This window comes from Pseudophryne corroboree, chromosome 4 (assembly GCF_028390025.1).
Source record: "Pseudophryne corroboree isolate aPseCor3 chromosome 4, aPseCor3.hap2, whole genome shotgun sequence".
Taxonomy (NCBI): Eukaryota; Metazoa; Chordata; class Amphibia; order Anura; family Myobatrachidae; genus Pseudophryne; species Pseudophryne corroboree.
Genome location: NC_086447.1, coordinates 374,236,102 through 374,308,190, shown reverse-complemented (window position 1 = coordinate 374,308,190; position 72,089 = coordinate 374,236,102). Strand labels below are relative to the sequence as shown.

At 47.9% G+C, this 72,089-nt stretch overlaps 1 protein-coding gene across 1 annotated transcript; it reads right to left on the bottom strand.

Annotated features, from left to right (window-relative positions):
- Positions 1-32,472: 32,472 nt before the first annotated feature.
- Positions 32,473-51,408, bottom strand: LOC134909593 (mitochondrial ubiquitin ligase activator of nfkb 1-A-like). The gene is given in 5 exon segments (XM_063916626.1): positions 32,473-32,625; positions 32,628-32,920; positions 46,875-46,995; positions 50,541-50,622; positions 50,727-51,408. Coding segments are annotated over 5 exon segments (660 nt in total). The 5' UTR covers positions 50,835-51,408; the 3' UTR covers positions 32,473-32,569.
- Positions 51,409-72,089: the final 20,681 nt, after the last annotated feature.

Sequence of the window (72,089 nt, the reverse complement as noted above, 5' to 3'; positions counted from 1 at the left end):
ATTGTGTTTTCTTTACAGAATTCTTTCTAATCTTTTCTTTACTCACATATTTCCTTTATTTCAGTATTTAGAGATTCTGTACCATTGTACCTTAATAATTTTTCCCCCCCCTTTTCTTCTCTTTTGGTAATATAGGTACATTATTTATAGATATAGTTTATTATAACATACATTTATATATTGACAGATATAGGTTTATTAAACCATACATTGCGAATTGATACACCTTCAGGCGCATTTGCAAAACCCATTTTTCTTCTGTTGATTACCACTTGTGAGGTTGTGGGTTTAACCTCATTTGCAAATTTGCTGCCAATATCTATACCCATAACAGTAGAGTGCAGGGTACAAAACAAAATTGTTGACTCTGAGTTCTTTAACAACTTGATATTATATACTCTTATTTGTCTCTGCTGATCCCTACAGAGTAGATTTTAGGGACACCTCAAACAATCTAGGTTCTTCCTAAGCATGAATCATCCTAATCTCCGCTAACTCAATGACACTTGAAAGACCAGGCTGTGTATCATCTATAACCAAACATAGATTTGGTTCTTTCCTGTCCCTGCATATTAAAGCCAAGTATACACTGGCAGATATTTTGGTTGGGTTGACAATTGGTCCGATTATTCGCCTAGATGGGGGAGGGGGGGGTCCTGATATCCGTGCTACACACTTTAGTTTATGCCCTGAGAAATCACCCCTTTTCTCTTGAAATCTCAAGAAATTGGTTGATGGAAAGCCGTTTAGGCTGTTAAGTGTTTAGCGTAAAGTGTTATGAGATATTAATATGAAAAACAGAGTTACACCGAATTAAAAACGGAAGGACAACGATCTATCTGCCGTATCTACTCCAAAAGGAATACGTTCATCAGACTACTGTGAGTTAACTAATTCACCACCTCCAACACCTGTTGAATGCTCAACCTGGACAATGCCAGTGGTGCACGTGGGGGGGTTGGGGGGTTTCTGGGTATCCAGAAACTGCCCTGATTGAACAAGCTTTTGTTTTTATGGGGATGGACGGACACTGGACAGAGGCAGCTCTTTACACTGTCACAGTGACTGCCGCAGCCAGCGTAGCCACTTGTGGCTACTACAGCTGATGGCCGCGGGGAGCTGCAGGCGCTCTGCAGGAGCTGTGAACACCCTGCATCTGCAGCAGTGTCGGGCACCCTGCAGCGCTGGCAGAATAACTAAAGCGGTGGCAGCAGCGGCGGGATATGCAGGCACTCACTCTGCATAGAGCTCTGGAGTGGCAGGCAGTTGGCTGCACTGTTATGCTGCAGAAGTTAGGACTGTATGTGTACGTATATTTATTTATGTATTTATATTATGTTGTGGTTAATTTAATCTATTTTTAATCTGCTGAGCGCTGCCTCCAGTTCGTTGTATATTTGTATTCCATTCAGAAGACACCGGGGTAGTGGGGAGACACCAGTCTTACCCTAGGGAACTGTTGTGCGTGCGTGTGTATGTGTGTGTATATATAAATATATATATATATATATATATATATACATATACACACACACACACACACACCATATATGTATCTGGAAACCCCACCTTAGAAATCCTGCAGTTGCCACTGAACGCGTACTGAACTCCCTGCCTGGATATTTTAAAGATGGGAAGTAGTTGATAGATAGACAGTTACAAGGTCGACAATCAATAGTTCAACACTACAGGGTTGACAGTCAAAAGGTCGACACGAAAAAAGGTTGACACACTTTTTTTAAATAGATTTTTAATTTTTTTACCACTTTTGCTGCATTTACTATCCATGTCACAAACTATTACCTATAGTAACCTTGTGGGGAGCGAGTGAGCCCGCATTTCATACATTTTTGTGAAATATGTTTAAGAACACAAACTAGCATAAAAAAAATGTACTTTGTATGTGTCGACCTTTTTCATGTCAACCTTTTGACCCTGTCAACCTTTATGCTGTCTATCTTCTGTATCACACCCTTAAATACTTGCTGCTCAAAAAAACTGTTGCTTTTTGATTACCAAAAAATTATTGACTACATCTACTCTACCAATTTCAGTTTGCCTCTATTCCCTTAAATGTCCTGTCTGCATTGCCAGTGCTGTTTAGCACACCTACTTTTAACATTGTTTATTTTAGTATTTTCTTTCTCACCATTTTTAGATTATTCCTCTGAACAGCACTGCAGTTATACTTGTAAGCTTACCTGCACTGCTTTTTAAGCTACAATTCTGCCAATTTAACTGCAATCCGTATCTACTGTACATACCAAAACTCAACAGCTCAGCCTTATTATTATTATCATCAGTTATTTATATAGCGCACACATATTCCGCAGCGCTGTACAGAGAATATTTGCCCATTCACATCAGTCCCTGCCCCAGTGGAGCTTACAATCTATATTCCCTATCATATGCACGCACAGACACATTCACGCTGGGGTTAATTTTGTTGGGAGTCAACTAACCTACTGGTATATTTTTGAATTGTGAGAGGAAACCAGAGTACCCGGAGGAAACCCACGTATATATGGGGAGAATATACAAACTCCACACAGTTAGGGGCATGGTGGGAACCGAACCCATGACCTCAGTGCTGTGAGGCAGTAATGCTAACCATTACACCAATCCGTACTGCCTAGAGTACCTATGCTAGGATTTGCCTTCTACACCTGTATTCACTGTCAGGCTTTTCTACCTGTCACCTATCTTTACCCCTGCCAAACCCCCCAAACCAGCATACTATCCATGTTAGCCTCTTTCTCTACTCCCAGAGCCAACCACTACACCACCTCGGCTCTGTCCCAAACCAATCATCTCTGCCTGCTCTCAACTCCCCCCAAGATCCATCCCACCCCCTCAAACCCAGCCAATCTTATCCACATTTCCCATACCCCCTCCCTAAAATTCTCCTGTGCCCTCTGGAATGCCAGATCCATTTGCAACAAACTGCCCACTATCCATGACCTCTTAATTTCCCATACTCTCAACCTTCTTGTCATCACTGGTCCAACCTCATCCTGAGCTGGTGAACAATATGCATTACTTTGCTGTTCATCGTTTCTTTACCTTGTACGTCCGTCCCCACTGGTTTACTTTTGTCCTCACCATTTGTTATGCCTGGGCACTGTGACGCCGCTGGCTGCACACTCTGCCAGCAGAAACCTATGCAGTGCACCCCAGATAGTTGCCTCGGATGGTTCCTCCGTGGGCAGGATGTCCCTCACGTGTATCTACTCATACAGGGTGTACCATACTAACACATGTGCCAGTTTCTCCCTATATGCCTCAGGTCCTTGTATGGATTATCTCCCACAGCATAAACTTTTTAGTGCGCTCAACATGACTACTTCACCTGATATGCCTGTGGATGGGTTGAAAAATACATGGGCTTGACTGTTGTGCTGGGACCCTACTCCTAGCATTAGGCTGCTGTAATATTTCACTTTGTGTCATTTCTTCTGGGAGTGGTAAACCTACGTAGCACAACCAATGAGTCTGCCTCCCCTGGTACTTTTTATGGGTGTGATATATAACACTTAGACGTTATTACCCAAATGTCTGCACCTACCCTACTCTATGCCTATTGTCAACGCTTAAAGTGGTCATAGAGAGGTGGTGGAACTCACCTCCTCCCCCCCCCCCCATGCAATAAAGGTATTGCAAAAAGTTGACCGAAAGTAACCTCACCGTTGACCACAAAGTTCCCACCATTGGTTACAATGGAGCGCATAGGCGCTACATTGTAACACTGCCGTGTGCTGCCTGACATACACTACAGGAGCACACAGCCAATCAGGAGGGTGCCACAACGTGGCGCTCCCTGATTGGCTGAAGGAACCCTCTTAGACAGAAGTCAGGGGGGGTTCCTGGCAGTCGGGGAAAGGGGTCCCATGTGAAAACATGGGGCCCCTTTCAGTGCGTGGTCGTGTATCCGTTTTTTTTTATTTTGCAAAGTACGTGGATTACAAATAGAAAAGAAGAGGACCGAACTACACTGGATTATGTGAGTATAATTTTTCCAACAGGTACCCCATGGATTCTACATGGAGAAGAGGACCGACCCTCGTGTGAACATAGGTAAGTATGTGTGTATGGAGGTGTGGATGTATGTATTAAACTTTTACTTTCAAGGTGTGTGTCTTCTGTTTTTATTGGGGTATTTTTTTAGTAGTAGTACTACTACTACAGGTACCAGCGGGCCCGGTTTTCCACCGCATGCTGGTACTTGTGGTTCTCCAATTACCAGCTTGCGGGGGAGGCTTGCTGGGACTTGTAGTACTGCTACTAAAAACAATATTCAATTTTTGACAAAAAGGCTATCAGCCCCCCATCCGCAGCCCTTGGATGGGGGGAACAGCCTCGGGCTTCACCCCTGGCCCTTGGGTGGCTGGAGGGGGGACCCCTTGATTGAAGGGGTCCCCACTCCTCCAGGGTACCCCGGCCAGGGGTGACTAGTTGGGTATGTAATGCCAGGGCCGCAGGGACCAATATAAAAGTGTCCCCCGGCTGTGGCATTATGTATCTGGTTAGTGGAGCCCGGTGCTGGTTTCAGAAATACGGGGGACCCCTACGCTTTTTGTCCCCCTTATTTTTGGAACCAGGACCAGGCGCAGAGCCCGGTGCTGGTTGTTTAAATATGGGGGAACCCCTGTCACTTTTTTCCCCATATTTTTACAACTAGGACCGGCTCAAAGAGCCCGAGGCTGGTTTTGCTTAGGAGGGGGGACCCCACGCATTTTTTTTTCAAGATTTTAACAATGATTTATTTTTTAATAAAGGTGCACAATGAAGCCCAGCACGGATCTCACAGATCCGGCCGAGTTTCATTGTGTTAAAGTCGGCAGTGTTTTACAATTCACTCACGTAAAACACTGCAAAAAAAAAACGAATGACATCGACATCGGTAAATACGAAAATGTAGAATACGACAGCTTAGTAGATTAGTCGTAATAAATTCAAAAAGTTGCAACTTTACACTTTCGATGTCATTCGTGATTGAACTTTAACCTCAATCGGGAAAATACGATTTTTAGTAAATATACCCCCTAGAGTCCATTTTCTGTTCACTGCACCAATGAATATAGGCTTGCCATATTCGTGATAAATTCGAGCTGAGGAAGGTTTCGTTGCTCTGAGCTGAGGAAGGTTTCGTTGCTCTGAGCATTGTTTGAATTACTTGTTGTGTGAATCCCCTTGACTTCAGGATAGAGGTTTCGAGAGCCACGCCATGAAAGACAGTCGATCCAGATGTCTGTGACAGCAAGGACCCTGCGTCAGTAGATCTGGACGTTGAGGGAGCAGGAATAGAGCATCCATCGACATTCTCTGCAGATCTGTGTACCAATGTCTTGTGGCCCAAGGCCGAGCTATTAGGATCACGGCACCCTTTCATTGCTTTATCTTTCTCACCACCCTGGGTAATAAGATGATTGGAGTAAAAACATAGGTCAGATGAAAGTCCCATCCCACCGATAGGGCATCCACAAAGATCGCTCTGGGATCCTTTGTTCTTGACCCGTATGCGAGAACTTTGTTGTTCTGACGGGACGCCATGAGATCTATCTCTGGTAACCCCCACTTGTCTACTAGAGTCTGGAAGACCTCCGGGTGTAGAGCCCATTCACTTGCCTGAATGGCGTGTCGACTGAGAAAATCCACTCGCCAGTTTAGGACTCCCGGAACGAACACTGCGGACAAGGCTGGATAATGAAGTTCTGCCCACTTTAGTGTATGACTTACCTCCTTCATAGCTTTTTGGCTGCGAGTTCCTCCCTGGTGGTTGAGGTACGCTACCTCCTGAATCCTTGACTGAACTTTGGATATCTTGTTCAGAGGTAAAAATACTCTTTGAAGGCTTGAATCCAGTACAGCCCCAAAGTGAGTCATCCGCTGTGACGGAACCAGAGATGATTTTGCCCAATTTATGAGACACCTAGGCTTCTGCAGACACGTTGTCTGTTGCAGATGACACAGGAGCAATTCCTGAGACTGTGCCAGGATTAAGAGATGGTCGAGGTATGGAAAAATTCTTATTCCCTGCTGGCAGAGATAAGCTGCCATTACCACTATAATTTTGGTAAATACTCTGGGGGCTGTGGCTAACCCAAAAGGTAGGGCCTGGAACTGAAAATGCTGTTGGATGATAGTGAACCTGAGATAGCACTGATGGGACAGTACTATAGGAACATGTAGGTAAGCATCCTGGATATCCAGGGATACCATATAATCCCCTGGCTCCATGCCCAAAATGATGTAACGTAAAATCTCCATATGAAACAGAGTTACCCAAATGTACTTGTTCAACACTTTGAGATTGAGTATTGGCCAGAATGACTCATTTGGCTTCTGAATTAGAAACAGGTTGGAGTAAAAACCCTGTCCTCATTGTGCAGGAGGAACTGGAATGATTACCCCTGACTGAATCAATTTCTGAACTGCTCTTGCAAAGCCCTGGCCTTTGTCTCTACCCGAGACGGGCTGGTACAAAAAACCTTTGAGGACGGTGTTTCTTGAAGGCAAATGCATGACCGAGAGATACCGCTTCCTGCACCCAGGCATCTGTTGTAGACTGCTGCCAGATCTGACCAAACTGAAGTAGTCGGCCCACCACACTGGAATCCTCCAGGTGGAGGCCCACACCATCAGGCTGATGGCTTATTTTCTGTTTTACCAACCGGTCCTCTGGCAGCCCAATGCTTTTTAATCTTACCAGACTTGTTGTACTGGGGCTGTTTTCCATCACTTTTCCCTTTAGCTTTTCCTTGAGACTGAACTTTAAGTTTGAATTTGTATGTGGAAGGAAACTTTACTTTCTTGGAGTCTGCTTCTGACTCCAAAATATCTGTCAATTCTTTACCAAAAAGAATATCTCCAGAGAAAAGTAAAAATAGGACTTTAATACCTACCGATAACTCCTTTTCTCCTAGTCCGTAGAGGATGCTGGGGACTCCAAAAGGACCATGGGGTATAGACTGGATCCGCAGGAGACATGGGCACACTAAAAAGACTTTGACTGGGTGTGAATTGGCTCCTCCCTCTATGCCCCTCCTCCAGACCTCAGTTATAGGAACTGTGCCCAGGAGAGATGGACATTTCGAGGAAAAGGATTTTTGTTAAACTAAGGGTGAGAAACATACCAGCTCACACCACAAACACACCGTATAACTGGAATAGCAGGAATACCAGATAACAGTATGAACGAAAAAACAGCAACAGCTGAACATAATCGATACACAACCATCGTGTAACCGAAAACAACAACCAACAATACAACTGCAAGTAACAGTACGCACTGGGATGGGCGCCCAGCATCCTCTACGGACTAGGAGAAAAGGATTTACCGGTAGGTATTAAAATCCTATTTTCTCTTACGTCCTAGAGGATGCTGGGGACTCCAAAAGGACCATGGGGTCTATACCAAAGCTCCAGGCCGGGCGGGAGAGTGCGGACGACTCTGCAGCACCGATTGAGCAAACATGAGGTCCTCCTCAGCCAGGGTATCAAACTTATAGAACTTAGCAAAAGTGTTTGAACCCAACAACGTAGCTGCTCAGCAAAGTTGAAGTGCCGAGACCCCTCGGGTAGCCGTCCAAGATGAACCCACCTTCCTGGTAGAATGGGCCTTTACTGACTTCGGCAATGGCAACCCAGCCGAAGAGTGAGCATGCTGAATCATATTACAAATCCAGCGTGCAATAGTCTGCTTGGAAGCAGGATTTCCAATCTTGTTGGAAGCATACAGGACAAACAGTGTTTCCGTTTTCCTAACAAGAGCCGTTCTGGCGACATAAATCTTTAAAGCTCTTACAACATCAAGAGACTTTGGGACTGCGACAGCCTCCGTAGCCACAGGTACCACAATAGGCTGATTTATGTGAAACGACGAAACCACCTTCGTCAGAAATTGTTGGCGAGCCCTCAATTCCGCTCTATCCACATGAAAAATCAAATATGGGCTCTTGTGAGACAAGGCCGCCAATTCTGACACTCGTCTGGCAGACGCCAAGGCCAAAAGCATGACCACTTTCCAAGTGAGAAACTTTAACTCAACCTTTCGCAAAGGTTCAAACCAGGGAGACATAAGAAACTGTAGCACTACTTCAAGATCCCACGGGGCCACGGGTGGCACAAACGGAGGATGGATATGCAGCACTCCCTTCACGAACATCTGAACCTCAGGAAGGGCGGCCAATTCTCTTTGAAAGAAAATAGATAAAGCCGAAATCTGCACTTTGATGGAACTCAATTTCAGGCCTGCATCCACGCCTGCCTGCAAAAAATGGAGGAAACGACCCAAGTGAAACTCCTCCGCAGGAGCTGCTTTGGTTTCACACCACGACACATATTTTCTCCAAATACGGTGATAATGTTTTGCCGTGACATCCTTTCTAGCCTTAAGGAGAGTGGGGATGACCTGCCCGGGAATACCTTTCCGGGCTAGGATTTGGCGTTCAACCTCCACGCCGTCAAACGCAGCCGCGGTAAATCCAAAAATACGCATGGCCCCTGCAGTAACAGGTCCTCTCTTAGAGGAAGCCGCCAAGGATCTTCTACGAGTAACTCCTGAAGATCCGGATACCAGGCCCTCCGTGGCCAATCTGGAACGACGAGTATTGCCTGAACCCTTGCTCGTCTTATAATCCAATCAATAAGGATGCTAGGCAACGAGACGCCAGTAATCCAAATCAGCAGGATGGTAGACCACGTGATGCCACCTTCTGTAGTAGACGCTATGGTATGACGCATGAATGTTCTGCCATAGCAACAGACCCGCCCGCTCATGGCCGCGATAAGAATATCAGCACCCGGGACGGTGTCTAATTAGCAAGGTTCGTACGGAGCATTTGACTCTCCACAATACGGGCCTTTTTTCCCATCCTTTTCTTCTCCTCTCTCTTCCTTTTCTTTTCTCTTCTTCTATTTTCTTTCCTGATCTCTGTGCCCTGACAACTAGGACCTCCCTGTAATTACTCACGAGCCTATGGTATCGCAAGCAGGTTGCTACGCAACCACACCAACACAACGGCTTCCGCTGACGCCAGCGGGGGCTGAATAACTAATTAGATAAGATAAAGCAGCTATTGGCTGACTAGCAATGATCAGGGCTTTTAAACCCGGCACAGTAATAGATTAGCTGCAATGGAAGTGAACAAGCCCGCTTGACGGGTGAAACGCGTTTTCCGACCAAGTATGCAGTAGGACCTTGAACCTCTGAGATAGCCATGGAATAGGACCTAATCTCGGGAGAATATCAATAATACAAATCATCTCTTTAACTGACCCAGGGACCTGGGCGGTATCCGGTATTGAGTCTGATATTTTTCTTAATATATTTTTTCTTATCAGAACATCTGAACTCCAAGTAACAACTAGGGAAGTTTGCACAGCATCTGGTGAAGATGGTAACACAGTGTATAGCATAACACACCATCCAAAATTGAAAAATGAGTGTTTACCGGATGGTGCCTAAATTACCTGTCTGAGATATACTGTGTAACGATCTCCCACACTGGTATATGGGAGGGATCATAGATGTGGAAGGTGTTTCCTCAGATCAGGGTGATAATTTTGCGTGTGTAAACTAGATCCTTTTCAGAATTGTATATTTGCCGTATATCACTAACCTGTGTGATGTTAAACACTGGAGATGATAGCAATTATCTTTACACATGGGAAGGAGTTCACACTTGCCCAGGGTTGATACAATTTAGCAAAAATTGATTGATATGTTATTGTACTTCTCCCATATTCCCGCATATAATTTGAACCGTGGATGGTGACTCTCTGTTTGACATAGCTCTATATGCTGCAGATCATATGTGGACAAAAACAAGGGTATATTCACATTGAATCTATTTAGCAATTGCTGAAAACCTATATTGAATACCACTCAGATGTGAATTTGAATATATGTATCGCATCTTCTTCTTCTTCTCCAATTCGTCTTTTCATTTCTTACCTTATTTCGTGGACTCTCATCTACGATTCCTAGGAGTAATCCTGGGTCTAACATAGACAGCAGATCCACACTTTTTCTCAAATCTATTTAATAGGTGCACCCTCATTGGTGAGTAGGACACCTCGGCTACGTGTTACTATCATACCTCACCGCTAGAGGCCAATCTCGTCAGATCTTGGAAGCAAAACGGTGATGGGCTGGGTCAGTATCTGTGGGGTGACCCTCAGAGAATACCCAGTGTAGTAATTTGAGGTTGTTCTTTTCAAACTCAATACCAACAGCAGGATCACCACTGCTTCTTCTTTCTAATCTTTGACCCACCCTGATGCAATTCAGGCAGGAATCTGATCAAATGATAAATTGTTAACTTTAGTGATACATAGACGCATACCCCCACAAAGTCATGTACTGATTAAATATTCCAGTTATTGAGACAAGCATATGTGTCGACAGAGCACTCTAAATAATAGATGATGAGATGTGACAGCGGATATATGGGACATGTATTTCCCGTTGTATTAGATACCTATTCGTGCAAGACCTACTCAGGTCCCATTAAAACAAGCATCGCTTGTACTGGTAAGGCATAAGATAGATGTAAGACGACTGTGCCTACATCTTTTATGCCAGTCTATATTGGGTGTAGACCAAACCAGAACATACCATATTTTTTACTCCATTAATATGTTTGTGTTGTCTATGTTTTTTCTTTTTCTGTACAAACTCCATGGGGAGAATGAGTGGATACTGACCTTATTTTAACAAGGCATAATAAACGTTATGTTTTAATATTATCATTATAACTTCAACAAGAGTGCACCCAAACAAGAGTCTTCTGTATTCCATTTTTGCTCAAGCTGTTTTCTGACTCTGGGTGCACCACCAGACTTTAATTATAGATTTTCTCTGTATATATGAATACTGGTCCATATAAACACGGGTAATTCTGTAAGACTGGTGCGGAATCACCAACCTTCCTTGGTCGTCTTATAATCCTCAACACTCTTGGAATGAGAGGAAGCGGTGGGAACGCATAGACCGACTGAAATACCAACGGAGTTACCAGGGCATCCACTGCACTGGCTTGGGGGTCCCTTGACCTGAAACAATACCTCGGCAGCTTCTTGTTGAGGCGAGACGCCATCATGTCTATTTGTGGAATTCCCCAACGCCTTGTCACTTCTGCAAATACCTCTTGATGAAGAGCCCACTCTCCTGAATGGAGATCGTGTCTGCCGAGGAAATCTGCTTCCCAGTTGTCAACGCCCGGAAGGAAGACTGCTGACAGAGCGCTCACGTGCTGTTCCGCCCAGCGGAGAACTCTTGTGGCCTTCGCCATTGCCGCCCTGCTCTTTGTTCCGCCTTGGCGGTTTACGTACGCCACCGCTGTTATGTTGTCCGACTGGATCAGGACAGGGAGACCCTGAAGAAGGTTCTTCGCTTGCAGGAGGCCGTTGTAAATGGCTCTTAACTCGAGAACATTTATGTGAAGACAAGATTCCTGGCTTGACCATTTTCCCTGGAAACTTCTTCCTTGTGTGACTGCACCCCAGCCTCGGAGACTTGCATCTGTGGCCAGTAGGACCCAATCCTGGATTCCGAAGCGGCGTCCCTCTATAAGGTGAGCACCTTGCAGCCACCACAGGAGAGAAATCCTGGTCCTGGAAGATAGACTTATTTTCCGGTGCATGTGCAGGTGAGACCCGGACAATTTGTTCAGCAGATCCCACTGAAACACCCGGGCATGAAACCTGCCAAACGGAATGGCTTCGTAAGCCGCAACCATCTTCCCTAGCACTTGAGTGCATTGATGAATCAACACTCTTGCCGGTCTCAGAATCTCCTTGACCATGCTCTGGATTTCCAGAGCTTTTTCCGCCGGAAGAAACACCCTCAGTAGTTCCGTGTCTAGAATCATGCCCAAGAAGGGCAGCCGAGTTGTCGGAATCAAGTCAAACTTTGGCAAATTTAGAATTCAACCATGCTGTTGCAGAACGGTCAGGGAGAGTTCCACATTTCTTAGCAACTGCTCTTTTGATCTCGCCTTTATCAGGAGATCGTCCAAGTACGGGATATTTGTGACCCCTTGCTTGCGTAGGAGTACCATCATTTCCGCCATCACCTTGGCGAAGACCCTCGGGGCCGTGGAAAGCCCAAACGGCAACATCTGAAATTCGTAATGACAATCCTGCACCGCAAATCTTAGGAAGGCCTGATGAGCAGGATATATCGGGACGTGTAAGTAGGCATCCTTTATGTCGACTGACGCCATAAAATCCCCCCCTTCTAGGCTGGAGATCACAGCTCGAAGAGATTCCATCTTGAACTTGAAAGTTTTCAAGTATGGATTGAGGGATTTTAGGTTCAGAATCGGTCTGACCGAACCATCCGGCTTCAGTATGACAAAGAGGCTCAAATAGAACCCTTCCCCCCGTTGGGATGGGGGAACGGGGACAATGACCCTCTGTTGACACAACTTTTGTATCGCAGCATTTACCACTTCTCTTTCTGGAAGAGAAACTGGCAAGGCCGATTTGAAAAAGCGGTGGGAGGGGGGCATCTCCTGAAACTCCAGTTTGTACCCTTGGGACACTATGTCTAAGACCCAAGGATCCAGGGCTGATTGAAACCAGACCTGACTGAAGATTCGGAGATGATCCCCCACCAGCACGGAGTCCCGCAGGGGAGCCCCAGCGTCATGCGGTTGACTTGGTAGAGGCGGGGGAGGACTTTTGGTCCTGGGCGCCAGACACAGCAGGGGATCTTTTTCCCCTTCCTCTACCCTTTGAAGCGAGGAAAGACCAGCCCTTTCCTTTTTTGTATTTATTAGGCCGAAAGAACTGCATCTGATACTGGGGCGCCTTTTTCTGTTGTGTGGGAACATAAGGAAGAAAAGAAGACTTACCCGCAGTAGCGTTATGACACCAGGTCAGCAAGGCCGTCACCAAACAAGACACTACCTTTAAAAGGGAGAGCTTCCATAGCTTTCTTGGAGTCGGCATCAGCATTCCATTGATGAATCCACAGCGCCCTCCTGGCCGAGACCGCCATGGCATTGGCCCTTGATCCCAAGAGGCCAATATCCCTCGCCGCATCCTTCAGGTAATCTGCAGCGTCCTTGATATAACCAAGAGTCAAAAGAATGTTATCCTTATCAAGGGTATCCATGTCAGAAGCTAAATTATCAGCCCACTTAGCAATAGCACTACTCACCCACGCCGACGCCACAGCAGGCCCGAGAAGTGCACCAGTATTAACGAAAATGGCCTTCAATGTCGTCTCCTGCTTGCGATCCGCCGGATCCTTGAGGGCAGCCGTGTCCGGAGACGGAAGCGCCACCTTTTTGGACAGTCGGGACAGAGCCTTGTCCACATTGGGAGACGACTCCCATTTCTCCCTGTTGCCAGAGGGGAAAGGGGATATGCCATCAAAATTCTCTTGGGAATCTGCCACCTCTTGTCAGGCGACTCCCAAGCCTTTTCACAAAGAGCGTTCAGTTCATGAGAGGAGGGAAAAGTCACCTCAGGCTTTTTTCCCTTATACAAACAAACCCTCTTATCTGGAACAGGAGGCTCTTCAGAAATATGTAAAACATTTTTAATAGCCACAATCATCTACTGAATACTCTTAACCATTTTCGGATGTAAACTGGCCTCACTGAAGTCGACACTGGAATCAGAGTCCGTGTCGGTATCTGTATCTGCCATCTGGGTAAATGAACGTTTTTGTGACCCTGAGGGGTTCTGTACCTGAGACAAAGCGTCCTCCATGGATTTTCTCCATGCTTGTGTCTGAGAATCAGATTTATCTAGCCTCTTAGACAATAATGCCACGTTTGCATTCAATGCACTTAACATATTTACCCAATCAGCAGTCGGCTGTGCCGACAGAGTCATTCCCAAATCTTTCTCCACGCCCCCAGTAACTTCCTCCGGGGAGGAACACTCAGCCTCAGACATGTTGATACGCAGTACCGACACACCCACACTCACACCGGCCAAAGAAAGGGGACAGACCCACAGGGAAGCCTGTAGAGAGAACAGAGGGAGTATGCCAGCTCACACCCCAGCGCCCATATACAATACAAATAATATATGTTGTTTGCGCTGTAAAATATAAACATATAAAGCACCAAATTGCCTGTGCCCCTCCCCCCTCCCCCCCGCTCAAATTTGAATTTATTTATACTGGCGGGGGTATTGTATACGGTGCCCGGGCACCGAATATGCCTCTTGCCAGTGAAAAAAAGACCCTCAGTAACTGCTGCCCAGGGCGCTCCCCCCAGCGCCCTGCACCCTGTGAGTGCCGTTGGTGTGTGTGTGCGGGAGCATGGAGCGCAGCGCGACCGCTGCGCTGTACCTCCGTTACTGAAGTCTTCTGCCGTCACTGAAGTCTTCTGTTCTTCTAATACTCACCCAGCTTCTTTCTTCTGGCTTCTGTGAGGGGGGTGACGGCGCGGCTCCGGGAACAAGCAGCTAGGCGCACCAAGTGATCGAACCCTCTGGAGCTAATGGTGTCCAGTAGCATAAGAAGCAGAGCCTTTAAACTAAGAAGAAGTAGGTCTGACTTCTCTCCCCTCAGTCCCACGATGCAGGGAGCCTGTAGCCAGCAGGTCTCCCTGAAAATAAAAAACCTAACAAAAGTCTTTCCAGAGAAACTCAGTAGAGCTCCCCTAGTGTGTGTCCAGTCACTCCTGGGCACATAATCTAACTGAGGTCTGGAGGAGGGGCATAGAGGGAGGAGCCAGTTCACACCCAGTCAAAGTCTTTTTAGTGTGCCCATGTCTCCTGTGGATCCCGTCTATACCCCATGGTCCTTTTGGAGTCCCCAGCATCCTCTAGGATGTAAGAGAAAGTAAATACTCCAAAACATTTTTAGATTCTGAATCAGCTTTCCATGTACGTAGCCAAACTGCTCTGCCAGCAGCTACTGTTGAAGCTGATGCCCTGGAGGCAATTGTACCCATATCCAAAGTGCTTCTTCCAAGAACATCGCATCCTGTTTTATATGTGCCATATGAGATTTTTGCTCTCTAGATGCCATTGAAAGATCTCCTTCCAATGCATCAGCCTAGGCAGCCACTGCTTTTGCCATCCAAGCTGAAGCCATGGCTGGACTTATGACTGCCCCAGACAGGAAAAAAAATGTTTTAAAAACCCATCCACTCTCCTATCCGTGACATCATTTAATGATGCTGAAGGCAGAGGTAATGTCAATTTTCGCACTAATTGAATAACATGTGTATCTACTTTGGGGGCCACCTCCCTCTTTAAACAATCCCCAGCTGGAAGAGGATAATTGGAATTCTATTTCCTAGGAATTCTAAAACTTCTTACTGGGCATAGCCCAAGCCTCTTCCATGATTTCCGTCAGCTGATCTGACCTAGGAAACTCAGTCTTAACTGTTTTGGGACGTTTAAACACAGGTGCCTTGGATTTTAACACAGGGTCTGCTGATTCTTCTAAGGATAGAATGGCTTTCATTGCATTAATTAACTCAGCTATGTCCACTGAGCTGAGGCCTACCTCATCCTCCGATGAGTCCTCAACTGAAACATGTGTAGACAGTGAAGATATAGATTTACTTACCACTGGCTTTTTAGCCTGTTTCTTTTGAGAGGCTGCTGCTGGAAGTGATAAACCGCAGGTGGGAAGCTGGATGTAAGGGTTAATCATGTAACCTATCCCTGGTACAGAAGTTGGAATTATCCGCTCAGCTATACTGGATAATGTTTGTGCAAACATAGCCCAAGGAGGATCAACTTGCACATGTATCTGCCTTGTACTATTCAAGAGACCTTGGTGAAAGTTAAAACAATTTGCACACAAACCATCCTGAACCAGATCCTGAGAGGTTAACCCAGCTTTTCAAGACAAACATGATATGAATGTTGGTGTTGCTGTGAGAGTATCTTCCTCACCTTTGTCACTCTTAGACATGATAAATAATCAACACTTACACAGTGTACTACACAATTTGTGGCTGTAATCACTTTAAGACTCTATAAAGTGACATACAATCCGACCCTACCCTCGTATACACCAGCATTGAGGATTAGATTAGATAGAAAAAAAACGGACAGCAATCACACTAGCAGTCAGTCACGTTATACATTAGTATAATAAGCAATATGAGTACATAATCAACTACAGATACATTTCAAGTATGTAGGAGAAACATATTACTGCATTACTTTATAAAAGTTTTAACCGTATTCAGATGCATAGCGAAAAGAAACCACAGTAATATTATCAGACTCATATGCATTATGCACTTATACAACTATCCGTACTCAAAAGGTAGAGACTTAGTGCTGTATAACCTATGCTCAGTAGAGTGGGATACAGGGAGACTTACACCGCTTCCAGGATCGATCAATACGTCTGCGAACGCTGAGTGGATCCAGATGCTATTAGTGTACACCGCCGTTCCGTGAACCTATAGTGAACACAGATGCCCAAGTGAACACTGACGCACCAGTCACACAGCCGCCTATGCTGCGACTGGGTCCCTTAGTACACAGCATCATAGATGGAAGCGAGAAAACAGTTCATGGCGGGAGACCTGGAGGAAACTGGTCATGAACCGAAGAGTGGCGACCAGGAGAGCGTTTGACTCCTCACTGCTGACATAAACCCTAGGGATCGGGGCCTCATACTACTCCTGGAGCCTATGATCCCTAAGGGCTAGCACTGGTGCACCCGAGGTGGCAGCCGCGTCAGCGACTGTTTGGTAGTCTCCTCCCAAAACAGTGCGGCTGTGTCTGCGTTCCCCCTCTAAGCGGAACTGATGCCTTACCTTCTCCCTGTGCTCCGGCCACAGCTTGGTAACGTCTGCTGGACTTGCTAGTATATCCGGCACAGAAGCTCGCCGAAACAGCACTGTACTCGTGGGTAAGCGTTGTCGCGACCCGGCGGAGAGTTGTTGGAGCGACTCTTTCTAAGGTACGTATAAGACGCTTTTTAGAAAGATCGCTCAAGAAAAATAGTCAGACTATAAAAATAAAATAAGAAAGCTTATGGCTGCTAAAAAACAGCAGCCCTCTTGACCATGGTCCGGCTACTGCCGCACCAAACAAAAAACTGATTTGCCTGGAGCCAGAATGCGGGTATATATGGATGGGCCTGTTGCATGCTGGGAGGCTGAAAGCTTTGACCGTTTGGTACAAATCCGCTTTCGCTCATCATATCCCAATGTTATCCTGTGGATAACCTGTGGACCGTGCTGGAGAAACACCCCATGGTTGCTATTAAAATAATTTCAATGTTCTACCTTTCTCTTAAATCCTAGAGGATATTGGGGTCCACATTAGTACTATGGGGTATAGACGGGTCCATGGGCACGTTAAGAAATTAATAGTGTGGGCTGGCTCCTCCCTCTATGCCCCTCCTACCAGACTCAGTTTAGAAAATGTACCTGGAGGAGCCGGTCACGCTTATGGAAGCTCCTGAAGTTTTCTGCATTTATTTTTCTATTTGTTATTTTCAGGCAGGGCTAGGTGGTACCAGACTGCCTGCTTTGTGGGACTTAGGGGGGAGAACGGCCCAACTTCCTGAAGAGTTAATGGTCCCGTTTCTCCGCTGACGGGACACTGAGCTCCTGAGGGAGTCATTTGCAAGACCCAACACGGCAAGCGTACCCTCCCGCAGCACGCCGTCACCCCTAACCGAGCCAGAAGAAAGAATAGTGGTTAGCAGAACGCCGGCGTCCTGGTTAGCGGGTCGCAGTCGGTAATGGCACAGGGGTAGGAGCGCAGCGCTGAAGGCTGCGGCTCCAGAGTAATATGCTGTGAGGTGTGTATCCGCGGTGAGGGCCGAGCTGAAGCCACTACAAGTACCCATACTGGCATCATTAGCTTATAGGGGCTCTAACCCACTGTTAAGCACACTAAATTACCTCAGCCAGTCTAAAAAAACGGGAAGACCGCGCGCCGTTAAGGGGGCAGGACTTCACTATGAGCGGATCCAGCAGAAGGAATCTTATTTTAATGTAAAGAAGAAATCCTCAGCTACTTTTCCTGCATCCAAAGAGTTCAATTCTCTGTTTGAAGTAACTTGGGTAAATCCAGAGAAAACATTTCAGATCCCTAAGAGGTTGCTCATTTCCTTACCTTTCCCTCGGGAGGATAGGAAGAAATGGGAAAAACCACCGATCATAGATGTATCTGTATCTAGATTGTCATGTTAATTATTTTACCTGTCCCAGGCGCAGCCTCCTTAAAGGACACGACTGGCCGCAAGAGTGAGACCTCTCTCAAATCCCTGTGGAGTGGCCCAGAGGCCCACTATTGCTTGTGCATGGATCCCTAGGGCCATTGCAAAATGGTCAGGTAACCTAACTGATGATTTGGATTCTCTACTCAGGGGAGAGATCGTTTAGCTCCTGCAACAAAAGACTCTGCAAATTTTATGGTGGAGGCCATGAAAGAAATAGGTTTGCTCAACTGCGGACGCGGATTCCAGGAAAGACGTGGAGAGCCTACCTTTCACAGGTGAGGCCTTGTTTGGAGATGATCTGGATACGTGGATATCCAAGGCAACGGAGGGTAAGTCTGCATATCTTCCTTCCGTATCACCCCCAGCTAGGAAGTCCTCCTCTGCTCCAACGTTGCAGTCCTTTCGGACAGCGAAATTTAAGAATCCTCTACAGTCTTCAGAGGTGCTAGAGGTAAACCCAGAAAACCGGCAACTGCAGGTTCACAGGAACGGAGCTCAGGTTCTGCTTCCTCAAAGCCTTCAGCTTGACGGTGTACCACACTGCCTGAAGGACAGGCAGGTGGGAGCCCGATTAAAAGATTTCAGTCACATATGAGCACAATCATGCCTAGTTCCATGGGTCAAAAATCTTATTGCCCAGGGTTACAGACTGAAGTTTCAGAACCCCACCTCACAGATTCTTCAAATCAGGCTTACCAGCTTCTCAGGAAGCAAGTATAATCCTATGAGAGGCAATTCAAAAGCTGGTACAGACCCAGATCATTGTCCCAGTTCCATCTCAGCTACAAGACAGGAGTTACTATTACAACCTGTTTGTGGTTCCGAAACCGGACGGTTCAGTAAGGCCCATTTTAAAGGGATTCCTGGTGTCTCTGGATATCAAGGATGCGTACCATCATATTCCGATCTGGGCGCATCATCAGCCTTACCTAAGATTTGGATTACAGGACTGTCACTGCCAGTTCCAGGACCTGTCATTTGTCCTTTTCACAGCACAGAGGGTGTTCACCAAGGTTATGGCAGATATGATGCTTCTCCTCCACCAACAGGGAGTGACCATAATTCCATACCTGGACGATCTGCTGATAAAGGCATCATCCAGGGAGAGGTTGTTGGAAAGCATTTCCCTTTCAACTCGACTACTCCAGTATCACGGGTGGATTCTGAACCTACCAAAATCTCACCTGGAACCAACACAGAGACTTCCGTTCCTGGTAATGATACCGGATACGGAAGCACAGAAGATGGTCCTTCCATTGGAAACGGCATTGGTAATCCAATCAATGGTCCGGGATGTCCTGAAGCCAGCGCGGATATCGGTGCATCTGTGCACTCGTCTTCTAGGGAAGATGGTAGCCTCCTACGAGGCGCTGCAGTACGGAAGATTTCACGCAAGGCACTTCCGGCTGGATCTCTTGGAAAAATGGTCCGGATCACATCTTCACATGCACCAAAGGATTAGTCTGTCGCCAAAGGCCAGAATTTAGCTTCTGTGGTGGCTCCAGACTTCTCACCTGTTCGAGGGCCGCTGGTTTGGGATTCAAAATTGGATTCTACTAACCACAGATGCAAGCCTCAGAGGTTGGGGATCAGTCACCCAGTGGAAACAGTTCGAAGGAAAATGGTCAAGCCAGGAAACCATTCTTCCAAACAACATTCTGGAACTAGGGCCATATACAACGCCTTTCTACAGGCATCGCGTCTTCCTCAAGATCAAGCCATTCTAGTGCAGGTCGGACAATGTGACGGCAGTAACGTACATGAACCAACAGGGCGGAACGAAGAGCAGAACAGCCATGTCAGAGGTAACAAGAACTCCTCTCTGGGCACAAAGACACGCTGTGGCGTTGTCGGCAATCTTCATTCCAAAAGTAGACAACTGGGAAGCAGACTTCCTCAGCGGACACGACCTCCACCCAGGAGAGTGGGGTCTTCAGCCGGAGGTGTTCAAGTACTTAACACGTCTGTGGGGGATTCCACAAATCGACATGATGGCCTCTCGTCTAAACAAGAAGCTCAGTCGGTATTGTCCCAGGTCAAGGGACCCACACGCAGTGGCGGTGGATGCTCTGGCATCCCCATGAAGCTACCAGATGTTTATGTGTTTCTGCCTCTTACGTTGATCCCAAGAATTCTCAAAAGAAAGAATAGGGCAAGAAGTTCAAGCAATTCTCATTGCTCCAGACTGGCCAAGAAGGGCTTAGTATGCGGATCTACTGGACCTGCTCCTGGAGGATCCGTGGCCTCTACCTCTTTGTGAGGATCTCCTGCAACAGGGGCCGTTCGTCTATCAAGACGTACCACGGCTACGTTTGATGGCACAGAGGTTGAGCGTCAAATTCTAGCACGGAAAGGGATCGCGGACAAGGTTTTTCCGATTTTGATCCAAGCCAGAAAAGGGGTAACGTCTAAGCATTACCGCCGTATTTGGAAAAAGTAAGTCTCTTGGTGTGAGAACAGGAAATTTCCTGCGCTGGAATTTCAACTGGGACGTTTTCTGTTTTTTCTGCAGTCAGGTGTGGATGTGGGCCTACGTCTGGGCTCCTTGAAGGTCCAGATTCCGGCCTTATCCATTTTCTTCCAGAAACAATTGGCTTCCCTTCCTGAGGTTCAGACATTCTTGAAGGGTGTTCTGCACATCCAACCGCCCTTTGTGCCTCCCACGGCACTTAAGGGTCTCAACGTGGTGTTGCAGTTTCTCCAGTTAGAATGGTTTGAGCCCTTACAGGAGGTTGATGTAAAGTTTCTTACGTGGAAGGCTTTCACACTGGGATCAGTACGTATTACCGCCGGACGGAATCCCGGCGGTCGGAATACCGACACCGGGTTCCCGACCGGCACAATCCCGACAGGGGGGAGCGCAACGCAGCCCCTTGCGGGCTCGCTGCGCTCGGTCCACTAACTTATTCTCCCTCTATGGGTGTCGTGTACACCCACAGAGGGAGAATATGTCGGGAATGTTCCGGTCGGGATACCGGTGTCGGTATTCCGTCCGGCGGGATCTTGACCGCGTACCGTCAAACTGTTGGCCTTGGCTTCTGCCAGGCGTGTGTCAGAACTGGGGGCATTGTCTCACAAGAGCCCTTAATTTGATATTTCATGAGGATAGAGCTGAACTCAGAACTTGTCTGCAATTTCTCCCGAAGGTGGTATCTGTATTTCGTATCAACCAACCTATTGTGGTTCCGGTGGTTACAGACACCTCTTCTACCTCAAAGTCCCTAGATGTTGTGAGGGCTTTGAAGGTGTATGTGAAGCGAACAGCTCGTCACAGAAAATCGGACTTGCTATTTGTCCTCTATGATCCCAATAAAATTGGGTGTCCTGCTTCAAAGGAGTCTATTGCTCGCTGGATCAGGCTTACTATCCAGCATGCTTACTCTCCGGCAGGTTTGCCGGTTCCAAGATCTGTACAGGCCCACTCTACTAGGTCGGTGGGTTCTTCCTGGGCGGCTGCCCGGGGTGTCTCGGCTTTACAGCTCTGCCGAGCAGCTACTTGGTCAGGTTCGAACACGTTTGCTAAGTTCTAAAAGTTCGATGCTTTGGCCTCTGAGGACCTTCAGTTTGGTCGATCAATTCTGCAGGAACCTCAGCACTCTCCCACTCAGTTTTGGGAGCTTTGGTACATCCCCATGGTACTAATGTGGACCCCAGTATCCTCTAGGACGTAAGAGAAAATAGGATTTGAATTACCTACTGGTAAAATCCTTTTCTCGTAGTCCGTAGAGGATACTGGGCGCCCGCCCAGTGCTTCGTACTTCCTGCACTGTTACTTGGTTAAGTATTGTTGTTTGGTTCAGCTGTTGCCATTCCTGGTTCAAGTTTGGTTAGCATGGCTTTCCTCTTGTTTTCTTGGTGTGTGCTGGTTTGAATCTCACCACTGTCTTTGTATATCCTTCTCTCAAAGTATGTCCGTCTCCTCGGACACAGTTTCTAGACTGAATCTGGTAGGAGAGGCATAGAGGGAGGAGCCAGCCCACACTATTAATTTCTTAAAGTGCCCATGGCTCCTAGTGGACCCGCCTATACCCCATGGCAATAATGTGGACCCCAGTATCCTCTACGGACTGCGAGAAAAGGATTTACCAGTAGGTAATTAAAATCCTATTTAAACACACCAGTAAGTGCAGAGCTTGGTAAATAAAATCCTGTGATACCAACTGTTGAACATGAAGGAGGAAGTGTGATGGTATGCAGCTCTTTTCCTGGATGGCACAGATTGACTGGGATACTAACACAGAAGAAATACCCTCATCTATTTCTAGTAGCCCATGTCGACTTTTTGACCCTGTCCACCTAATGCACGTCTACCATTAGTGGTAGAACTATCGCCTGTAGACCTTTTTAGTGTAGATCTAATAACACACACCCGCTGTTAATTCAGTGTTTTTACGGAATTTAGGGGAGAAATATAGCTTCCCTCTAACACTAAGGGGTCTGTGTACTAATAATCGCGGCAGTGCTGTGATTAACAATCCATATAGCGACTGATAACAGGATTTTAATACCTACCGGTAAATCCTTTCCTCCTAGTCGGTAGAGGATGCAGGGGACGTTTCAAGAACCATGGGGTATAGACGGGATCCGCAGGAGACATGGGCACTTTAAGACTTTAAATGGGTGTGAACTAGTCATGGGCAAAGTGATTCACTGAACTGAGTCGAGACACATGACTCAGTTCAGTGAAGTGTCTCGAGTCAGTGTCTCGGCACATGAGTCATGACTCATTTGTATTGGAATGTAATGCAGAGACTACACATGAATCAGTGAGTTGCCAGTGCTGGCAGATAAGTGCTGGACTCATGGAGGGAGTTATTCAGCTGCAGTGATTGTGCAGTGCATCTGGGGGATGCAGCTGCTTATGCACCGATTGTTAATAATATATTAACATAGATTCACTGTTATGTTGATATATTATTAATTAATAACCACTTATTGCACACTAGTTACAGAATATGCACATTACTTCTGGCTGAGGAGAGAAAGCTTAACAGCCATGAAACACATCATTCAGTCTGTAACTAAACCAAATAAAAACATTTTTTTTTATTTTGCATACTTTGCTAATTGGATGATTTTAGGTGGGCTTGTATTTATTATATTATCCACTATCTAGCCTCCAGGGAGTTTGCCACCCACAATCACATTGAGCAGGAACAGTGAGTTGAGAACACTGAGCTGAGAGCATTGTACCACAGGGGCTCCACCTCCTGCAGGCTTATACTGCATGAATCAGATCCATCCACTGAGTCACTGAGTCGTCAACTCACTGGCAGACTCAGGATGAATCATGATTCATGACATGACTCAGGCACAGCAGCACAGCACTCACTGACTGGTGAGTCGTGACTGCTCCCTCCCCCCTCCCACTGGGTGTCACCTGGTATAGCCTCTGGCCAATCACAGCTAAAGACACACAGCAGAACACACTGACTGAAGGACACACTGAGTTTCCTCCCTCTGGCTGAGAGAGGCTACTGCTGCAGCTGTCTCGACTCATTAAACAGTGAGTGACTCGAATCATTCATACTTCCTGATGATTCGAGTCACTGTGCTGAGACAGTGAGTCAGTAGCCATCTCTAGTGTGAACTGGCTCCTCCTTCTATGCCCCTCCTCCAGACTCCAGTTATAGGAACTGTGCCCAGGGAGACGGACATTTCGAGGAAAAGGATTTATTGTTAAACTAAGGGTGAGATACGCACCAGCTCACACCACCAAACACGCCGTACAACCTGGCATTAAATAGAATTCCAGTCAACGGCATGAACAAAGTCAGCAACAGGCTGACCATAACCAAAGCACAACCTTTGTGTAACACAAGCAATAACTATTAAACAAGTACTGCAGATAGAGTCCGCACTGGGACGGGCGCCCAGCATCCTCTACGGACTAGGAGAAAAGGATTTACCGGTAGGTATTAAAATCCTATTTTCTCATACGTCCTAGAGGATGCTGGGGACGCTTAAAGAACCATGGGGTTTATACAAAAGCTCCAGAACGGGCGGGAGAGTGCGGATGACTCTGCAGCACCGATTGACCAAACATGAGGTCTTCCTCAGCCAGGGTATCAAACTTGTAGAACTTAGCAAAAGTGTTTGAACCCGACCAAGTAGCCGCTCGGCAAAGCTGTAACGCCAAGACCCCTCGGGCAGCCGCCCAAGATGAGCCCACCTTTCCTGTAGAATGGGCCTTCTCCGATTTCGGTAACGGCAATCCCGCCGTAGAATGAGCATGCTGAATCGTATTACAGATCCAGCGTGCAATAGTCTGCTTGGAAGCAGGAGCCCCAATCTTGTTGGGAGCATACAGGACAAACAGAGCCTCCGTTTTCCTAATCTGAGCCGTTCTGGTGACATAGATTATCAAAGTTCTGACCGCATCGAGAGACTTCGATTCCGCCAAGGCTTCAGTAGCCACTGGACCACAATAGGTTGGTTCATGTGAAAAGATGATACCACTTTTGGTAGAAATTACTGACAAGTTCTCAACTCCGCTCTATCTACATGGAAGATCAAATAAGGGCTCTTGTGAGACAAAGCCGCCAATTCAGACACCCGCCTTGCGGAGGCCAAGGCCAACAGCATGACCACTTTCCAAGTGAGGAATTTAAGCTCAACCTTATGTAAAGGTTCAAATCAATGAGATTGCAAGAACTGCAACACCACGTTAAGATCCCATGGTGCAACTGGGGGCACAAAGGGAGGTTGAATGTGCAGCACTCCCTTCACGAAGGTCTGAACTTCTGGAAGGGAGGCCAATTCTTTCTGAAAGAAAATTGATAAGGCCGAAATTTGTACCTTAATGGAACCTAACTTTAGGCCTGCATTCACACCTGCTTGCAAAAAAATGGAGATACCGCCCCAGCTGAAATTCTTCCGTAGGAGCCTTCTTGGATTCACACCAAGATACATATTTTCTCCAAATACGGTGGTAATGCCTCGCCGTTACTTCTTTTCTAGCCTGAAGTAGTGTGGGAATGACTTCACTGGGAATACCATTTCGCGCTAGGATTTGGCGTTCAACCGCTATGCCATCAAACGCAGCCGTGGTAAGTCTTGATACATGCACGGTCCTTGCTGTAACAGGTCCTCTCGTAGAGGAAGAAGCCAGGGATCTCCTATGAGTAATTCCTGAAGATCCGGATACCAGGCCCTCCTTGGCCAGTCTGGAACAATGAGTATCGCCTGAACCCTTGTTCTTCTTATGATCTTTATCACCTTTGGAATGAGTGGAAGTGGAGGGAACACATAGACCGACTGAAACACCCACGGTGTCACTAGGGCGTCCACCGCTATTGCTTGAGGGTCCCTCGACCTGGAACAATATCTCCGAAGTTTCTTGTTGAGGCGAGACGCCATCATGTCTATTTGAGGAATTCCCCAACGACTTGTCACTTCTGTGAAGACCTCTTGATGAAGACTCCACTCTCCTGGATGGAGATCGTGTCTGCTGAGGAAGTCTGCTACCCAGTTGTCCACGCCTGGAATGTAGACTGCTGACAGAGCGCTTGCATGTCTTTCCGCCCAGCAAAGAACTTTTGTGGCCTCCGCCATCACTGCTCTGCTCTTTGTTCCGCCCTGGCGGTTTACGTACGCCACTGCTGTCATGTTGTCCAACTGAATCAAGACGGGCAGACCGCAAAGAAGATGTTCCGCTTGCAGAAGGCCGTTGTAAATGGCCCTTAATTCCAGAATGTTTATGTGCAGACAAGCTTCCTGGCTTGACCATTTTCCCTGGAAATTTTCCCCCTGTGTGACTGCTTCCCAGCCTCGGAGACTTGCATCCGTGGTCACCAGGATCCAATCCTGGATCCTGAACCTGCGTCCCTCTAGGACCGGGGTGGCCAACCAGTCAGTGACAAAGAGCCAAAAAGCCTTGTTAGGTACGTTAAAGAGCCGACATCGAGCCGATGGGGCACATGCAAAAATGGAATGTGGCCTTGTGCCTGCTAGACCACACCCCTAGTATAAAATACATTGAAAAAGCCAGAACGACATAAAATACATTTTTTAAAGCCAAATCCATTGAAAAAGCCACTTTCACATAATAAACTTCAGCTCCCCCATGTGTCACTCCTGCTAGCACCCTCCTATGTCACTCTAGCCAGCTCTCCCATGTGTCACTGCTTCCAGCACCGTCCCGCGTCACTCCTGCCAGGACCCTCTCCTGTGTCTCTCCAGCCAGCTCTGCCATGTGTCACTCCTGCTAGCACCCTCCTATGTCACTCCAGCCAGCTCTCCCATGTGTCACTACTGCCAAGACCCTGCTGTGGCATTCCAGCCAGGTCTCCCATGTGTCACTACTGCCAAGACCCTGCTGCTTTACTGCAGCCAGCTCGCCCATGTGTCACTCCAGCCAACACCCTCCTGTCACTCCAGCCAGCTCTTCCATGTGTCACTCCTGCTAGCACCCTCCTATGTCACTCCAGCCAGCTCTCCCATGTGTCACTATTGCCAAGACCCTGCTGTGTCACTCCAGCCAGGTCTCCCATGTGTTACTCCAGCCAACACCCTCCTGTCACTCCAGCCAACACCCTCCTGTCACTCCAGCCAGCTCTTCCATTTGTCACTTCTGCTAGCACCCTGCTGTGTCACTCCAGCCAGCTCTCCCATGTGTCACTACTGCCAAGACCCTGCTGTGTCACTCCAGCCAGGTCTCCCATGTGTCACTACTGCCAAGACCCTGCTGTGTCACTCCAGCCAGGTCTCCCATGTGTCACTCCAGCCAACACCCTCCTGTCACTCCAGCCAGCTCTCCAATGTGTCACTACTGCCAAGACCCTGCTGTGTCATTCCAGCCAGGTCTCCCATGTGTCACTACTGCCAAGACCCTGCTGCTTCACTCCAGCCAGGTCTCCCATGTGTCACTACTGCCAAGACCCTGCTGTCACTCCAGCCAGCTCGCCCATGTGTCACTCCAGCCAACACCCTCCTGTCACTCCAGCCAGCTCTTCCATGTGTCACTCCTACTAGCACCCTCCTATGTCACTCCAGCCAGCGCCCCCGTGTCACTCCAGCCAGCTCTCCCTTGTGTCACTACTGCCAAGACCCTGCTGTGGCATTCCAGCCAGGTCTCCCATGTGTCACTTCAGCCAACACCCTCCTGTCACTCCAGCCAACACCCTCCTGTCACTCCAGCCAGCTCTTCCATTTGTCACTCCTGCTAGCACCCTGCTGTGTCACTCCAGCCAGCTCTCCCATGTGTCACTACTGCCAAGACCCTGCTGTGTCCCTCCAGCCAGGTCTCCCATGTGTCACTACTGCCAAGACCCTGCTGTGTCACTCCAGCCAGCTCGCCCATGTGTCACTCCAGCCAACACCCTCCTGTCACTCCAGCCAGCTCTTCTATGTGTCACTCCTGCTAGCACCCTCCTATGTCACTCCAGCCAGCTCTCCCATGTGTCACTATTGCCAAGACCCTGCTGTGTCACTCCAGCCAGGTCTCCCATGTGTTACTCCAGCCAACACCCTCCTGTCACTCCAGCCAACACCCTCCTGTCACTCCAGCCAGCTCTTCCATTTGTCACTTCTGCTAGCACCCTGCTGTGTCACTCCAGCCAGCTCTCCCATGTGTCACTACTGCCAAGACCCTGCTGTGTCACTCCAGACAGGTCTCCCATGTGTCACTCCTGTCAACACCCTCCTGTCACTCCAGCCAGCTCTTCCATGCGTCACTCCTGCTAGCACCCCCCTTTGACACTCCAGCCAGCACCCCGTGTCACTCCAGCCAGCTCTCCCATGTGTCACTCCTGCTACCACCCTCCTATGTCACTACAGCCAGCTCTCCCATGTGTCACTCCTGCTACCACCCTCCTATGTCACTACAGCCAGCTCTCCCATGTGTCACTCCTGCTACCACCCTCCTGTCACTCCAGCTAGCTCTCCCATGTGTCACTTCTGCCAACACCCTCCTGTCACTCCAGCCAGCTCTCCCATGTGTCACTCCTGCTACCACTCTCCTTTGTCACCCCAGCCAGCTCTCCCATGTGTCACTTCTTCCAGAACCCTCCCGCGTCACTCCTGTCAGGACCCTCCTGTGTCTCTCCAGCCAGCTCTGCCATGTGTCACTCTAGCCCACCCTCATGTATCACTACAGCCCCCCCATCAACTCATGCCATTGCATCAGTCCCTAATGTGTCCTCTGTTTGCTTGTGGGTGTCTCACCTCTAGTATCTGGCTCCTTTAGTTTTCAGTCCCTGTAGTGCTACTGCGTGTCTGGCTGGAGTGCAGCGGTTTCTGTATCTGTTGTGGTCACATGATTTAGAGTGTTGGGAGCCACATTTGAATAAAGAAAGAGCCACATGCGGCTCAAGAGCCACAGGTTGGCCACCGCTGCTCTAGGAGGTGAGAACTGTGCAGCCACCACAGGAGAGAGATTCTGGTCCTGGAAGATAGGACTATTTTCCGGAGCATGTCCAGGCTAGACCCGGACCACTTGTCCAACAGGTCCCACTGAAACACCCTGGCATGGAACCTGCCAAACTGAATGGCCTCGTAGGCCGCCACCATCTTCCCCAGCAACCGAGTGCATTGATGAATCAACACTCTTGCCGGTTTCAGAATCTGTTTGACCATGTTCTGGATTTCCAGAGCCTTTTCCACTGGAAGAAAGACTCTCTGTAATTCTGTGTCCAGAATCATACCCAAGAATGACAGCCGTGTTGTCAGAACCAACTGTGATTTTGGCAAGTTTAGGAGCCAACCATGTTGTTGCATAATTGCCAGGGAGAGCGTAACGTTTTTCAGTAATAGCTCCTTGGATCTCGCCTTTATCAGGAGATCGTCCAAGTACGGGATAATTGTGATTCCTTGCTTGCGCAAGAGAACCATAATTTCCACCATCACTTTGGTGAAAATCCTCGGAGCCGTGGACAGACCAAACGGCAACGTCTGAAATTGGTAATGACAATCCTGAACAGCAAACCTCAGGTAAGCCTGATGCGGAGGATATATGGGGACGTGTAAGTAGGCATCCTTTATGTCGACCGACACCATAAAATCCCCCTCCTCCAGACTGGAGATCACTGCTCGGAGAGATTCCATCTTGAATTTGAATTTTTTTAGATAGAAATTGAGGGATTTTAGGTTCAGAATCGGTCTGACCGAGCCATCGGGCTTCGGGACCACGAACAGGCTCGAATAAAAGCCTTCTCTTCTGTGACGGGGGTACCGTGACAATGACTTGATTTTGAAACATCTTTTGTGTAGCAGCGCATACTACCTCCCTTTCCGGAAAAGAAGAGAAGCTGGCAAGGCCGATTTGAAAAATCGGTGAGGAGGCACGTCTTGAAACTCCAATTTGTATTCTTGGGCTACTATTTCTAATACCCAAGGATCCAGGGCCGAGCGAACCCAGACCTAACTGAAAAGTTGGAGACGTGCCCCCACCGGTGCGGACTCCCGCAGAGGAGCCCCAGCGTCATGCGGTGGATTTGGCAGAAGCCGGGGAGGACTTTTGCTCTTGGGAACCTGCCACAGCCGGTGACCTTTTTCCCCTACCTCTTCCTCTAGTACACAGTTTCTCAAACTCGGTCCTCAGGACCCCACACGGTGCATGTTTTGCAGGTCTCCTCACAGAATCGCAAGTGAAATAATTAGCTCCACCTGTGGACCTTTTAAAATGTGTCTGCGCGTAATTAATACACCTGTTCACCTGCTGGGTCACCTGCAAAACATGCACTGTGTGGGGTCCTGAGGACCGAGTTTGAGAACCCCTGCTCTAGTAGCAAGGAAGGAAGACCCTCGTCCTTTCTTGTATTTATTGGGCCGAAAGGTCTGCATCTGATAGTGGGGCGTTTCCTTTTGTTGTGCAGGGACATAAGGTAGAAATGATGACTTACCCGCGGTAGCCGTAGACAACAGGTCAGCGAGGCCGTCACCAAACCAGACACCACCTTTATACGGCAGAGACTCCACAGCCTTCTTAGAGTCAGCATCAGCATTCCATTGATGAATCCACAATGCCCTCCTAGCCGAGACTGCCATGGCATTGGCCCTTGATCCCAAAAGGCCAATATCCCTCGCAGCTTCCCTTAGGTAGGCTGCAGCGTCCCTGATAATAACCCAGTGTCAAAATAATGCTATCCCTACCCAGGGAATCTATATCAGATGACAAGTTATCTGTCGACTTTTCAATAGCGCTACTCACCCATGCCGAGGCAATGGCAGGTCTGAGCAGCGTACCCATAAATGGATTTCAATGAATTTTCCTGCTTACGATCCGCAGGATCCTTCAGGGCTGCTGTGTCAGGAGACGGAAGCGCCACCTTTTTGGACAGACGCGATAGAGCTTTGTCCACAGTGGGGGTTGACTCCCACTTTCCCCTTGATCCCAGAGGGGAACGAATATGCCACCGGAATTCTCTTAGGAATCTGTAACTTTTTGTCAGGATTTTACCAAGCCTTTTCAAAAAGAGTGTTCAGTTCATGAGAGGGAGGAAACGTTACCTCAGGTTTCTTTCCTTTAAACATACAGACCCTTGTGTCAGGAACAGCAGGATCCTCCGTGATATGTAAAATGTATTTTATCGCCACAATCATGTACTGAATGCTCTTAGCCAGTTTAGGATTCAATCTGGCATCACTATAGTCGACACTGGAGTCAGAGTCCATGTCAGTATCTGTATCCGCTATCTGGGTAAATGAACGCTTCTGCGACCAAGAGGGGGTCTGAACTTGTGACAATGCATCCTCAATGGATTTTCTCCATGCCTGGTTCTGAGACTCCGATTTATCTAATCTCTTATTTAATAGAGCCACATTTGCATTCAAACCACTCAAAACATTTACCCAATCAGCAGTCGGCGGTGCCAACAGGGTCACTCCCACAGTCTGTTCTGTCCCCACTCCAGCCTCCTCCTGGGAAGAGCACTCAGCCTCAGACATGCCGACACACGCGTACCGACACCCACAACCACACTGGGGCTATAGGGGACAGACCCACAGCAAAGCCTGTTAGAGAAACACAGAGGGAGTTTTGCCAGCTCACAACCCAGCCCGCTTTTTTTCACAAATTTATACTGGCAGGGGTCTGGTTTTAGTGCCCAGGCACTTTATACCTCTTTTGCCAGTTCATTAGTGAGGTGTTATGCTGCCCAGGGCGCCCCCCCCTGCGCCCTGCACCCTGTAGTGCCGCTGTGTGCGTGGGAGCATGGTATCTCAAAGCCGTCACTGAAGTCTTCTGATCTTCTTCTACTCACCCGTCTTCTGACTTCTGGCTCTGCAAGGGGGGTGACGGCGCAGCTCCGGGAACGAGCATCTAGGCGTACCTAGCGATCAGACCCTCTGGAGCTAATGGTCCAGTAGCCTAAGAAGCAGAGCCTTGAAACTCACAGAAGTAGGTCTGCTTCTCTCCCCTCAGTCCCACGAAGCAGGGAGCCTGTTGCCAGCAGGACTCCCTGAAAATAAAAAACCTAACAGTCTTTTTCAGAGAAACTCAGGAGAGCTCCTCAGTGTGCATCCAGTCTCACTGGGCACAGAATCTAACTGGAGTCTGGAGGAGGGGCATAGAGGGAGGAGCCAGTTTTGTTATCAATACAGATTAAAATAGATTACCAGTACAAAAATGAATTTGTTTTAGGCATTAAAAGATTATTATTTTTTTTCTATTACAAATGGGTTTAAAAGAATACATATAAAAGTTGTGGTCCATTAACCCAGAGTCTTTTTGTAACTTGAATTCATTCTTGGGAACATATAGTACATCAGAAATTAAACTAAATAACTGTAGTCTCAAATTTTACATACAATTGATTTCTCTTACACAGATGATAAGTTGCATACATGTATTGCAAACCATCAGCTTCCACACATTTTGGAAATAGTAGATACAAAAAAAGTAAGTCATTTACCAAGTAGTGCAGCCCATATAACTACTTCATATTTGGTTGTGCTTAGTTTTACTTGCATCATCTAATCACCTGTTATAAGTTACCGCATATTTGCACTTGTTTGTAAATGACCACAGTTTAATGATTTGAACTCCAATGTTCTCACTGTTCTTGACATAGCAGCAATTACATCAGGCATCATTACATTTAAGCTTGATATAGAGGGACAATCCTTTGTATATAGCACCTACAGATGGGGCATATCTCATTAGATAATGCTTGATAACAGAGAAAGCAGCAACAAACGTGTCCGCAGGGCAGTATTACACATTCTCGTGGTCTTGATATGCAGATTACGCAGAGTCTTTCAGAAGTAACCATGTCCTCTTCAGGCATCTCACCATCCATGTGCAGCTCATCCCACCATTCGTCCTTTATGTGTTGCTCTTTATGCCTTTGATAGGCCCGATACAATGAGATGCAGAGCACAACAGCACCCAAAGTACCACAGATAAATGCTGCGCCTCTCCAAAAATAAGCTGCACACTCTTCTTGGTACAGTATGTCGTCACATCCAGTAAGGGATAATATATACTTGGAACCATCCTTGGGAGGCTGTAAAGTAATTACCCCTTCATTGTTCAAGGTCAGTAGTCCGAGACCAGTCAGCACTCTGCCCACAGGAAGAATTGCCTCTGTTTCTAATATTCCTGTGGGTTTATCCCCACTCAAGTAATGTCCAATCAGCTCACCTACACCAAGAGATGCAGCGTGAAAATGCTGATAGACTGTTTCCAATGTGAGACCAGTTGCATGTAATGGATTAAATACAAGGACAGAATCCTCATTATCCTCCAGAGGACACAGCTGGAAGGGAACAGACTTCACACTCTCATGAATTACTTGCACATATTCACTCCTGAAGAAAAGGAAGACAACTCAATTTTGGGATAAATCACACGCTTCATCTAATCCCATCCTCAAATTAAGGTTTCTGTACATAGTAATCACCTAGACATTTGCTTTCATTGTATTACTTCTACAGGTTGAGTCTCCCTTATCCAAAATGCTTGGGACCAGAGGTATTTTGGATATGGGATTTTTCCGTATTTTGGAATAATTGCATACCATAGTGAGATATCATGGTGATGGGACCTAAATCTAAGCACAGAATGCATTTATGATACATATACACCTAATACACACAGCCTGAAGGTCATTTTAGCCAATATTTTTTATAACTTTGTGCATTAAACAAAGTGTGTCTACATTCACACAATTCATTTATGTTTCATATACACCTTATACACACAGCCTGAAGGTCATTTAATACAATATTTTTAATAACTTTGTGCATTAAACAAAGTTTGTGTACATTGAGACATCAAAAAACAAAGGTTTCACTATCTCACTCTCACTCAAAAAAGTCAGTATTTCGGAATATTCCGTATTTCGGAATATATGGATATGGGATACTCAACCTGTACTAGATAGAAGATATTTAGGTGCAAAATTTTAGTACAGATTTGCATATTTAAGCTTTCATAAACAGTGTTAGCTGCTGCTGTCTGAGGGACCGGAAGATCCCTCTGCCTCCCTGCACTCTCCCACAGCATGCCAGGACCCCTCCCTCCAGCCCCCCAAGCCCCCCCCCCCTGTGTACCTCCAGGCTGTCCGTGGCTTATAAAATGAAAGCCGCGATGTTTCTGATGTTCCAATGGTCACTATGTTTCCAATCGATAATTCGATGTTTGAGGGAAAAAACTATTTTAAAAAACTATTTTTTACATTTTTTTAACTAAAATAATTTTGGATAGGGTTAAATCATACTTGCCTACCTGACCCTCTCCATGAGGGAGAAAAACGAGATTTATGGTAAGAACTTACCTTTGTTAAATCTCTTTCTGCGAGGTACACTGGGCTCCACAAGGATAGACATTGGGGTGTAGAGTAGGATCTTGATCCGAGGCACCAACAGGCTCAAAAGCTTTGACTGTTCCCAAGATGCATAGCGCCGCCTCCTCTATAACCCCGCCTCTCTGCACAGGAGCTCAGTTTTTAGTTAACCAGCCCAATGCAGTAGCAGGAAAAGAGACGACAACAGTTAGTAGCCACAAACACCACAGTCTCACGACAGAAGAAGTGTCAGCGGCTAATGCCATACCAACCCAAAGAGCTAAGTGCGTCAGGGTGGGCGCCTTGTAAAGCCCAGTGTACCTCGCAGAAATAGATTTAACAAAGGTAAGTTCTTACCATAAATCTCGTTTTCTGCTGCGGGGTACACTGGGCTCCACAAGGATAGACATTGGGGATGTCCTAAAGCAGTTCCTTATGGGAGGGGACGCACCGTAGCGGGCACAAGAACCCGGCGTTCAAAGGAAGCATCCTGGGAAGCGGCAGTATCAAAGGCATAGAACCTTATGAACGTGTTCACTGAGGACCACGTAGCCGCCTTGCACAATTGTTCAAGGGTCGCACGACGGCGGGCCGCCCAAGAAGGTCCAACAGACCGAGTAGAATGGGCCGTAATGTGAGCAGGAGCTGACAGACCAGCCTTCACATAAGCATGTGCAATCACCATTCTAATCCCCTGGCCAGGGTCTGCTTGTGAGCAGGCCAGCCACGTTTTTTTAAAACCAAACAAAACAAAGAGAGAATCAGATTTTCTCAGAGAATCCGTTCTCTTCACATAGATAGGGAGAGCCCGTACCACATCCAAAGACCATTCTTTGGGAGACAAGTCAGGAGAGACAAGGGCCGGAACCACAATCTCCTGGTTAAGTTGGAACGAAGATACCACCTTTGGTAAAAATCCGGGCCGAGTCATAAGAACCGCCCGGTCACGGTGAAAAATCAGATATGGGGAACTACAGGACAAGGCCCCCAAATCCGACACTCTTCTTTCGGAGACAATAGCCAGCAAAAACACCACCTTAAGGGAAAGCCACTTAAGGTCAGCTGAGCCAAGATGTTCAAATGGAGACTCTTGTAACGTCTCCAAAACCACCGACAAGTCCCAAGGAGCCACAGGCGGGACATAGGGAGGTTGGATATGCAACACACCCTGAGTAAAGGTATGAACAGCAGGCAAGGTCGCAATTTTTCTCTGAAACCACACCGACAAGGCAGAAATATGAACCTTGAGGGAAGCCAGACGCAGGCCTAAATCCAGGCCCTGCTGCAGAAAAGACAAAAGTTTGGCCGTACTAAACTTGGAAGCGTCATAATTGTTAGATACGCTCCAAAGAAAGTGAGAATGCCAGACCCTATGGTAAATCCGAGCAGAAGCCGGTTTACGAGCCCGCAACATAGTTTTAATGACCACCTCAGAAAAACCTTTAGCCCTCAAGACGGAAGCTTCAAGAGCCACGCCGTCAAAGACAGCCGAACCAGGTCCTGGTAGACACAGGGGCCCTGAACGAGGAGGTCTGGGCATTGTGGAAGTAGAATTGGAAGCTCTGACGAGAGGGCCCTGAAGGTCTGAGAACCAGTGCTGTCTGGGCCACGCTGGAGCTATGAGAAGCAGGAACCTCCTCCTTGCTTGAACTTCCGAATTACCCTGGGCAGGAGTGACACTGGAGGGAACACGTACGGCATCCAAAACTTCCATGGCACCGCCAGTGCATCCACGAATGCTGCTTGAGGATCCCTTGTCCTTGCTCCGAAGACCGGAACCTTGTGATTGTGTCGAGACGCCATCAGTTCCACATCTGTAAGGCCCCATCTTTCCACTAGGAGTTGAAACACTTCTGGATGGAGGCCCCACTCTCCGGCGTGTACGTCCTGACGACGGAGAAAGTCCGCTTCCCAATTCAGGACTCCCGGAATGAATATTGCCGATATGGCCGGTAGATGGCATTCCGCCCACTGAAGAATCCGTGAGACATCCTTCATTGCCAGGCGGCTTCGAGTGCCGCCTTGATGATTTATGTAAGCCACTGTGGTGGCGTTGTCCGACTGTATTTGAACAGGACGGTTCTGTATTAAATGCTGGGCCAGGTTCAATGCGTTGAAGACCGCCCGCAATTCCAGAATGTTGCTCGGGAGGAGACTCCTCCTTGGTCCACCGACCCTGAAGAGAGTGTTGCTCCAACACCGCGCCCCAACCCCTTATACTGGCATCCGTTGTCAACAAGATCCAGAAGGGACGACCACTGCACAGTCGTTGATCCTGGAGCCACCAGTGCAGCGACAGATGGACCTCCGGAGTCAATGAGATCATGTGAGACCTGATCCGGTGAGGCAGGCCGTCCCACTTGGCCAGAATCAGCCTCTGGAGAGGGCGAGAATGAAATTGAGCATACTCCACCATGTCGTACTGCTGATGCGACACTGCTATAGGAACATGCAGGTAAGCATCCTGTATATCCAGGGAGACCATATAATCCCCAGGTTCCAAGGCCAGAACTATAGAGCGAAGGGTTTCCATACGGAACTTGGAAATTTTCAAACTTGTTCAACGCCTTGAGGATGAGAATGGGCCGGAAAGACCCATTCGGTTTCGGGACAAGAAACAGCGGAGAATAGTACCCTGGCCTCTCTGAGCAAGAGGCATCTGTACTACCACACCTCTGTCCAGGAGGGTCTGTACCAAGTCTTTGCCTTTATCTGATCTGAAGGGACGTCTGTCAGACAAAATCGACGAGGGGGATGGTTTTTGAAGGCTATGGCGTAACCTCGAGTGACGACTTCCCGTACCCAGGCATCTGAAGTGGTCTTCAACCAATCCTGGGTATACCCTAGAAGCCGGCCCCCCACCCTGGGGTCCCCCAGGGGGAGGCCCGCCTCATCATGCTGCAGGCTTATCGGTCTTGGAAGCCGGTTGACGGGCAGCCCAGGCTCTTTTGGGCTTTGGCTTACCAAGTTTGGAAGTGCGGGCCTGTTTGTGGTACACCTGACCTTTTGCTTTACCTGAAGGGCGAAAGGGACGAAAAGAAGTACTTTTAGCCTTCGGCAGTGAAGGAGCAGTACTTGGTAGACAGGCTGCTTTGGCAGTAGCCAAATGAGCCACTATCTTATTTAAGTCCTCTCCGAATAAGATATCTCCTTTAAAAGGGAGTACCTCCAGGGTTTTTCTAGAATCCAGATCCACCGACCAGGATCTTAGCCACAATATCCGGCGAGCCAGGACTGATGTAGTGGAAGCCTTGGCTGCCAGAACACCGGCATCAGAAGCCACCTCTTTAATATAGTGAGAAGCTGTGACAATATATGACAAGCATTGTCTAGCATGGTCAGAAGAGATTTCAGCTTCCAACTCTTGGGCCCACGCTTCAATAGCTTCTGCAGCCCATGTCGCTGCAATAGTGGGCCTTTGCGCAGCACCCGTGAGGGTGTAAATCGCTTTTAGACAACCCTCCACACGTTTATCCGTAGGCTCTTTCAGAGACGTGACGGTAGTGACAGGTAGAGCTGAGGAAACCACCATCCTTGCCACATGCGAGTCCACTGGAGGAGGTGTCTCCCAATTTTTAGACAGCTCTGCCGCAAGGGGATAGCGAGCCAGCATCTTCTTGTGAGGCACGAACTTCTTCCCTGGATTTTCCCAGGATTCCTGACGTATATCCACCAGGTGATCAGAATGAGGTAAAACTTGTTTAACCACCTTCCGACGCTTGAATCTATCTGGTTTCTTAGGAGGGACGGATGGCTCGGGATCATCCGTGATCTGTAGAATCAACTTAATAGCCTCCAATAGATCAGGAACATCCACTTGTGAACCACCATCCCCATCAGTATTATCTGTGTCAGAATCTGTGGGGTCAGTGTAAGCGCCATCTTCATCAGACGAGGTGTCAGTGACAAAGAAAGAATAAGCTGAGCGCTCAGTGAGTGGTGGTGTATAAATGATTGTCAGCAGCAGCTTGGAAAGGGAATGCCAATCCCCTAAAACACACCTATGTAGAAAAATATACCAAGTTGCGCTCAACAATCAAATGTAAGAAACATTTATTTTGATGCATAAAACGTAATAATAATTACAACATATCTCCCGGGAGTATAGTTCACAATTTAACATAAAAATACCTTATCTCTGTGTCTAAATACTTATTGCTATTCTTATAACTGGAATGTGAATTCTTGTTATTCCAAAACTTATGACCCCAGGGGTATCGTTTTAAATATAATAACAGCAGTGATTGATAACTGTTAAGAGTAAAATAAAAAGTCTGTGTTTGCATACATGTAACTCACTTGGTCCATATGAGTCCCGAACAGTCCTGAGAATAGGTAACTAAAGATTCATTCCAATGGTCCTGGAGTGAAAAGGACCCTTGCAACAATGAATTGACGCTCACATGTATGATACTGTGAGCGAATGCACCGTGTGGTGAACCACGAGCCTCTGTCTTGGTGACAGGAGGGAGAGCCCGGAGCGGTATTACTGAGGTCAGCCGCTGGCCCCTGCACGGGGAATGGAGAGGTGTCAGTGACAGCAGCGGATTGTGAGGAAGTAATGGCCCGCTTAGAGGACCCCTTGGTCTTAGGCGAGCGAGGGTCAGACTTTTTAGTAGTCAGTGACTGGTTCAATTTCTTCAAATGAGCGGACAAGTTATCTGCCTACGGCGGATTAACCGCAGGGACCATATACGGTTGAACCGGCATGGGGGGTCCCATAGGGGGAGTTAGTTTAGTAACTAGCGTATTCAGAAGTGTGGAGAAAGTAGCCCACGGCGGGTCATTATGGACCCCCGTTGCCATAGTCCCACTGGGGGGCAAGGAGCCCCCAGAACCAGAGCCCTCAGCTGCTATATATTCCTCATAGGTACCTGTGGCGTCAGCAACACTGCTAGTGTGTTCAGCCTCAGAATTGTTACCCTCAGAAGCAGACATGTTATAACTGCAATGTAAATTAACACAGTACATCTGTCAGCAGCACAATACCTGACCCAAACCCCTGTGTATGTCAACAGGGATTACAGGAGAGATATGGTGACTAAAATCACAGAGAAAAATACAATTAGAGTGTATCTTGTGAATATCCTATATTATATTATTATAAACCTGACGCACCAAGCCCCCTCAGGTTATAGAATAGAGGGATAGCAAGTTGAGTGAGAGACACGAAATGAAAATCACCCAACAAGCTAATGCACACACATACAGTCACAGTTTGTACAATGAGGACGTTATGACAAGCAATAATACTGCACTGGACTAGCTTATATATAGCTCTGTAAACAATAGATATAACACTGCACAGTAAAGACTGGATGTATATCACAGGGTACTTGTACCAGATAACCCTGACCAAATGCACTGTTTCTTAACTATCACTGTCTAAATGACATGTAGAATACTTAAGTGTCTTGTAAAGGCACAGCGCTGACTATCAGGCGGCTTTACAAAGGAGAATTTGCCCAAGCAGTCCCAGGAACAGTGTAGCTGAGAGAAATGGCACCCAAACACTGACTGGGAGTGAGGGAGAGACAGATATGCAGCTCCAGGGCGGGAAGATTTACTGTAAATGGCGCCCTGGGGCTGGGGGCTACAGGTCTGAGCCTTATTTCCCTGCTGGACTTAACCACCGGTACTGCGGGCCAATTTAAAATGGTTTATAAGAGAAACTTGACCTGTACCCTTGCCCTGGTGGCCTAGTGGGGTCGCTTGTATGCCACAGTGTCCACGCCAGCGTGTGCGGCCCGCCTCCCACCGGCCGCGCTGGATTGCGATACAGCGCGGGTCTTGCGAACGGAAGCCACTTACCACCTTCCGAAGCCCGGCCACACGATCCCGGAGAGCCCCAGCCGTGTGTGTCTAACTTGAAGAAAACCGGAGCCTCCTGCTGTAGGTACCCGGCAACCAGGGCACGGGAGTGTACAGCGCCGCTGGGGAGAGATGGAGCTGCAGCAGGGAATGTCTTCTGACATCTACACTCTGCTGCAGCCCTTGTAGTCTTCACTTTACTTAAAAAAAAAAGCTCTTCTTAGGGCTGCCAGGAGCAGCCCCTCTGTTATGTGCAAGCTATCTGCAGCACCAACTACAAAACTAAAACTGAGCTCCTGTGCAGAGAGGCGGGGTTATAGAGGAGGCGGCGCTATGCATCTTGGGAACAGTCAAAGCTTTTGAGCCTGTTGGTGCCTCGGATCAAGACCCTACTCTACACCCCAATGTCTATCCTTGTGGAGCCCAGTGTACCCGGCAGCAGAAATGCTCTGTTCCTGGACTTTCCTGGTAATGTATGATTGCCATCACCTGTGGTGAAACACCTTTCTTATTAATTAACTAGCTCACCACAGGTGATGGCAATCATACATTACCAGGAAAGTCCAGGAACACAGCATTATCTCCCTCATGGAGAGGGTCATGTAGGCAAGTATGGGTTAAATTCAAGTTCTTCACCTAATTCACTCATAAAAAAACCGACAATTTCGGAGCGGATTTTGGGGGGGGGAAATCATCAGCTAAATGGTTAAAGGTGCAGAACACAAGAGCCAATACATCAGCAATTGGCCGTGATCGCTATAGCATACCTCCCAACACGACCCTCTCCAGGAGGGACAGAATGCTCTGGTACTGGACTTCCCTCTTAATGTACGATTACCATCACCTGTGGAGAAAATAAGAATTTACTTACCGATAATTCTATTTCTCGGAGTCCGTAGTGGATGCTGGGGTTCCTGAAAGGACCATGGGGAATAGCGGCTCCGCAGGAGACAGGGCACAAAAAAGTAAAGCTTTTACCAGATCAGGTGGTGTGCACTGGCTCCTCCCCCCATGACCCTCCTCCAGACTCCAGTTAGGTACTGTGCCCGGACGAGCGTACACAATAAGGGAGGCAATTTGAATCCCGGGTAAGACTCATACCAGCCACACCAATCACACCGTACAACTTGTGATCTAAACCCAGTTAACAGTATGATAACAGAAAGAGCCTCTTAAAGATGGCTCCTTAACAATATAACCCGAATTTGTTAACAATAACTATGTACAGTATTGCAGATAATCCGCACTTGGGATGGGCGCCCAGCATCCACTACGGACTCCGAGAAATAGAATTATCGGTAAGTAAATTCTTATTTTCTCTATCGTCCTAAGTGGATGCTGGGGTTCCTGAAAGGACCATGGGGATTATACCAAAGCTCCCAAACGGGCGGGAGAGTGCGGATGACTCTGCAGCACCGAATGAGAGAATTCCAAGTCCTCTTTTGCCAGGGTATCAAATTTGTAGAATTTTACAAACGTGTTTTCCCCCGACCACGTAGCTGCTCGGCAGAATTGTAATGCCGAGACCCCTCGGGCAGCCGCCCAAGATGAGCCCACCTTCCTTGTGGAATGGGCCTTAACAGATTTAGGCTGTGGCAGGCCTGCCACAGAATGAGCAAGTTGAATTGTGTTACAAATCCAACGAGCAATCGTCTGCTTAGAAGCAGGGGCACCCAACTTGTTGGGTGCATATAGTATCAACAGCGGGTCAGATTTTCTGACTTCAGCCGTCCTTGAAATGTATATTTTTAAGGCTCTGACAACGTCCAACAACTTGGAGTCCTCCAAGTCGCCAGTGGCCGCAGGCACCACAATAGGTTGGTTCAGGTGAAACGCTGATACCACCTTAGGGAGAAAATGCGGACGAGTCCTCAGTTCTGCCCTATCCGAATGGAAGATTAGATAAGGGCTTTTATAAGATAAAGCCGCCAATTCAGATACTTTCCTGGCGGAAGCCAGGGCCAGTAACATAGTCACTTTCCATGTGAGATATTTAAAATCCACCTTATTCAATGGTTCAAACCAATGGGATTTGAGGAAATCTAAAACTACATTTAGATCCCACGGTGCCACCGGAGGCACCACAGGAGGCTGTATATGCAGTACTCCTTTAACAAAAGTCTGTACCTCAGGAACTGAGGCCAATTCTTTTTGGAAGAATATTGACAGGGCCGAAATTTGAACCTTAATAGATCTCAATTTGAGACCCATAGACAATCCTGATTGTAGGAAATGTAGGAAACGACCCAGTTGAAATTCCTCCGTCGGAACACTCCGATCCTCGCACCACGCGACATATTTTCGCCAAATGCGGTGATAATGTTTCGCGGTGACTTCCTTCCTTGCCTTAATCAAGGTAGGAATGACTTCTTCTGGAATGCCTTTCCCTTTTAGGATCTGGCGTTCAACCGCCATGCCGTCAAACGCAGCCGCGGTAAGTCTTGAAAGAGACAGGGACCCTGTTGTAGCAGGTCCCTTCTCAGAAGTAGAGGGCACGGGTCGTCCGTGACCAACTCTTGAAGTTCCGGGTACCAAGTCCTTCTTGGCCAATCCGGAGCCACTAGTATTGTTCTTACTCCTCTTCACCGTATAATCTTCAATACCGTTGGTATGAGAGGCAGAGGAGGAAACACATATACTGATTTGTACACCCAAGGTGTTACCAGTGCGTCCACAGCTATTGCCTGTGGATCTCTTGACCTGGCGCAATACTTGTCCAGTTTCTTGTTGAGGCGAGACGCCATCATGTCTACCATTGGTCTTTCCCAACAGTTTATTAGCATGTGGAAGACTTCTGGATGAAGACCCCCCTCTCCCGGGTGAATATCGTGTCTGCTGAGGAAGTCTGCTTCCCAGTTGTCCACGCCCGGGAAGAACACTGCTGACAGTGCTATTACGTGATTCTCCGCCCAGCGAAGAATCTTGGCAGCTTCTGCCATTGCACTCCTGCTTCTTGTGCCGCCCTGTCTGTTTACATGGGCGACCGCCGTGATGTTGTCCGACTGAATCAACACCGGTTTTCCTTGCAGGAGTGGTTCCGCCTGGCTTAGAGCATTTTAGATTGCTCTTAGTACCAGAATGTTTATGTGAAGAGACTTTTCCAGGTTCGTCCATACCCCCTGGAAGTTTCTTCCTTGTGTGACTGCTCCCCAACCTCTCAGGCTGGCGTCCGTGGTCACCAGGATCAAATCCTGTATGCCGAATCTGTGGCCCTCCAATAGATGAGCCTTTTGCAACCACCACAGAAGATATACCCTTGTCCTTGGCGACAGGGTTATTCGCAGGTGCATCTGAGGATGCGACCCTGACCATTTGTCCAACAGATCCCTTTGGAAAATTCTTGCATGGAATCTGCCGAATGGAATTGCTTCGTAAAAAGCCACCATTTTTCCCAGGACTCTTGTGCATTGATATACAGACACCTTTCCTGGTTTTAGGAGGTTCCTGACAGGTCGGATAACTCCTTGGCTTTTTCCTCGGGAAGAAAAACCTTTTTCTGAACCGTGTCCAGAATCATCCCTAGGAACAGCAGACGTATCGTCGGAAAACAGCTGCGATTCTTGGAATATTTAGAATCCAGTCGTGCCGTCGAAGAACTACTTTAGATAGTGCTCTTCCGACCTCCAACTGTTCTCTGGAACTTGCCCTTTTTAGGTCGTGCAAGTAAGGGATAATTTAGATGCCTTTTTTCTTTGAAGAAACATCTTTTCGGCCATTACCTTGGTAAAAAGGCCCGGGGTGCCGTGGATAATTCAAACGGCATCGTCTGAAACTGATATTGACAGTTCTGTACCACGAACCAGAGGTACCCTTGATGAGAAGGACAAAATTTGGACATGGAGGTAATCCTTGATGTCCAGGGACACCATATAGTCCCCTTTTTTCCGGTTCGCTATCACTGCTCTGAGTGACTTTATCTCGATTTGAACCTTTTATGTAAGTGTTCAAAACATTTTAGATTTAGACTATGTGTCACCAAGCCGTCTGGCTTCAGTACCACAATATAGTGTGGAAAAATAATACCCTTTTCCTTGTCGTAGGAGGGGTACTTTGATTATCACCTGCTGGATATACAGCTTGTGAATTGTTTCCAATGCTGCCTCCCTGTCGGAGGGAGCCGTTGGTAAAGCAGACTTCAGGAACCTGCGAGGAGAAGATGTCTCGACTCTCCAATCTTTACCCCTGGGATAATACTCGTACGATCTAGGGGTCAACTTGCGAGTGATCCCACTGCGCCCTGAGACTCTTGAGACTACCCCCCCACCTTGAGTCCGCTTGCACGGCCCCAGCGTCATGCTGAGGACTTGGCAGACGCGGTGGAGGGCTTCTTTTCCTGGGAAAGGGCTGCCTGCTGCAGTCTACTTCCCTTACCTCTATGTCTGGGCAGATATGACTGGCCTTTTGCCTGCATGCCCTCATGGGAAAGGAAAGATTGAGGCTGAAAAGACGGTGTCTTTTTTAGCTGAGATGTAACTTGGGGTAAAAAAGGTTGGATTTCCCAGCTGTTGCTGTGGTCCCCAGGTCCGATGGACCGACCCCCAAATAACTCCTTCCCTTTATACAGCAATACTTCCATCTGCCGTATGGGATCTGTATCACCTGACCACTGTCGTGTCCCTGACATCTTCTGGGAGATATGGACAACGCACTTATCTTGATGCCAGAGAGCAAATATCCCTCTGTGCATCTCACATACATATATATAGAATGCATCCTATTAAATGCTCTACATGAATAAAATATTTTCAGTCAGGGAATCCGACCAAGCCAACCCAGCACTGCATCTCCAGGCTGATGGCGATCGCTGGTCGCAGTATAACCACCGTATGTGTGTATATACTTTTTAGGATATTTTTCCAGCTTCCTATCAGCTGGCTCCTTGAGGGCGGCCGTATCTGGAGACGGTAACGCCACTTGATAAGCGTGTGAGCGCCTTATCACCCTAAGGGGTGTTTCCCAACGTACCCTAATTTCTGGCGGGAAAGGGTATAACGCCAATATTTGCTATCGGGGTAACCCTACGCATCATCACACACTTCATTTTATTTTATCTGATTCAGGAAAAACTACAGGTAGTTTTTTCACTCCCACATAATACCCTTTCTTGTGGTACTTGTAGTATCAGAAACACGTAACACCTCCTTCATTGCCCTTAACGTGTGGCCCTAATGAGAAATACGTTTGTTTATTCACCGTCGACACTGTATTCAGTGTCCGTGTCTGTGTCTGTGTCGACCGACTGAGGTAAATGGGCGTTTTTAAAACCCCTGACGGTGTTTCTGAGACGCCTGGACCGGTCCTAATAGATTGTCGGCCGTCTCATGTCGTCAACCGACCTTGCAGCGTGTTGACATTCTCACGTAATTCTCTAAATAAGCCATCCATTCCGGTGTCGACTCCCTAGAGAGTGACATCACCATTACAGGCAATTTCTCCGCCTCCTCACCAACATCGTCCTCATACATGTCGACACACACGTACCGACACACAGCACACACACCGGGAATGCTCTGACAGAGGACAGGACCCACTAGCCCTTTGGGGAGACAGAGGGAGAGTCTGCCAGCACACACCAAAAACGCTATAATTATATAGGGACAACCTTATATAAGTGTTTCTCCCTTATAGCATCTTTTATATATATACAATATCGCCAAAATCAGTGCCCCCCCTCTCTGTTTTAACCCTGTTTCTGTAGTGCAGTGCAGGGGAGAGCCTGGGAGCCTTCTCTCCAGCTTTTCTGTGAGAGAAAATGGCGCTGTGTGCTGAGGAGATAGGCCCCGCCCCTTTTTCGGCGGGCTCGTCTCCCGCTATTTTTGAAGTTAGGCAGGGGTTAAATATCTCCATATAGCCTCTGTGGGCTATATGTGAGGTATTTTTTGCCTCTAATAAGGTTTTTATTTGCCTCTCAGAGCGCCCCCCCCAGCGCTCTGCACCCTCAGTGACTGTTGTGTGAAGTGTGCTGAGAGGAAAATGGCGCACAGCTGCAGTGCTGTGCGCTACCTTTAGAAGACTGCAGGAGTCTTCAGCCGCCGATTCTGGACCTCTTCTGTCTTCAGCATCTGCAAGGGGGCCGGCGGCGCGGCTCCGGTGACCATCCAGGCTGTACCTGTGATCGTCCCTCTGGAGCTTGATGTCCAGTAGCCAAGAAGCCAATCCATCCTGCACGCAGGTGAGTTGACTCCTTCTCCCCTCAGTCCCTCGCTGCAGTGATCCTGTTGCCAGCAGGAATCACTGTAACATAAAAAACCTAGCTAAACTTTCTCTAAGCAGCTCTTTAGGAGAGCCACCTAGATTGCACCCTTCTCGGCCGGGCACAAAAATCTAACTGGAGTCTGGAGGAGGGTCATGGGGGGAGGAGCCAGTGCACACCACCTGATCTGGTAAAAGCTTTACTTTTTTGTGCCCTGTCTCCTGCGGAGCCGCTATTCCCCATGGTCCTTTCAGGAACCCCAGCATCCACTTAGGACGATAGAGAAACACCTTTCGTGTCCATTAACTAGTTCACCACAGGTGATGGCAATCATACATTAAGAGTGAAGACCAGAAGCAGAGCATTTTGTCCCTCCTGGAGAGGTTCATGTTGGAAGGTATGCTATAGGGTTCTACTACGTTCTACCGACGCTTGGGATCCCAGTGTCCAGCATACCGGCACCGGGATCCCGAATGCCGGCAGCGGGGTGAGCGCAAAAGAGCCCCTTGCGGGCTCGCAGCGCTCGCCACACTAATTATTCTCCCTCCAGGGGTGTCGTGGACACCCCAAGAGGGAGAATAGTTGTCATATGCCGGCTGCCGGGATTCCGGCGCCGGTATGCTGAGCGCCGGGATCTTGACAGCCGGCATATCTGGTGCCACCCTGCTATAGTACAAGCTAGACCCGAAAGCAAATGTCTGATAGGCTGCCATGGTTTACAGCACTTTGCACAGATATCTATAAGTAACCACTAAAGAGTCTCACTCTGTTAATCACACTTAAGATTCCAAAGAATATCACTACCCAGTGCTCAAGTGTGACTTTTTAAAGAAATAAAACAATTTCAAGCTGTTATATCTCCAGCATACTTAATTTCAACCAGTGTAAACCAATTTACACTTAAACTATGAACTTCTGCCACTAAATAATTAGCTTGCAGTAGTAGTAGCTTCTAGTCTATGTTTTATCTCACCAGCTTCTTGTCAGGCTGTTCCAAAACAGACGATGCTCCATCATTTGATGCCTCTGAATTACAGCTTGGAGATGTGGATGGTTCTGGCTGCATAGAGGTGTGCCGACAGCTTCCACCCTCCCTGTGAGATAAACCCAATATGCTTAGTTAGAATTATTATTAGAATAAAATAATATAGAATAATATCAGCAGTGGGAATATAGAAGAAATGTAAAAGATAGGAAAAGACATATAGCTACTTTGTAAATGCAACCTATAGTGGGCCATAGGCCTTATTCAGGTTGGTTAGCAAACCAATAAACTTATCAATTTTGCAAAACCGTGGGGGTCATTCCGACCCGATCTCACGTTGCAGTTGTTTGCAGCGGTGCAATCGGGTCAGAATTGCGCCGTCGTTGCCTTGTGATCGCCTCTGCCTGATTGACAGGCAGAGGCGGTCGCTGGGCGGGAGGGGGCTGGACGGCAGCGTTATGCCGCCATTTAGGGGGCGCGGCCAACGCAGGCATGGCCGGACCATGGGGGGGGCGGGCCGCGGCGGCTGCGTGACGTCACAGGCAGACGCTGCGACCCGGGCAGCAAAGAGGTTCTCCCGGCCAGCCGCAGGAGCTGTGCAGGCCGGGAGGTACTCCTGAAATGCAAAAGCATCGCTGCTGTGCAATGCTTTTGCACTTCAGCGGGGGATGCTGGCACTGACATGCGAGGAGGACTAGCCCTGTGCTGGGCATCCCCCCGCATGTCTGAGTGCCTGATCGTAGCTGTGCTAAATTTAGCACAGCTACGATCAATTCAGAATGACCCCTTATGTGCAGTGCAGGGGGGGGCAGATATAACATGTGCAGAGAGACTAGATTTGGATGGGGTGTGTTCAAACTGAAATCTAAATTGCAGTGTAGAAAAAAAACCAGCCAGTATTCACCCTGCACAGAAACAATATAACCCACCCAAATCTAACTCTCTCTGCACATGTTATATCTGCCACACCTGCAGTGCACATTGGTGGTCATTCCGAGTTGTTCGCTCGCAAGCTGCTTTTAGCAGCATTGCACCCGCTAAGCCGCCGCCTACTGGGAGTGAATCTTAGCTTATCAAAATTGCGAACGAAAGATTCTCAAAATTGCGAATAGAAATTTCTTAGCAGTTTCTGAGTAGCTCGACACTTACTCTGCCACTGCGATCAGTTCAGTCAGTTTCGTTCCTGTTTTGAAGTCACAAACACACCCAGCGTTCGCCCAGACACTCCCCCGTTTCTCCAGCCACTCCCGCGTTTTTCCCAGAAACTGCAGCGTTTTTTCACACACTCCCATAAAACGGCCAGTTTCCGCCCAGAAACACCCACTTCCTGTCAATCACATTACGATCACCAGAACGAAGAAAAAACCTCGTAATGCCGTGAGTAAATTACCAAACTTCTTAGCAAATTTACTTGGCGCAGTGCGAACATTGCGCATGCGCAATTAGCGGAAAATCGCTGCGATGCGAAGAAAATTACAGAGCGAACAACTCGGAATGACCACCATGGTTTTGCCAACTGCTAACTTTCTTGGGCACAGATTTATCAAGCCTTGGAGAGTGATAAATTGCACAATGATAAAGTACCAACCAATCATCTGTCACAATCTGTAACATGGCAGTTAGGAGCGGATTGGTTGGTACTATATCACCGTGCAAATTATCACTACCCAAGTCTTGATAAATCTGGGCCATGTTTTCTGACAAACCTGAACTGCTATATACAGTACTAAATTTTTCTGAGTCTGAAAAGGGTGTGTGACCTCGGCTGGATGGGGGTGTGACCGCAATTGGGTGGATGCGGTCACATGACACATCCCACATTTCCTTATTTTGGGGGCATGTCCAGCACTCCCTAGCTCACCTCCCTGCACTATTTAGATGTCTCTACTCAGGGATCACTTGCTGCTTTGCAGAGCAGAGCAGTGGTGATCTAAGACCACAATCACAGGTTCACTACTGCACTTCTCCAAGCATCCTAAGGACGCTCGTAGCAGCTGTACAGCCTGCAAAATGCATGGCCAGTACTGTATGTCCAAAGGACACGCCGGGCGTCCCTGCAGCAGTGAAACACCTAGCCAGATGTAGGGTCAATGAGGGTGCTGTCCCCAGGGCACTCTGCCCTGTGCAACGGCAACAGCCACACTGTCCTCCTTACAGCCATGATGTACACACTGGAATTAAGTAGGTGCAACAAGAGATCACTACAGAAAAGGTAACAAGAGGTTCCAAAACCTGTTCATGGGTTCGGACAGGGACGTGCGGTGAGGTAAATTTTTCAGGAGGCACTGGTTAGTACCAGAGCCAGATTTACACACCATATATGAGCCAAATGGTACATGTGAGTATTATACACAGGTGCAGCAGTATAAACTCCTGGAAATTTGGTGGGTTTTGATCAGAGATGGGCGGAAAAGGTAAGCAGGTGAGACTTTTTACTCCAGAGATTGGACTATGAAAATTATTACAATAATACAAAGAAGATATTTTTAACATATTCTTTATATACTTTATACAGTCAAAACTCTGGCACAAACGGTAGTATGACAGGAAAGGCTCTGCCTCACCTCATCACCTCCCCTCACGAAACTGGGTTAGGAAGGCGTAAAGGCCCATACACACTCGCCGGTAAAATGAGCGATGTCGCTCATTTTCCCCCCTTCCTGAGCGACGTCGCTCATTTTATCGACAAGTGTGTATGACGCCAGCGACGAACGCTATCGGCAGTGCATGCATGGTCAATCTGGACTGTCGTCCAGGTGCTGCATGCACGGCCGGCAGCTGCGTGACGTCACTGAGCGATATGATTGGTCATATCGCTCAGTGTGTACGAGTGGCCGCCAACCACACTGCCCGGGATGGGGAAACACTACATGACTCATCTAATGTGTTTGGGCCTTAAGACTCCTAACATCCTCAATGTAAACATTTTACTTAAAGTGGTATTAATTTCACAAATACAGGAAACACATTTAAAGCCCCAAACAAATGCACTTTATTCAGATTTATGTGACTCCCTTTTTTAGCTGCTGTGCACACATCATATCCACTGTAGTTCCCATTCTAATGCGTTCTGCTATAAAGTAGGTATTACTGTGAGACAATGTAAATAAGGGGCACTACTGCGGCATACGGTAAGAGGCACTACAGTGCGACATACTGTGAATAAGGAGCACTTCTGTTTGGCATAATGTAAATAAAGGGTGCTACTGTGTGGCATAATGTAAATAAAGGGTGCTACTGTGTGGCATAATGTAAATTGGCAATACCGTGTGGCATAATATCAACTGGAAGCGCTGCTGCGTGGCATATGCATTTTGGGCACTACATGTTGCATAATGGGGGCATTATATTACAGTACATATAATGTAAAATGGACTATATTAATGCTATATTGTATATGTGTATATATATATAGATATATATAGATATATATATATATATATATAGATATATATAGATATATATATATATATATATAGATATATATATACACACACACACACACAATCAGCTTTGACAATGCAACAGAAAATGCGCCTTTCTCAGTGGTCAGCACCCTGCCCAAAAATCCTAGATTGAAGACAGTAAATGTGTCTGCTGTTCAATGTACAGTGCACCGGTAGTTATGGGGGCTGCTTGGTTTACCTCACTCACCCTCAATTACAGAATAGCACAACTTCTGCGAGGATTCCATGAATGTCCTCAGGTCTGCACCCACCTGTAGCCTAGGAGCTGCCTGATGGATAGAAGAAGCAGTGAGGACGAGGGCCGGGGTAATAAGCCAGCTCATTACAGTTACAATGCAGGGAAGATATGCACTCAGCAGCAGCACCACCTCACCTCTATGCGCCTCATTGCCGCCCGCTGCCGCCGATACAAGTGATAGAAGACACTGGTCAGGGCTACACTGGAGGCCAGGCAGACGGTGTCCAGCGCTGATAGCTCCATGACACTCCCGGAGAGGACGGCAAATAAGTCCCCGCTAATGCCAGACGCTGGCAGCCGGTGACAGGGGTCGACACAGACACTTCCACACTTTCTTCCAGTTTCAAGATTAATGATGACAGTCACCTAACAAACTACATGTTCCGGCATCCTCCACTGTTCTACACTACATGTCCCGGCATGGTTGATTCTATATCGGAGGGGAGAAGGGACCTTCTGACGTACCTAGGGGAGGAGACACGTCACCAGGGGGAGGAGCTACGGCCGAACAAGGTACCCGAAAAGTATGCTCGCCACGCTTCGGGCACGGTGGCTCGCTCCGCTCCGCTTCGCTCGCCACCTAATTACTAAAGGTAATAGTTGGTGGCGTAGATACTAGAGCAACTGTCCCGCTGGCGTAGCTCCTCCCCCTTGTATCGTGGCTCCTCCCCCTGACGGAAAAGGTCCCTTAGGGCTGTAACACACACTCCGATTTTTCCCTGATGGCAAAAGCCGGACAAATTTTGTCCGGCTTTTTGCCATCCTGGAGAAACCGGCAGAGTCTGTCACACAGGACGGCTTTGAGCCGTGTGTGATGCTGTGCGCATGCGCAGCATTAGACACGGCTTGGGAAAAAACCATTGTGTGTGCAAGCTCCCCTTCACACACACGGTTTACTGGCTGCAAAGACGGCCAGGCGCCCGCTCGGCAGCCGGACCTTCCAGTGGTGAGACCCGGCTGCAACCCTGCAGCCGGGCCGGGACCGTGCCGTGTGTAGGACACATTGCGCTGCATGTGTCTTTACATCACGGCAGCAGTTTAAAGCCGGCCGGGTGTTTGCCGGGCGGCGCCAGCCGCCTCGTGTGTTTCGGCCCTTAGGCCACTTGGATCTAGCCTCAACCGTCCCGGCATCTTCCACTGTTCTACACTACATGTCCCGGCATCCTCCGCTGCTCTGCCTGCAGTGTGCACTACATTTCCCGGCATCCTACTGTCACTGTGCGATTGCTCCCGCGTGGCACTTTTGCGTTGTATCTGCAAAAAGCGGTTGAGGCTAGATCCAAGTGGCCTAAGGGACCTTTTCCGTCAGGGGGAGGAGCTATGACACAAGGGGGAGTAGCTACGCCAGCGGGTCAGTTGCTCTAGTATCCACGCCACCAACTATTACCTTTAGTAATTAAGTGGCGAGCGGAGCGAGCCACCGTGCCTGAAGCGTGATGAGCGAAGCGAGCCCGCAAGCGTACTTTTCGGGTACTTTGTTCGGCCGTAGCTCCTCCCCCTGGTGACGGGTCTCCTCCCCTAGGTACGTCAGAAGGTCCTTTCTCCCACTCCGATATAGAATCAACCGCAAAAAGCTCCCCATAAGGCAGTGGTTCTCACTCAAATTGCATGACGTGCCACCGTGTGTGCTTCACAACTTCAGGGTTGCCACGGGTTAGTGGTCCAGGACCAATTCAGATTATTTATGTTCAATGTAATAGGCAAAACCAGTATGCTGGTGGCTGGCAATTAAAAAATATGTGAACAAACAGAATTGTTTCCTGTCCCTCATCACACAATTGAACTTTTGGCCTAGGGGTTCCGTGAAAAAAATTCTGATACTCTCTGGCACAGTGAGTCAAAAGTTTGGGGACCACTCCACTGCCATAGGGTTTAGTAGCGTCTAGATTCCCTTTGTGGAGATGACCTTTCCCATAATGCTTTGGATCAACGTCACATACTATTAGGATTATATGAAATTATTAGTGGAATATTATTTTATTGTGTAAACTCATACCCTGATGTATTCCCAGATACTGTAAACAGCCCATGCTGTACCTTCTCCAAATTGTTAATCTCGGATATATTTGGTTTGAGAGATCAGATGTAATACCAACTTTTTGACATAGCTAAAATTAGCTTTACATTTGGCCTGGGTTTTTTTAGATTATCTTTTCACTAGCAGTGCCTACCTATTTATTTATTATTTATTTATTATTTATTAAGTTTCTTATATAGCGCAGCATATTCCGTTGCGCTTTATAATTAGAACAACAGTAATAGAACAAAACTGGGTAAAAACAGACATAGAGGTAGGAAGGCCCCAAGTGATTATTTATTTTATGCAATGGTGCATTTTTTTCTTTCACTTTTTTTTACTTAATTTGAAATGTGCTTCCACCTCCCGGTTTTGGTTTTGTATTCATTTCATGTTTTGGTTCTAAAACTGGGTACACATTTTTCCGATCATCATTAGCATACATGTTGTGGCTAGCAATAACGTCAGGTTTGATGTACAGCGCATCACATCTCACAAAGTCGCTAGCAACATGGCCACCCACACAGTGGCGGTTCTTGCCACGGGCAAGCGGTACTTTTGCCCGGGGCGCCGCCTTCCGGAGGGCGCCGGCGCCATCCGGAGGGCGCTGCACCAGGGCAAGATCCGCCACTGTGCCCCCCGCAGTGCCCTGCTGTTCCCCCCCCCCCCGCTTTGAAGGGAACCAGACGCGTAGAGTCTAGTTTCTCTTCATTGAGAGGACCTTAGTTGTGCGGTGCGCGATGACGTCATCGCGCACCGCACAGCAAAGGTCCTCTCCATGAATGGAAACTAGACGCTACGGTCTAGTTTTCCTTCGTGTAGAGGACCTTTGCTGTGCGATGCGCGATGACGTCATTGCGCACCGCACAGCATAGTGGAACAGACACTAGGGGTCATAATTGACCTCTAGTGTCTATGCTGTTCTATGGGAGAGACGTAATAACGTCTCTCCCATAGATCGAAGAGAAGAGAGGAGAGGAGAAGAGCGGCGCCGCCAGCGGAGGGGGTCTGCAGCTGTCTGGATCAGGAACGGGGATGGTAAGTATACTTTTTATTTATTTATTTATTTTCATTCAGCGTCGTGACCACGCCCCCAATTGAAGCCACGCCCCCATGGTTTGCCCGGGGCGCCACAAGTCTTAGAACCGGCCCTGCACCCACATATAGGGCATACACATTGTCAGATGTGAGCGATATGTTGGTCTGATGCGCCAGATTAATTTAGCAAAACCACCCTCATGGGAAAGGTCCTCTCCACGAAGGGAAACTAGACGCTACCCCCTCACATGTTTTGGCTTTGGACCTGTACCTTATTTTATATTTTTAAAATGCTAAAAAACAGCTAAAATGTAGTTTGGGCCTGTTTTTGTTCCTACAACATTATTAACCAAAGACGATTTCGACCAAAACAAAAAAAAGACTTCTGGGTTTGTGGCAAAGTGCCGGTATGCGGCGGTATGGCATACCGGCACTTTGCCACAAACCCAGAAGTCTTTTTTTTTTTTAATAGCAGTGTGCAGACTCAAAAAAATTGGTGTCGTTTTCTTCATAGAGTGAGGGGGAACCCCAATTAGTGCACCGTGTCCCCTCGCTCCGCTACCATTGCGCTCGGCACAGGTTACCGTTCCAAATTGTAGTCCACGTGAATCGTAAAGTATGAAAAAGTTAAAAAAATGAAAAGCTTTTGTCATGTCGACCTAGAGTCCCTGTCGAATTAGAAACCATGTCGACCTACTTACTGTTGACCAATAGTGGTCGACCTAGATACTGTCGACCTAAGTCTTGTCGACCTAAAGACCGGATTCCGAGTAATGTATAAAGGGGCAGTAATCATAGGCGGCCATACAGGTGACACACATCTAGTATGGCAGTGCCCTAGGGGCAGTAATCACAAGTGTCCATACAGGTGACACACATCCGCTATGGTGGTGACCTAGGGGCACTAATCACAATTGTCCATACAGGTGACACACATCTAGTATGGCAGTGCCATAGGGGCAGTAATCACAAGTGTCCATACAGGTGACACACATCCGCTATGGTGGTGACCTAGGGGCACTAATCACAATTGTCCATACAGGTGACACACATCTACTATGGCAGTGCCCTAGGGGCAGTAATCACAAGTGTCCATACAGGTGACACACATCCGCTAAGGTGGTGACCTAGGGGCACTAATCACAATTGTCCATACAGGTGACACAGATCTAATATGGCAGTGACCTAGGGGCAGTAATCACAAGTGTCCATACAGGTGACACACATCCGCTATGGTGGTGACCTAGGGGCACTAATCACAATTGTCCATACAGGTGACACACATCTACTATGGCAGTGACCTAGGGGCAGTAATCACAAGTGTCCATACAGGTGACACACATCTACTATGGCAGTGACCTAGGGGCAGTAATCACAAGTGTCCATACAGGTGACACACATCTACTATGGCAGTGGCCTAGGGGCAGTAATCACAAGTGTCCATACAGGTGACACACATCTACTATGGCAGTGACATAGGGGCAGTAATCACAAGTGTCCATACAGGTGACACACATCTACTATGGCAGTGACCTAGGGGCAGTAATCACAAGTGTCCATACAGGTGACACACATCCGCTATGGTGGTGACCTAGGGGCAGTAATCACAAGCGTACAGGTGACACACATCCGCTGTGGCCGTCACCTAGGGGCAGTCACCGGCCATACAGGTGACACACATCTGCTATGGCGTTGACCTATAGGCAGTACCCAGCTGTACAGGTGGCACACATCCGCTATGGCGGTGACCTAAGGGGAGTAACCGGCTTTACAGGTGGCACACATTCTCTATGGTGGTGACCTATGGGCAGTACCTAGCTGTACAGGTGGCAACAGCCTCCTCTGGCTCTAGCTGTACTCAGGGCAGGATGAGGGGAAGTCACTAAGAATAAGCAGAAGTTCCCTGTATCACAGACTACATCATGTCAGATCACTCAGTAAGGTGACAGCCACATAAGGAGCCCGCTCTACCCGTGTGACCCCGCTCAGTAACAGCCCAGTGCGACCGCCATCACCCGCCCTGTACATACTCACTTCATTCCTGCTGCTGCTGCAGGGATGCCTGCGGTGCTGTGTGATGACGTGATGGCACTGCAGCCACCCGGTTCCCGGGCTCACTGGAGCCAACCCGCCTCTAGCTAGTTAACGGCCATGACACACGCCCATGTGCGGTGCGCCCGCTTCCTGACCCCAATCACCTCTGGAGCACGCTGGGCAGCTATCTGTGGTGCACCTGGCCCAGGTTTTACCGCCAAAACGCCGCCCGGTTCCCGAACTCTCAGTCGCTGGAGCCACCCTCAGCTGCTGGAGCCCCCCTCATCCATGATACAGGTCAGAGCAAAAAAAGTGAAACTTAAGGTATTTAGGCAGCTCATAGCTGTAAATACTAGCCATCTAGATTAGAGATAATCATAATGCGTGGCATAATGTGAATTTTGGATCATGCTGTGTTGCATAATGTGAATTTTGGATCATGCTGTGTTGCATAATGTGAATTTTGGATCATACTGTGTGGGAAATTGTGAATTTTTACTCATTCTGTGTGGCGTAATGTGAATTTTGGCTCATTCCGTGGGAATGTTGGCTCATTCAGTGTGGCGTAATGTATAAAAGGCACCAGTACTAGATAGTATAAGGGGTCCTACTATTGTGGTGCATAATGTGTATAAGGGGTATGTGGTGTGGTACACTGCACTTAAGGAAACGCCCCATTTTAAGTGGCCTTGCGCCCTTTTCAGTGGCCACACCACCTTTTCCGGAGCGCGCGCGCCTTCGGCGCATACATAATTACAACCTTCACTTTTCCATACCCCCACTACAAAATTTCCACTTCGACCAGTGGTTAGCAGAGTTTATTGAAGTGGCGGTAGGTCGCTTTCACCATACTTGTATATGTGGAAGTGACATTATCTGAAATTCGGGAAACCACAGAAGAAATCTGAGATTTCTGTGCACTAGACTGCTCTGTTAAATGCCTGAGGCTGTGGAAACCCTTATTTTCAAAGCTGACAATTGAATAAGAGCTTTTTTTGCATAGAGCCTTAAGTCAAGTAGGGTCTCCGATTTCACCAGGGGGTCCATAAGGGGCTACCTTATATAAAAGTCCAAGTTTTGAGCTTTAAACCAGATAAATGATAAAGGGTCTCATTTTGCAGTGGAATGCAATTTGCGTTCCGGGCATAAATGTATAAATTGGAAGTGCAGCTCAGTGTAATGGTGCCCATACACTTGTGAGATAATCGGTGCTAACCTTCGATTTCGACCACATCTGTGAGAGAAATCGAAGGATTGTATGTACATTTTAGGTACCTTTCAACGCAATGCGCGGGCACACCGGTCGAATCTCACGTCTCAAGATAGTATGTGCTGCATTTTATATTTATCGACTCGCAGAACGATCGCATGTCTTTTTAAAAACACATGCTATATATCGCACTGCGATGTGCGATGGACACCCGGTGGGAGCGGCCAGAGGCCGCTCCCACTCGGCGGTGACATGCCCTTCACGTGATTACCATGCGGTCTATTGCATGATCGCATTGTAATCACTTTGACAGTTCAGGTGCGATTTCATCGCACCTGAACTGCCGTTGCAATGCCCCGCGATGTCGTGTCACGGGGCATCGCACAAGTGTATGGGCACCATTAGAATGTCTCCACATCAAGATGCGCTTTATAAAGGCGGATTGGCCATAGGGCTCACCAGGAAGATTCCTGTAGGTCGACGTCTGCCTGTTTTGTGTGTTGTCATGTGGCCCCACCCCCCACATGACAGGCAGCCCACCGCAATTAGTACACTGCATTGTCCCCATTCATTCTGTAATTACATCTCTGCAGCATAGCAACTCTGCCATCCAGTGATGCTGCCATGGCTACATGGTATAATATACCTCTTGTGTTGCCCATGTCAGGCCACTTCTACAAAATTTTACAGGGATACATTTAGTTCCCAATACGCCCATGGTCTCAGACACAACTGCAGCAAAAAACGCAAGTAAAGCAGCAACTGCATACAAACAGGACCTATGAGGAGCGATCCCAGCCCCCTCAACAGACCCCGCCCCCTCATCAGACCACACACCCATTAGGGCTCTTCCAAAAATTCCATGGGCTGGTTTTCCATCCCAATCCACCCCATGCTTTTTACATTGCATTCCACGGCATTTGCTAGATTTGTCAACGTAATAATGGTGACTACCATTTAAACTGTAAACTTGGGTTTTCAACTCCAATCCTCAAGTACTCCTAACAAGTGATGTTTTCAAGATTTCTCTATTCTTGGATGGGTGAGTTAATATACTTTGCTTGGTCAGTAATTATCCCTCCTGGTTCCATAGAGAGAAATTTTGAAAACATGACAGGTTGGGGGATTAGATTTGAAAAGCCCTGATGAAGTTGATTCATAGCTCAAGAGTTATTCAGCAGATTTATCATGCTTCAGCCTACATAGGCAAGCTGCTATGACAGCGTCATCTGCATGCATATGTGCAGGCATGGGTTATAGGTGGTGCAGAGGGCAGGGGCCTCCACACATTGGGGGCCCACACACTGCTGCAAATGCCACAGAATGCAGGCAGCTGGGCAGAGGCAGCTAATGGTTACTTGCTCAGTTGATCGCTCAGGCAGTGGCAGGAAGAGCATGTAACCCCTCGCTGTCTATCACTTACTTGCACCAGGGAGTAACGGGCAGGCCTGGCGACAGGGGAACAAAGGGTACACCTGTCCTGGGCCATATCAGAAGGTCCCAGAGGTTCAGGGTCTCAAAAATTGTGCTGCGGTTCCTAATATTAATTTTTCAAATAATCAGTCCTGGCCTCCCGCAACTTGACTTGGCTGGCAAAAGAAAAACATATTTCTCTTCCGTCCTAGAGGATGCTGGGGACTCCGTAAGGACCATGGGGTATAGACGGGCTCCGCAGGAGATAGGGCACCTAAAAAGAACTTTGACTATGGGTGTGCACTGGCTCCTCCCTCTATGCCCCTCCTCCAGACCTTAGTTAGATCTTGTGCCACAGAGGAGAAAGGGTACAATGCAGAGAGCTCTCCAGAGTTTTCTGTTTTAAAGAATTTTGTTAGGTTTTTTATTTTCAGGGAGTCCTGTTGGCAACAGGCTCCCTGCATCGTGGGACTGAGGAGAGAGAAACAGAGCTGGCTTGTCAAGTTGGGCACTGTTTCTAAGGCTACTGGACACCATTAGCTTCAGAGGGAGTCGGAACACAGGTCTCACCTGGGGTTCGTCCCGGAGCCGCGCCGCCGTACTCCTCACAGATGCCGAAGATAGAAGCCAGGTGAGTATGAGAAGGCAAGAAGACATCAGGCGGCAGAAGACATCAGATCTTCATGAGGTAAGCGCGCAGCGGTAAGCTGCACGCCATTGCTCCCAGTCACACACACATGCAGGCACTGAGGGTGCAGGGCGCAGCTTCCACATCGGAAAGGGATGTAGTGTTAGCTGCAATTCAAACGCTGTGTATACAGCAAGTGATAATCAAGGTTCCCCTGCACCAGCAGGGAAGAGGTTACTACTCAACCCTATTTGTGGTCCCGAAACCGGACGGTTCGGTCAGACCTATTTTGAATCTGAAATCCCTAAACCTGTACATAAAAAGATTCAAATTCAAGATGGAATCACTCAGAGCGATAATAGCCAACATGGAGGAGGGGGAGTTTATGGTGTCTCTGGACATAAAGGATGCGTACCTTCATGTCCCCATATATGCCCCCCATCAGGAATACCTGAGATTCGCTGTACAGGATTGTCATTACCAATTTCAGACGTTGCCGTTTGGACTTTCCACGGCCCCGAGGATTTTCACCAAGATAATGGCGGAAATTATGGTGGTCCTGCGCAAGCATGGAGTCACAATTATCCCATACTTGGACGATCTCCTGATAAAAGCGAGATTAAGGGAGAAATTGCTGAGCAGTGTGGCACTCTCTCTGAGAGTGCTCCAGCAACATGGTTGGATTCTAAATCTACCGAAGTCACAGTTGATTCCGACAACTCGACTACCGTTCCTAGGTATGATACTGGATACGGAACAAATGAAGGTCTTCCTCCCAATAGAGAAAGCCCAGAACATCCAGAACATGGTCAGAGACCTGCTAAAACCGAAAAGGGTGTCAGTTCACCAATGCACTCGTTTTCTGGGAAAAATGGTGGCGGCCTACGAGGCCATTCCCTTCGGAAGGTTCCATGCAAGGACTTTTCAATGGGACCTTCTGGACAAGTGGTCCGGGTCCCATCTGCACTAACATCGGAAAATAACTCTGTCCCCAGGGGCCAGAGTGTCTCTCCTGTGGTGGTTGCAAAGTGCTCACCTGCTGGAGGGTCGCCGGTTCGGGATTCAGGACTGGATCCTGGTTACCACGGACGCAAGCCTCCGAGGATGGGGAGCGGTCACACAGGGAAAAAACTTTCAGGGACTTTGGTCAGACCAGGAGTCCTGTCTACACATCAATGTGTTGGAACTCAGGGCCATTTACAACGGCCTTCGACAAGCGGAGAGTCTTCTTCGAAACCTACCGGTTCTGATTCAATCAGACAATGTCACAGCAGTGGCTCATGTGAAACACCAAAGCGGGACAAGAAGCAGAGTCGTGATGGCGGAGACCACCAGGATTCTTCGCTGGGCGGAAAATCATGTAAGCGCTCTGTCGGCTGTCTTCAGTCCGGGAGTGGACAACTGGGAAGCAGACTTCCTCAGCAGACACGATCTCCATCCAGTAGAGTGGGGACTTCATCAAGAAGTCTTTGCAGACATAACACGTCTTTGGGGAACTCCTCAAATAGACATGATGGCGTCACGCCTCAACAAAAAGCTTTGGAGGTATTGTGCCAGGTCTCGGGACCCTCAGGCAGTGGCAGTAGACGCTCTGATAACACCGTGGGTGTTCAAATCGGTCTACGTGTTTCCTCCTCTTCCTCTCATCACAAAAGTGTTGAGGATCATAAGGCAAAGAAGAGTACAGACGATACTCGTTGTCCCAGACTGGCCTCGAAGGGCCTGGTACTCAGATCTACAAGAGATGCTCACAGGAGATCCCTGGCCTCTTCCTCAGAGGGAAGACCTGTTGCAACAGGGGCCCTGTGTATTTCAGGACTTACCGCGGTTACGTTTGACGGCATGGCGGTTGAACGCCGAATCCTAGCGAAGAAGGGGATTCGGAAGAGGTCATCCCTACTTTAATAAAGGCTAGGAAGGAGGTGACGGTTAAGCATTATCACCGTATCTGGCGAAAGTATGTGTCCTGGTGTGAGACCAAGAATGCACCTACGGAAGATTTTCATCTGGGTCGTTTTCTCCACTTCCTACAGACAGGAGTGGATATGGGCCTGAAATTAGGCTCTGTTAAGGTTCAGATTTCGGCCCTCTCGATTTTCTTTCAGAAGGAATTGGCTTCTCTTCCAGAAGTCCAGACATTTGTAAAGGGAGTGCTACACATCCAGCCTCCTTTTGTGCCTCCAGTGGCACCGTGGGACCTCAACGTGGTGTTGCAGTTTCTAAAATCACACTGGTTTGAACCGCTTAACAAGGTTGAGTTGAAATTTCTTACTTGGAAGGTGGTCATGTTGTTGACCTTGGCATCGGCAAGGCGAGTATCAGATTTGGCGGCTTTGTCACACAAAAGCCCTTACTTGATTTTTCATGTGGATCGAACTGAATTGAGGACACATCCGCAATTTTTGCCTAAGGTGGTTTCTTCATTCCATGTAAATCAACCTATTGTGGTGCCTGTGGCTACAAGTGACCTGGAGGATTCCAGATCCCTGGACGTAGTCAGGGCCTTAAAGATTTATGTAGCCAGGACGGCTAGAATTAGGAAAACAGAGGCTCTGTTTGTCCTGTATGCGGCCAATAAGATTGGCGCACCTGCTTCCTCGAAACAGACTATTGCTCGCTGGATCTGTAATACGATTCAGCAGGCTCACTCTACGGCTGGATTGCCGGTACCAAATTCGGTTAAGGCTCATTCCACTAGGAAGGTGGGCTCTTCTTGGGCGGCTGCCCGAGGCGTCTCGGCATTACAACTTTGCCGAGCGGCGACTTGGTCGGGGTCAAACACTTTTGCTAAATTCTACAAGTTTGATACCCTGGCTGATGAGGACCTAGCGTTTGCTCAGTCGGTGCTGCAGAGTCATACGCACTCTCCCGCCCGATTGGATGCTTTGGTATAAACCCCACGGTCCTTACGGAGTCCCCAGCATCCTCTAGGACATAAGAGAAAATAAGATTTTAAACCTACCGGTAAATCTATTTCTCCTAGTCCGTAGAGGATGCTGGGCGCCCGGCCCAGTGCGGAAACTCTGCAAGACTTGTATATAGTTGTTGATTACATAAGGGTTATGTTACAGTTGAAATCGGTCTTGGTCCGTTACTGTTGTTGTTCATATGGTTAACTGGTTATGTATGATCCAGGTTACATGGTATGATTGGTGTGGGCTGGTATGAATCTTGCCCTTGGATTGCTAAATCCTGCCTTGTATTGTCCATCTCCTCTGGGCACAGTTCTCTAACTGAGGTCTGGAGGAGGGGCATAGAGGGAGGAGCCAGTGCACACCCATAGTCAAAGTTCTTTTTAGGTGCCCTATCTCCTGCGGAGCCCGTCTATACCCCATGGTCCTTACGGAGTCCCCAGCATCATCTACGGACTAGGAGAAATAGATTTACCGGTAGGTTTAAAATCTTATTTTTCAATCAAGGCCCCTCCACCCCCCTCGTCCTGTCCCTTGATCTGGTCCCGAGGGTCTATGCTGCATTGCCGATGAACGACGCCACAACATCATGATGCTGTGCCGGCCCGGACCTTCACTGCTTAGCTCTGAGGTCAGGTAGTTGCAGCTGGGTGCCTGGGTTGAGGAAGGAAGGAGGGGGATGGGGGCAGAGATATCAGTGTACCTGACCCCAAGATTTCTATTGGTGGCCCTGGCAGCAGCAGCAGAGTGCAGACTGCCAGCCAGCATCAATTATATGCCTCCCACTGAGGAGGTACTGTTTGCTGCCATCGCTTCCCCGCTTGTGACCGCTGCATGTGTCTTTCTGTGATTGAGGGGCAGCCGCAGCTCCACTTTTCTCCCTGCCATCATGGGCCAGTATTTACTAAAAATCCGAGTTTGGTCGATTTGTGGTTTTTTTTCTAAGTCCCAATCCGGGAATTTACTAAGCACCAATCTCGGCAGTGTCTGGTCTATTCGTAATGGTTTGAATGACAACGTCCCAAAATACGAATGAATAGACCATCGGTCAAACGTGGCTGTTATTTCATAGAATACGGCCATTCACTATTCATTCGTATTTGGGTGTTAGTTTCTGAGTGCTCAAGTGCGGGTCTGTTTTTTTTTCGAATCGTTAAAAAAAGCAGCAAAAAAATAGACCTGCTTTTTCGAGTCGAGTTTGGATAACCATGCACGGATCAGTGAGATCTGTGCATGGTTATCTATGGGAAAGGGTCTGTTTAGTTTAAAATCAGAAAAAAAAATTGCGTGGGGTCCCCCCTCCTAATCATAACCAGCCTCGGGCTCTTTGAGCCGATCCTGGTTGAAAAAATATTGGGTAAAAAATGACAGGGGTTCCCCCATATTTAATAAACCAGCACCTGGCTCTGCGCCTGGTCCTGGTTCCAAAAATACGGGGGACAAAAAGCGTAGGGGTCCCCCGTATTTCTGAAACCAGCACCGGGCTCCACTAGCTGGGGAGATAATGCCACAGCCGGGGGACACTTTGATATCGGTCCCTGCGGCCGTGCCATTAAAACCCCAACTAGTCACCCCTGGCCGGGGTACCCTGGAGGAGTGGGGACCCCTTCAATAAAGGGGTCCCCCCCTCCAGCCACCCAAGGGCCAGGGGTGAAGCCCGAGGCTGTCCCCCCCATCCAAGGGCGGCGGATGGGGGGCTGATAGCCTTTTTGAAAAAATGTGAGTATTGTTTTTAGTAGCAGTACTACAAGTCCCAGCAAGCCTCCCCCGCAAGCTGGTACTTGGAGAACCACAAGTACCAGCATGCGGTGGAAAACCGGGCCCACTGGCACCTGTAGTACTACTACTAAAAAAATACCCCAATAAAAACAGGAGACACACACCTTGAAAGTATAAGTTTTTTACATACATGCACACCTCCAAACATACATACCTATGTTCACACGAGGATCGGTCCTCTTCTCCATGTAGAATCCATGGGGTACCTGTGGAAAAAATTATACTCACATAATCCAGTGTAGATCGGTCCTCTTCTGTTCTCTGTATAATCCACGTACTTGTCAAAAAAATAAAACGCAAACCCGACCACACACTGAAAGGGGCCCCATGTTTTCACATGGGACCCCTTTCCCCGACTGCCAGGACCCCCCCCCTGACTCCTGTCTAAGAGGGTTCCTTCAGCCAATCAGGGAGCGCCACGTCGTGGCACCCTCCTGATTGGCTGTGTGCTCCTGTAGTGTCTGTCAGGCAGCACACGGCAGTGATACAATGTAGCGCCTATGCGCTCCATTGTAACCAATGGTGGGAACTTTGTAGTCAGCGGTGAGGTTACTTTCGGTCAACCGCTGACCACAAAGTTCCCACCATTGGTTACAATGGAGCGCATAGGCGCTACATTGTATCACTGCCGTGTGCTGCCTGACAGACACTACAGGAGTACACAGCCAATCAGGAGGGTGCCACGACGTGGCGCTCCCTGATTGGCTGAAGGAACCCTCTTAGACAGGAGTCAGGGGATGGGGGCCTGGCAGTCGGGGAAAGGGGTCCCATGTGAAAACATGGGGCCCCTTTCAGTGCGTGGTCGGGTTTGCGTTTTATTTTTTTGACAAGTACCTGGATTATACAGAGAACAGAAGAGGACCGATCTACACTGGATTATGTGAGTATAATTTTTTCCACAGGTACCCCATGGATTCTACATGGAGAAGAGGACCGACCCTCGTGTGAACATAGGTAAGTATGTATGTTTGGAGGTGTGCATGTATGTAATAAACTTATACTTTCAAGGTGTGTGTCTCCTGTTTTTATTGGGGTATTTTTTTAGTAGTAGTACTACAGGTGCCAGCGGGCCCGGTTTTCCACTGCATGCTGGTACTTGTGGTTCTCCAAGTACCAGCTTGCGGAGGAGGCTTGCTGGGACTTGTAGTACTGCTACTAAAAACAATATTCACATTTTTTCAAAAAGGCTATCCGCCGCCCTTGGATGGGGGGGACAGCCTCGGGCTTCACCCCTGGCCTTTGTGTGGCTGGAGGGGGGGACCCTTTGATTGAAGGGGTCCCCACTCCTCCAGGGTACCCCGGCCAGGGGTGACTAGTTGGGGTTTTAATGGCACGGCCGCATGGACCGATATCAAAGTGTCCCCCGGCTGTGGCATTATCTCCCCAGCTAGTGGAGCCCGGTGCTGGTTTCAGAAATACGGGGGACCCCTACGCTTTTTGTCCCCCGTATTTTCAGAACCAGGACCAGGCGCAGAGCCCGGTGCTGGTTGATTAAATATGGGGGAACCCCTGTCATTTTTTACTCCATATTTTTTCAACCAGGATCGGCTCAAAGAGCCCGAGGCTGGTTATGATTAGGAGGGGGGACCCCATGCAATTTTTTCCAGGATTTTAAAGACTTTAATTAACTTTTTAAGGTACACAATGAAGCCCTGCACGGATCTCACAGATCTGGCCGAGTTTCCTTATGTTTTTTCAGGCAGTGTTTTACTCATCACTCCCGTAAAACACTGCCTGATATTACGAATCACATCGACATCGGAAAAAACGATTGTGCAAAACTCGGCAGCTTAGTGAATGACCGTATCAGGATTCAAAAAGTTGCAGTAAAATGCACCCGATACCATTCGAGTTCAAACACCCTTCAAAACGGACAAAACACGAATATTAGTAAATAAACCCCATGGTGTGTCTCAACAGTCCCTAACTGGCAGCATCTGACAGTGGGAGCGCTAAACCCCCCTCCCATCCTGGCATTGCACACAGGAGAAAGGGGTCTCCAGGGCTGGCTTATACTGTAGATAGGGGCTGGTGGCAGCAAATTTATTGGTGGGGTCCCCCACAAATTTGTTGCCCTGGTTTCCGTGCAAGCCTTAATCCTTCCCTGCATCTATCCTTGCATATGCTCTATACTGGAGCATGCACAGTACAAAACACACACTATGTGCATATGTTTCACTTTGCATCAGTCCAATGTGGTTTAATAAGACACTGGTCAGTTTGTGTTTGGTACACTTTGCTTCTTTTGCCCTAACTGACTGGGCAGAAGAGCCTTTATCAGTACAGCCAGAAGCTGGGGCCACAGCTCAGTGGCGGAACTAGCGAGTGGTGGGCCCAGGAGGTGCAAAAATATGCTTTGGGCCCCCTACTATGCAAAAATGTGCAGTGCAGGTGGGGAAGATATTAGAGATGAGCGGGTTCGGTTTCTTTGAATCCGAACCCGCACGAACTTCACTTTTTTTTCCACGGGTCCGAGCGACTCGGATCTTCCCGCCTTGCTCGGTTAACCCGAGTGCGCCCGAACGTCATCATGACGCTGTCGGATTCTCGCGAGGCTCGGATTCTATCGCGAGACTCGGATTCTATATAAGGAGCCGCGCGTCGCCGCCATTTTCACTCGTGCATTGAGATTGATAGGGAGAGGACGTGTCTGGCGTCCTCTCCATTAGAATAGAGATAGATAGATTAGATAGAGAGAGATTGTGCAGAGTCGCAGACAGAGTTAGTTTACCACAGTCAGTGACCAGTGCAGTTGCTAGTTAACTTTTATTTAATATAATATATCCGTTCACTTCTCTCTGCTATATCCGTTCTCTGCCTGAAAAAAAAAACGATACACAGCACAGTCAGTCACACAGTGTGACTCAGTCTGTGTGCACTCAGCTCAGCCCAGTGTGCTGCACAGTCATCAATGTATAAATTAAAAGCTTATAATTAATTGTGGGGGAGACTGGGGAGCACTGCAGGTTGTTAGCAGGAGCCAGGAGTACAATTATATTAATTAACAGTGCACACTTTTGCTGCAGGAGTGGTGACCAGTGCCTGACCACCAGTATAGTATTGTTGTATACTACTAATATCTCTTTAAATATCAACCAGTCTATATTAGCAGCAGACACAGTACAGTGCGGTAGTTCACGGCTGTGGCTACCTCTGTGTCGGCACACGGCAGGCAGTCCGTCCGACCAGAATTGTATTATTTATTATTATATACCTACCACCTAACCGTGGTTTTTTTTTCATTCTTTATACCGTCATAGTGTCATCCTAATTGTTACGAGTATACTACTATCTCTTTATCAACCAGTGTACAGTGCGGTAGTTCACGGCTGTGGCTACCTCTGTGTCGGCACACGGCAGGCAGTCCGTCCGACCAGAATTGTATTATTTATTATTATATACCTACCACCTAACCGTGGTTTTTTTTTCATTCTTTATACCGTCATAGTGTCATCCTAATTGTTACGAGTATACTACTATCTCTTTATCAACCAGTGTACAGTGCGGTAGTTCACGGCTGTGGCTACCTCTGTGTCGGCACACGGCAGGCAGTCCGTCCGACCAGAATTGTATTATTTATTATTATATACCTACCACCTAACCGTGGTTTTTTTTTCATTCTTTATACCGTCATAGTGTCATCCTAATTGTTACGAGTATACTACTATCTCTTTATCAACCAGTGTACAGTGCGGTAGTTCACGGCTGTGGCTACCTCTGTGTCGGCACACGGCAGGCAGTCCGTCCGACCAGAATTGTATTATTTATTATTATATACCTACCACCTAACCGTGGTTTTTTTTTCATTCTTTATACCGTCATAGTGTCATCCTAATTGTTACGAGTATACTACTAGCTCTTTATCAACCAGTGTACAGTGCGGTAGTTCACGGCTGTGGCTACCTCTGTGTCGGCACACGGCAGGCAGTCCGTCCGACCAGAATTGTATTATTTATTATTATATACCTACCACCTAACCGTGGTTTTTTTTTCATTCTTTATACCGTCATAGTGTCATCCTAATTGTTACGAGTATACTACTATCTCTTTATCAACCAGTGTACAGTGCGGTAGTTCACGGCTGTGGCTACCTCTGTGTCGGCAGTCGGCAGGCAGTCCGTCCATCCATAATTGTATTATTATTATAATATATACCACCTAACCGTGGTTTTTTTTTCATTCTTTATACCGTCATAGTGTCATACTAGTTGTTACGAGTATACTACTATCTCTTTATCAACCAGTGTACAGTGCGGTAGTTCACGGCTGTGGCTACCTCTGTGTCGGCAGTCGGCAGGCAGTCCGTCCATCCATAATTGTATTATTATTATAATATATACCACCTAACTGTGGTTTTTTTTGCATTCTTTATACCGTCGTCATAGTGTCATACTAGTTGTTACGAGTATACTACTATCTCTTTATCAACCAGTGTACAGTGCGGTAGTTCACGGCTGTGGCTACCTCTGTGTCGGCAGTCGGCAGGCAGTCCGTCCATCCATAATTGTATTATTATTATAATATATACCACCTAACCGTGGTTTTTTTTTCATTCTTTATACCGTCGTCATAGTGTCATACTAGTTGTTACGAGTATACTACTATCTCTTTATCAACCAGTGTACAGTGCGGTAGTTCACGGCTGTGGCTACCTCTGTGTCGGCAGTCGGCAGGCAGTCCGTCCATCCATAATTGTATTATTATTATAATATATACCACCTAACCGTGGTTTTTTTTTCATTCTTTATACCGTCGTCATAGTGTCATACTAGTTGTTACGAGTATACTACTATCTCTTTATCAACCAGTGTACAGTGCGGTAGTTCACGGCTGTGGCTACCTCTGTGTCGGCAGTCGGCAGGCAGTCCGTCCATCCATAATTGTATTATTATTATAATATATACCACCTAACCGTGGTTTTTTTTTCATTCTTTATACCGTCGTCATAGTGTCATACTAGTTGTTACGAGTATACTACTATCTCTTTATCAACCAGTGTACAGTGCGGTAGTTCACGGCTGTGGCTACCTCTGTGTCGGCAGTCGGCAGGCAGTCCGTCCATCCATAATTGTATTATTATTATAATATATACCACCTAACCGTGGTTTTTTTATACCACCTAACCGTGGCAGTCCGTCCATAATTGTATACTAGTATCCAATCCATCCATCTCCATTGTTTACCTGAGGTGCCTTTTAGTTCTGCCTATAAAATATGGAGAACAAAAAAGTTGAGGTTCCAAAATTAGGGAAAGATCAAGATCCACTTCCACCTCGTGCTGAAGCTGCTGCCACTAGTCATGGCCAAGACGATGAAATGCCAGCAACGTCGTCTGCCAAGGCCGATGCCCAATGTCATAGTACAGAGCATGTCAAATCCAAAACACCAAATATCAGAAAAAAAAGGACTCCAAAACCTAAAATAAAATTGTCGGAGGAGAAGCGTAAACTTGCCAATATGCCATTTACCACACGGAGTGGCAAGGAACGGCTGAGGCCCTGGCCTATGTTCATGGCTAGTGGTTCAGCTTCACATGAGGATGGAAGCACTCAGCCTCTCGCTAGAAAACTGAAAAGACTCAAGCTGGCAAAAGCACCGCAAAGAACTGTGCGTTCTTTGAAATCCCAAATCCACAAGGAGAGTCCAATTGTGTCGTTTGCGATGCCTGACCTTCCCAACACTGGACGTGAAGAGCATGCGCCTTCCACTATTTGCATGCCCCCTGCAAGTGCTGGAAGGAGCACCCGCAGTCCAGTTCCTGATAGTCAGATTGAAGATGTCAGTGTTGAAGTACACCAGGATGAGGAGGATATGGGTGTTGCTGGCGCTGGGGAGGAAATTGACCAGGAGGATTCTGATGGTGAGGTGGTTTGTTTAAGTCAGGCACCCGGGGAGACACCTGTTGTCCGTGGGAGGAATATGGCCGTTGACATGCCAGGTGAAAATACCAAAAAAATCAGCTCTTCGGTGTGGAGGTATTTCACCAGAAATGCGGACAACAGGTGTCAAGCCGTGTGTTCCCTTTGTCAAGCTGTAATAAGTAGGGGTAAGGACGTTAACCACCTCGGAACATCCTCCCTTATACGTCACCTGCAGCGCATTCATAATAAGTCAGTGACAAGTTCAAAAACTTTGGGTGACAGCGGAAGCAGTCCACTGACCAGTAAATCCCTTCCTCTTGTAACCAAGCTCACGCAAACCACCCCACCAACTCCCTCAGTGTCAATTTCCTCCTTCCCCAGGAATGCCAATAGTCCTGCAGGCCATGTCACTGGCAAGTCTGACGAGTCCTCTCCTGCCTGGGATTCCTCCGATGCATCCTTGCGTGTAACGCCTACTGCTGCTGGCGCTGCTGTTGTTGCCGCTGGGAGTCGATGGTCATCCCAGAGGGGAAGTCGTAAGCCCACTTGTACTACTTCCAGTAAGCAATTGACTGTTCAACAGTCCTTTGCGAGGAAGATGAAATATCACAGCAGTCATCCTACTGCAAAGCGGATAACTGAGTCCTTGACAACTATGTTGGTGTTAGACGTGCGTCCGGTATCCGCCGTTAGTTCACAGGGAACTAGACAATTTATTGAGGCAGTGTGCCCCCGTTACCAAATACCATCTAGGTTCCACTTCTCTAGGCAGGCGATACCGAGAATGTACACGGACGTCAGAAAAAGACTCACCAGTCTCCTAAAAAATGCAGTTGTACCCAATGTCCACTTAACCACGGACATGTGGACAAGTGGAGCAGGGCAGGGTCAGGACTATATGACTGTGACAGCCCACTGGGTAGATGTATGGACTCCCGCCGCAAGAACAGCAGCGGCGGCACCAGTAGCAGCATCTCGCAAACGCCAACTCTTTCCTAGGCAGGCTACGCTTTGTATCACCGCTTTCCAGAATACGCACACAGCTGAAAACCTCTTACGGCAACTGAGGAAGATCATCGCGGAATGGCTTACCCCAATTGGACTCTCCTGTGGATTTGTGGCATCGGACAACGCCAGCAATATTGTGTGTGCATTAAATATGGGCAAATTCCAGCACGTCCCATGTTTTGCACATACCTTGAATTTGGTGGTGCAGAATTTTTTAAAAAACGACAGGGGCGTGCAAGAGATGCTGTCGGTGGCCAGAAAAATTGCGGGACACTTTCGGCGTACAGGCACCACGTACAGAAGACTGGAGCACCACCAAAAACTACTGAACCTGCCCTGCCATCATCTGAAGCAAGAAGTGGTAACGAGGTGGAATTCAACCCTCTATATGCTTCAGAGGTTGGAGGAGCAGCAAAAGGCCATTCAAGCCTATACAATTGAGCACGATATAGGAGATGGAATGCACCTGTCTCAAGTGCAGTGGAGAATGATTTCAACGTTGTGCAAGGTTCTGATGCCCTTTGAACTTGCCACACGTGAAGTCAGTTCAGACACTGCCAGCCTGAGTCAGGTCATTCCCCTCATCAGGCTTTTGCAGAAGAAGCTGGAGGCATTGAAGAAGGAGCTAACACGGAGCGATTCCGCTAGGCATGTGGGACTTGTGGATGCAGCCCTTAATTCGCTTAACAAGGATTCACGGGTGGTCAATCTGTTGAAATCAGAGCACTACATTTTGGCCACCGTGCTCGATCCTAGATTTAAAGCCTACCTTGGATCTCTCTTTCCGGCAGACACAGGTCTGCTGGGGTTGAAAGACCTGCTGGTGACAAAATTGTCAAGTCAAGCGGAACGCGACCTGTCAACATCTCCTCCTTCACATTCTCCCGCAACTGGGGGTGCGAGGAAAAGGCTCAGAATTCCGAGCCCACCCGCTGGCGGTGATGCAGGGCAGTCTGGAGCGACTGCTGATGCTGACATCTGGTCCGGACTGAAGGACCTGCCAACGATTACGGACATGTCGTCTACTGTCACTGCATATGATTCTCTCAACATTGATAGAATGGTGGAGGATTATATGAGTGACCGCATCCAAGTAGGCACGTCACACAGTCCGTACTTATACTGGCAGGAAAAAGAGGCAATTTGGAGGCCCTTGCACAAACTGGCTTTATTCTACCTAAGTTGCCCTCCCACAAGTGTGTACTCCGAAAGAGTGTTTAGTGCCGCCGCTCACCTTGTCAGCAATCGGCGTACGAGGTTACATCCAGAAAATGTGGAGAAGATGATGTTCATTAAAATGAATTATAATCAATTCCTCCGCGGAGACATTGACCAGCAGCAATTGCCTCCACAAAGTACACAGGGAGCTGAGATGGTGGATTCCAGTGGGGACGAATTGATAATCTGTGAGGAGGGGGATGTACACGGTGATATATCGGAGGGTGAAGATGAGGTGGACATCTTGCCTCTGTAGAGCCAGTTTGTGCAAGGAGAGATTAATTGCTTCTTTTTTGGGGGGGGTCCAAACCAACCCGTCATATCAGTCACAGTCGTGTGGCAGACCCTGTCACTGAAATGATGGGTTGGTTAAAGTGTGC